General features: G+C 35.4%; 1 protein-coding gene and 2 pseudogenes across 1 annotated transcript; 1 reads left to right on the forward strand and 2 right to left on the reverse strand.

The window, feature by feature from the left end:
- Positions 1-18902: 18902 nt before the first annotated feature.
- Positions 18903-21329, reverse strand: LOC145633207 (uncharacterized). The gene has a single exon (XM_081685482.1). The coding sequence runs from the start codon at positions 21327-21329 to the stop codon at positions 18903-18905; it is 2427 nt and encodes an 808-aa protein (XP_081541608.1).
- An 8415-nt stretch (positions 21330-29744) lies between these two features.
- On the reverse strand, positions 29745-31459 carry LOC145590658 (alkane hydroxylase MAH1 pseudogene; annotated as a pseudogene).
- A 7638-nt stretch (positions 31460-39097) lies between these two features.
- On the forward strand, positions 39098-40405 carry LOC145633221 (alkane hydroxylase MAH1 pseudogene; annotated as a pseudogene).
- The last annotated feature ends 31684 nt before the right edge of the window (positions 40406-72089 follow it).

A 72089-nucleotide genomic window follows, 5' to 3' on the forward strand; every position in this document is an offset into this window, starting at 1 on the left:
TGCATTTGACCACTGAGAATGTTTATTATTAGAGGTCTACCAAAGAGAATTTCCCAATTTATTTTAAATGACTATTATCAATTTTATAATTTGAAAAAAAAAAAAAACCCAATGAAAAGGAAAAACAAACAACACTTTGTTGACTGGTCATGACTTAAATGATGTGTAAATTAGATTTTTTTTTATTTTTAAAAAAAATATTATATTCAAAGGCTAAGATTAATTGATTAAGCAACAAATATAATTAATAGTTTAGATATCTCTTATCGTAGTTAAAAATTATTGTCTGTAGTCGACAGTCGTCGAAGATTGTTGTCTGTATGTAGCGATGATTATATATACTAAGGGCTTGAAATGTGCACTAGTAGAAAAATTGAAAATGCCACCGGTTTTTGTAAACCGGTGGTTTAAAAAATGGGCGGGTATAGGGTAAATATTATTGCCACCGGTTCAAACCGAACCAGTGGCAAAAATGCTTAAGGCCACTGGTTTTGAACCGGTGGCAATATTTGATTAAAAAAAAAAAAGCACGGCCCTTCTTCTTCATATAAACCCCAAACCCTACTCTCTCCCCCTCTGAGTCGTTTCTCTCTCCCCTCTTCCCTCTCCTCCTCTTTCTCTCTCCTCTCTTTCTCATCTCCTTCAATCGGTCTTCTCCTTCGATCTGCACCACCACCACCACCTCTTCTCCTTCGATCTCCACCACCATCTCTTCTCCCTCGATCTCCACAACCATCTCTTCTCCCTCGATCTCCCCACCACCTCTTCTCCTTCGATCTCCACCACCACCACCAATTTTTCCACCACCCCCGCAACAATAACACCACCGCCGCTACAATAACACCACGAACACATGCATGAGCAACACCGACTTTAATAGAGGTTAGGGTTTGATTTTAATCGATTTTTTAAAAAATTTTAATTCGATTTTACTCGGTTTTAATTCGAACTTTATTTGATTTAATTTTAATCTATTTTAATTGATTTCTTCTTTGTTTTTCAGGGTTTTTAAATCCAATTTATCTGGGTTTTTAAATCGATTTTTTCTGGGTTTTTTAAATCGAATTATGAGTTTTATTGGGTGGCCAATTCATATTTTCGCCTAGTTTTATAACCCAAATTCAACATAAAGTCGGGGGTTTTTAGTGAAATTCGGGGGTTGTGGTGGTGGTTGTGGTTATGGTGGTGGGTGGGTTTAATTATTCGAGGTTAGGGTTTAATTTGATTTAAATCGATTTTGGAATTTTCTGAGTTTTTTATTCGATTTTAATTCGATCTCTTAGGTTTAATTCGATTTTAATTCTGGTTTTTTTTTTCTAAGTTAATGAAAATCAATTTCGGGGTTTTTGTTTTTATTTTTGTGGGTTTTTTCTGGGTTTTTTAAAACTAATTTTAGTTGATTTATTTTGGGGTTTTCATCCTTTAATTTTCATATTAATTTTTTTCGGATCTAGAGTTCTTGTTTTTTCGGATCTACAGACAATTTTTTTTGGGGTTTTCATCCTTTTCGTATTAATTTTTTATGCGATTATTATTAGGCGAATTTTCTGGGTTTTATTTTGTTAATCGATATTCTATGTTTTGTTAGGCGAATTTTCTGGCTTTTATTAGGCATTTTTTTGTGAGTTTATTAATTTTTGGGTTTTAATTGATGCAGGTGTTAATTGATGCAACAAGATTCAAGACTTTGATTTTGGAATAATGTTTTTGATGTTGTAATTATTATTATATATTTTTTTTTGTTTTTGTATTGTACAATAATAATTTGAAGTTGAATTTCATTGTTATTATAATTCATTGTAATTTTTTTTTTTGTATTGTACAATAACTGTTATTGTTGAATATAATGAAATTATATTTCATTGCTCTCCTATTGTATTTGCCTGATATTTTACACGGTTTTTTTTTTTATATTATTATTATCATTATAATTGTAGGAAAATAAAAAAAAAAATTCAATCATGTATGTTATTTCCACCGGTTAACCGGTGGCATTTATATGTAATATCCAAAAAAAAAAAAAAAGCAGGAAGCATTATTGCCACCGGTTAACCGATGGCAATACTTGTTTTTGCCCCCGGTTTTGAACCGATGGCTTTTTAGAAGATTATTGCCACCCCCCAAATGACCACCGGTTCAAAACCGGTGGCATTGGGGGGTTTTGAACCGGTGGCCAATTCATATTTTCGCCTAGTGGTGGATGCAACACAAGTCCACCCATACCTAGCGTGAATTAAATCCACATTGAAGGAGGGGTGGATGAGATTCGAACCCGTGACCTCTATGTCACGTTGGCTCCGATACCAGGTAGTGGACCAACTCAACCAAAAGCTTAAACTTATGGTTAAAGCCCGAGAATATGTTTTTCTACTCTATCACTATCCCTCAGATGAAAGGCCCTTAGGGATTGAAATGTGGATGTACCACAGGCTCACTCATACCTAGTGCGAATTATTCCACTTTGAAGGAGAGACGGATGAGATTCAAAATCGTGACCTTTGTGTTATGCTGGCTGTAATACCATGTTAGAGGACCAAATCAACCAAATGCTTAAACTAATGGTTAAGGCTCAGGAATATGTTTTTATAATCTGTCACTCCCCCTCACATGAAATGCACTTTGGGCTTGAAATGTGGATGCAACACAGGCCCACCCATACCTAGCGCGAATTAAATCCACTTTGAAGGAGGTGTGGATGAGATTCGAACCCGTGACTTCTATGTCATGTTGGCTCCGATACTAGGTAGTGGATCAACTCAACCAAAAGCTTAAACTTATGGTTGAAGCCCGAGAATATGTTTTTATACTCTATCACTACCCCTCACATGAAAGGCCCTTTGGGCTTGAAATGTGGACGTAACACAGGCCCACCCATACCTAGTGCGAATTATTCCACTTTGAATGAGGGGCGAAGGAGATTCAAACTCGTGACCTTTGTGTTATGCTGGCTCTAATACCATGTTAGAGGACCAAATCAACCAAAAGCTTAAAATGATGGTTGAGGCTCATGAATATGTTTTTATACTCTGTCACTCCCCCTCACATGAAATGCACTTTGGGCTTGAAATGTGGATGCAACACAAGCCCACCCATACCTGGTGCAAAATAATTCCACTTTGAAGGAGGGGCGGATGAGATTCGAACCCGTGACCTTTGTGTCACGCTGGCTCTGATACCATGTTAGAGGACCAACTCAACCAAAAGTTTAAACTGATGGTTGAGGCCCATGAATATAATATGTTTTATAGGAAGGGTGAATGAGATTTGAATTCGTGACCTCTATGTCACGTTGTCTCTGATACCATGTTAAAGGACCAACTCAACCAAAAACTTAAGCTGATGGTTGAGGCCCAAGAATATGTTATAAAATACTTTCCTTAATCAGTTTATTCAACTATGGTCTAAATAAGAACAAAACACTAGAAGTGTTAATTCGGATGTTTGGATCTGATTTGATGAGGTCAAATTGGGTCAGGTCAATTTTTAAAGTTAAGTTATACTAACTTATTATGTTCACACAAGTCGATTTCAGATTGGGTCGGATTGGGTGTGATTTTGACATTTCTACAAAACACGCTAACATGTCACGCAGGCCCGTATGGCCCGTCTTGTTCCTAACTTTATGCAGTTGTAGTTAGTAAATCATTTAAACGTGAGGGAACATACGTGATAATGTGATATGATCTCAAAAAATAGTGTGGCCACAAAATAGACTATACACACGCCAACAATGGTGACTATTAAAGGATGAGAGAAGAAGATGCATTCAGAAAGATCAACTAACAATACTCTATGATCTTTAAACTAAGGGGTCAAGGCCTCATGGGTTAACAATAAATAGGTTGCGCTCTTAAATAATGGAGTTAAAGGAATACAGCTACGAAAGAGAAATGTAGAGTATTTGTGTTTATCTTAGAGACTTAGAAAAAAAAAAAAAAAAAAAAAAAAAAAAGGCTAATGTAAATAAATCCTAGTGATCCTAACATCTGTACAAAGGTAAATAATAACTATTGATCCAAGTCATACAGCATTTCACGAGAATATCTATAGAAATGTTGTACTCCGTACTAATATACTGCTTTAGTCCCAATTTTAATGACATAATTAGCTTAAGGTTTGTGCCATGTACCATAAGTCTAATTTTTATAAGAAAAATAATTTTGTCCAACAAATAAAATTTAATAAAAAAAAATCATACACATCAAATATATATATTTTATTAGGTCATAATCTATATTAATAATAGGCAAAACAAAAAATTAAACAAAAATAGATTATTTAGGCGACCTAAACCCAATAAAATTTTTTAGTTGAGGCTTGGTTTGATCTGGTCTAGTAACCATAATAGTAAACACGTCCTTTGTTTTTAAATACTTGCTTCATTTTTCCATGCGCGAAGATTTAGGAGAAATTGGAGAAAGAAATAAAATATAGAGGTAGTGAGATTAGTGGAAGGTAAATTGAAGGAGAGAATCTAAAAGTAATAAAATTGGGTTCCACTAATTGAGAGAAATGAATTAAATATTATAAAGGCTTTTCAAATAAGGAAATGGAGCAAGTATTTAAAAACGGCCCTAAAAGGAAAGTGGAGCAAGTATTTAAAAATGGAGGAAGTACTTATTTATAAATGCATTTTAATAAACATTAAAAATAAGGGTAATGCTATAGGGCTGCATATAAGCCCTTAATATACTTCTTTTTATAGTATTAAGTTGGGAATTTTATCGACAATTCACGAGTAAATCGGTGTAACAAATGTTTATTTATTGTCAATTCTTTTCACTTTTTTTTTTTTTTTTTTTGGAGGGGGGAGATTAAAATTCATTAATAATAAGCCATACGGCACTTACATAAGAGATCGTAATCGAACAATACAAAGACAAAAGAACCAATTACAAGTTCGAAATAAAGAAAACTACAATTGCGCTTGCAAAATGACTTTCTTAAGTACCCTTGGCTCATATAACGCTGTCCTATGCAGCCTCTTGCAAGGGGGTCTGGCAATATGTTGTAGTTTCTGACGTGAACCTTCATTGGCTCAGAATCCCGTACTCCTCGACCCGAAATCAAAATTGGTGTCGTACACTTCACCTTAGACAAGACAATCTCCGATTCAAACACAGATATCAGCATGGAAGCATAACCCTTTAGTTCAAACCAACAGAAGATCAAACCGAAGCCCCATAGCCAAAAAACCCGGCTTAAATCCAGCACCAGAAGATCGGTACACCGATCTGCATGCCCCATATCACCCAACCACACCACACAGACAGAAAAAATAACAAAACTAAAAAGCCCACAAAGACTCCTAAAAGAGAAAACAGGAAGAAACATAAAAACTAAGACAACGAACGAAACCCTAACAACCCACCACGCCGCCACTCCGAGCACAACCACCAAAGCTCCGAGGTTCACCAACCCAACCCACATGCCGCCTGACAATAAAACCCGAGCCACCAAGGCCCGCCCGAGAAGCCCATACCCCCCACACCCCTGAACCGCGGCAGCGACGACCCTACGCGAGGGACTAAGAACGGCCCTACGCGAGGGACTCAGAGGGATCTCCCTCCCCGTTCTCGAAAACAACGGCGCAACGACGGACAAAACAGAGAGGCATAGCCACGGCGGGGAAGCGGCAACGAAAACCGGCGGCAAGCCGGCATCAAGGCCGGTCAGGAACTGGAGCGGCCGATGAGTCATATTTATATAGAGTTTATAGGCACGTTTATGCTAAGTTTATAGTAGCTTTTAGGTCTTTTGTTGCTTTTTAGGTCGTAAATACATAAGTTGTTTATTTTTTTACTCTATTACGCTCCGTTTTTGTTTTTCTTAATGTTTCAGGTGATTTGATAGACATTTGGACGCTTTCGTAGTGTTTGGAGTTGAATAGGACAATGAAAGGATGAAAAGTCGATGAATCGAGGTTGTTCAATGAAGGATATATATTTGTGCAATATTATTTTGAGATTAATATGCATAAGGAATGAATATAATATCCACAAGGGTTGCTATGCATCTTTCGGAAATGAATTTGAGCTGAAACGAAGTAAAACGATGTTTTACAAAGTAGCAAAACTGACCTTTGCTCACTCTTTTGATCATAACTTGAGTTATACAAATTGGATTGAAGTGATTCAAGTTGCGTTGGAAACTAGACTTGAAGAGCTTTCCAACAGTAGGTCACACGCCTATATACAACATATAAATCAGAATTTACAAGCCTGTGAAGTTGACACAATGCCCAGTAGCCCCGAGCGAAAGCTCGCAAGGTAGCTCGCATAGGCCTCGAGCAATAGCAGCCCCGAGCGAGAGCTCACTCGACCAGGGAGCTATAGCTCCAGTTTACCCACGAAAGCAGCAAGCAAGGGGCATCGTATCACGTCTTTTGCTTGGCCCTCGATTCCATCGAGTTCTATCGTCCAATCGTTTGACAACTTGTGTAATTTATATTTTACTTTTCTTTAATTATTTTTAGATTAGTTTTAGGATAATATAAATACTCCAAGGGATATTATTTTTTCCCTTATGCCTTTTTATACTTTTTATTTTACGTTCATTGTAGTTTCTCTCTAGCCCTAGTTTTTCATGGACAACTCCATGGATTCCTCCATGGATTTGTCCTTGAATTTGTTACTTTAATTTATAGAGGTAATTATACTTCTTTACTTTTAATTATGCTTTCTTTATTATTTCTAGTTTTTATTATTTATTTCATGCTAGAGTAGTTTATTTCTAGGGTTTGGGAATCCATGTTTATACTTTAATTCTTGATTGATATTATTTATGATTTGATTATTGATATCTCTAATTGATAGTGTTTTTATTGATAATCTTGCAACCTGATCAATTGTATGATTAATTATTGTTAATAAGAGTTTGAATCGAAAGATCTTACTTTTAGAGGCTTCCCTACAATTAGCAATTCTGATTATGTTAGCGACCGTACTGCATATGTTGAATTGAGAGCGTTAAGACCCGACCGTAGGCTTAGCAATTGCTCTAGAAGATTGATTGATTGAATTGTTATTGATATTTGATAGATCTAGAATTATAAGCATGGTGAACCACAACCCTAGGTCTCTTTATTAATTATTTTTTCCCTCTTTTAATTTAGACTATATTTTCATCCCAATTTCGTGACATAGTTTAGTTTCTCCATACCTTGAAAGCTAGATTGAATAGCCATCTCTCTGTGGATTCGACCCTACTTACCCTACTACATTGTTAGTTGGTTTTGTTAGGAATTTATTTTTGACAGGTGTACGACAACTTATCAGCGGCCGAAAAGGGGAAGCTATGCGCGATGCTAGGCCGGAAAAACCAAAAACCAAAACGAAAACTAAAACGCAAAAGAGAAAGGAAAAAAACATACTAAAGGAATAGATCGGAGGCTCGCCGACGCCGTGGCATGGGCGGTGAGCCGCACGCCGGCCGGCGAGCCTCATGGCTGGAGAAGTTATGGGGAGGCGAAAGGGTTGAGGGGCGCTAGAGAGAGAGAGAGTTTTTATCTATTTTTCAAACTTGGATGATTTTTTATTCTTTTCACTTTTATTAGCTTCTCATGGCTGCATATATCTTTTTCCAGAAAATCAAACAACATACTAATTTTAAATCTCCACCAAACTTATTAAAAAAAAGTGCGCGCGCACGTGCACACACACAGTGACAGATCCAGGATTTCCAATTAGGGGTAGCGCAGTCATGTGTATTTGTTTAACATCATTTAAAACTCAAATTAAAATCGAACTTTATTTTAGGGATTCAAATTTTAAAATTACCCAAAAACGTTTAGAAAATTAATAAACCGTATGATTTTTTGATGCAATGCAACGCGTTAATACATTATCGTGCTCCGAAATAATTGACGATTTGATTTTGGACGTACAAACAATTTAACTAAAAATTTATTCAAAAAGCAATTACTAATATATATGGGCGTATCAAAAAAAAATTAATAATAATAATAATAATAATAATAATAATAATAATAATAATAATAATAATAATAATAATAATTTATTCAACACCGTGTTCTGCTTGCTCAAGGGTTTTTAATGGGGATATTTATGGGGATCATGCAGTGTCTTGTGCTAGGATGGTGGGTATTAAACATCGGCACAACATTGTTTGTGACACCCTTATTGATATTTGTTTTCGGTCTGGGATTTCTGCTCGAAAGGAGGTTAACGTTGGGTTGAGTGGAGGGAACAACGGGGCTCTTCATCCAGCAGATGTGTTGCTTTATTCCTGGGATAGAGGCTTTGATGTATGTGTTGACTTGACGGGGTCTTCACCTTTGACACAATCGGGGTTGTCTGAGTTCGTCCTTGGTCGTGTTGTGTCTGTGGCGGCTCAGCGGAAGCGGGACAAGTATGAGGCGCGTTGTACGGCTATTTTTTTATTTTTATTTTTTTTTACAAGAGGTTAAAGGGCTATTGGCTATGGTTTTCTTCCTTTCTCCTTTTCTTCGTTGGGGGAATTAGAGAAGGATGTTGTTGCGTTGCTGAAGCGGGTTCAGGAGTTCGTTAAGACTTAGGATATTGGTGCTCGTGTAGTTGCTCACATCTTCAGCAGGATCGGGTTTGCTATAGCTAGAGGGGTGGGGGCCCCGATTGTATCTTGGTTCCCCACCAATTTCTTGTAATTTGATTGACTTTGAAGGTTTTTTATATAACAATAACAATAACAATAACAATAACAATAATAATAATAATTAATACTAGAATTTTTTTTTGTAAAACAAATTAATTAATTAATAAAAAGCCATCCGACATCTACAAATGAAATCTAAATTAACAAATACATAAAATTGAATCAAACTAGGTTTTCCTTCATCAAAGCTACGATTGTTCAAAAGATCTTGTACTGTAATACATCTCTCGGACACATCGCTGAAATATATAGTCTTTTCGGAGATACAGTCTAATGATTTGTTGTAGCTGTAAGGATGATTTTCATCTGATTCGCTTGAACGCATTCGAAAACTTGACAACCGTTGTGATCCCGAACAAATCTTTACCAACAAATTGACAATAGGAAAAAAGATGATTATCTTTTTTATAAACCCTAACACACAAACAAACCCTAAACGCAAACAAACAACTAATCTAACAAAAACTAACGACTCCGCCATAGGGAGACGGGCGAATATCTACACTGGTGTAGATTTATTGAAACCTAAATTGCAAAACTAAAGAAAATTAAGGGAAAAGGGTCGGAAATAGTTTAATTTTAAAAGAAATTAGACTATATCTAGCCTAAACGGCCAAGATTTTGGAGAAACCCTAGAAAAGAGGAGGACAAAAGAGAAGAGGAGAGGCGATAGAATTTTAAATCTAATTAATATTAATAATTTTGTCCTCCAATTCATATCTAAATTATCATTACGGCTAATAAAATTCTCCATACTCTGTAAATAACTTGTAAAATCGAAAAAAAAATCTTTATTATTGAGGGTAATGGAAAATTTTAATTTACTTTTAATCTTGTTAATGCTTTTCTTATTCATGTACATTATAGTTACATAAATAAATTATAAGAGAAAATTTGATCCGGAACAAAGGAGTAAGGATAGGTTAAAGTAATTGAGTAAAAATACTTAGAAAAAAAAGTGAAAAAATAGAAACAATGGGGTTCGAACCCCTATTGAGCTAAATTAAAAAAGGAATAAGTATATTAAATGCTTATATGAAACATTTAGGGTTGCATATAGCATTATTCATACATTAATTGCAAATAATATGTAACCTTTTGTATCTAAAACATCATTTCGATGAAAATAAATACATATTACTCTGATTATTAAAGGCAATAACAGTAAAAAATTGGGCAACACTAATCTATAGTATTACATTTTATGTTTATGAATTGATGCTCTACATATACAATATTATCCTTCTTTGTTGTTATAAAAAATGTGTTTGAAGCTAGCTATCTTATAATTCTAGTTTAATCATTTCTGTTTATTGTCTTACAAGTTTAGTTATATATATATATATATATATATATATATATATATATATATATATATATATATATATATATATATATATATATATATATAAACTCCTTTATTCGAGTGATTTCCATTGACCATTATTTATAGAGTTACAATGACAGTCCTAATCATATTAGGTAACTAATAAAATATGTAAAGATATTATTAGCCTATGTCTATATAAGGCTGCTGTAATTAGTGTGTAATCATTTTCTAGGCCTTTGTGTATTACCTAGGTTACTTGTATTTGTATATTACCTAGGTTACTTGTATTTGTGTATATACTCACTGCTTAGCATTGTATATATACAAATACAAGTAACCTAGGTAATACACAAAGGGCTAGGGAATGATTACATACTAATTACAGCAGCCTAATATAGACGTAGGATAATAGATATTCTTATACAAAATTTATCCTAAACCTAAGTTGAGAATATTTATAAATGTCGGATGTATTAAATTTATCATCTCAATCAAGTGTCTCGGCAACATATAATATTTTTTGTTTGCTTTTACTAAGATTTATTTATTTATTTTAATTACGTAATTTACAAAAAAAAAAAAAAAAAAAAAAAAAAAAAAAAAAAAAAAGATTGATATTTTACCGTTCTCTAGCATTAGACATATGATATAATTATCAAACACAACATTTATTTTATAGTTATATCATACTCTATAAGTTCTTGTAATAATGTAAATGTAGTAGTAAAATTTTAGAACAAAATTGTAATTAATTTGAATATAAAGTTATATTGGAATTACATAAAATATTATCTAGAGGAATTTAAAAAAAAAATTAAATGATGTTTTAAATTAATTTCTTAAACATATATTATATGAATTGATTTATTATTACTTTATTGGAAAATTTTAATAAAACTCCATATAAAAAATAATTTAAAAGGAGTATGAATAATTATTTAGTTAAATGTGTATTGAAAAATTATTATCACCAAGTAAAATGGAATATTATATTTGTCATAAAGATAATACTATAAAAGATTTGGAATGATATTATTATAGAATCAAATATTAACAAAAAAAAAAAAAAAGAAAGAAAGAAAGAAAGAGAAAGGGAGTTTTTGGGGAAAACCTGCATCAAGATGTGACACGTGTCACTTTCGATATCTGTTTTAGGGCCTGTTCACATTTATTAAAACTGAGCTGAACTGAACTGATTGGAGCTGATCGAACTGAATTGAACTGATTGGAGCTGAACTAAACTGAACTGAGCTGAAATGAATATTTTATGAGAGAGGGAAATTAGGAGCTGAACTGAACTAAACTGAACTGATTGAAGCTGAATTAAACTGAAATTAAGTAAATATGAAGAGGCTCTTAGTATTAAGTTACTCTGTATTGATGATTGATGATAATTGATTGATTTTAATGTTCATATGTCTTAATATAAATTTCACACTTTTATGACAATGACACACTAATATCTATTATATTCGTACTTCTTTTCTACCAATACCAAAAATTATTGTCTTGTACGCACTCTCATTCATTAAATACTTATATTAAGTGAAGAGATCGGGATCTTAGTCATCAACCGAGCTCTCAAATTAAATTGGGGTCTTAGTCATCAACCGAGCTCTCAAATTAATATTAAGCTACATGCATACATCAATCAACTAATAAATTGTGATGCGGTATCAATGTGATGACTTTTTAATCTATACACTTTACTTTTTCTTGAGTAGTCTGTATTTGTTTTGTTTTGCTATTTTTTTTTCTCTCAAGAAATGGAGTAACAAAAATCTATTTCTTCCTTCGATTTTTATCACTACTGTAATATCGTATCAATTAACCTATACTAAAAGCGAAGCTAAGATGACATTTGTCACGATGTCATTAATAATTTTCCCTCCTTTTTGCACTTTCCTTTTTTTTTTTTTACCAAATTTTAATGACTTCCATTTTATAAGCTACAATAATACTTATTTCTATTTTGACAACATATGTAATCCAATCATACTCAATTAATATTTTTTTTTAACATATATTCTATATACTATTAATCTTTTAGTTACAAGTATACAAACATAGATTAAAAATAAGGTATTAAATATATCATTGTCCAAGATTATTATAATATTAAGGAGTATCAATTTTTTCCTCCAAGCTCCAACATTAATCATTTGACATTAATCGTTATGCAATGTGATTATTAAAATTAAAATAAAAACCGCAACCACTCACTATAAATACATTTTTAAAAAGTTGATTATGGAATACTAATTATCCTAAAGTAATATAAATCAACTAAATTTTCATTTAATGCCGGTCAAAGTGTGTCAACAAAAATATAAGGACAACTGTATATTAGTTCGTATACGGGTACTAACCTTTTTTTTTCCCTATTTTTTTGAAGACATATACGGTACTAACCTAAGCTTAGATTTTCGTTTTCTTATATAAAACCTAATAGCTTCTAAATTTCTATTAATAAATTATTTTTTTTAAAATTCAAAACAATAACCTTTACGCATTTGGTATAAATTAAAATTCAAGTTATTTTGTCACAAATATTTTTTTTTGGATAAATTGTTAAATTAACAACCATTCTTTATTCCCCTCAAAAATAAAAATAAAAAATAAAAAAATAAATTAAAACCATTATTCTTTATAATTTTTTTTGTAAAGTTTAATTATAACCGTGCATGGCACGGGACTTAACCTAGTTAGATATTAAAGTCAAAATAGAAAGAACAAATCTAATATATAATTGTAGAGTTTTTTTCCAACTTTCATTCATAGCACTCTAATTCTTGAATTGAGCAATTCTATGCATTCTAATTTATTTATTTATTTATTTATTTTTGGGATAACTTCCTCTCCAACTTCCACTATTTTTTTGGAGGAAAATAACTACCTTATCTTTGTTTGTTTGTTTGTTTGTTTTGTCAATAACTTTTAATTCTCTAAATTTTACATAAATAAATAAATAAATAATTCACTTTCACTTTTACTATTTTACAATACAATATATATCTCCACATACAATTCACTTTAGCACTCAAAATTCCCAACATTTCACCTTTTTTTTTAAACACTACGTACTAAAATTTCACTTTGTTTTACGAGTATTTTTTTGGTACATAGTATAATATATGTCATGCATTACCACGAGTATACAATTTCGTTATCAACCATTCACTATAGTACTATAAATCCCCAACCCTTCAATTATATGCATTTTTTTAGGGACTACCCTCCAAACATTTTCCGTTTCTTTAATCATCGAAAGCAAAAAAAAAATGTACAACACGTTTTTGTGGAACTGGCCTCAGCGAATAACTACTTGCAACAGAACAAAGTATGTAACTCCTAGAGCAAGACACTAACTCATATGACACTAACCGAGTAACACCTATAGCACTAAACGGGTAACCTCTATAACTTTGAACAAGTAAATTTCAAAATAGCATTGCGTGACCACCAACATAAAAGAGTAAAACCCTGTTTTTTGAGCTTCTAAGCAATTAAAGCATAGAATATGATATTTCAGCATAGCACAGCAGGTGTCATCACATTATTAATACGATTATTAATACTCAGTATAACAGAGCTAATTAGGGTTCAACAGAACAGAACCGACCAGTCCAAAACCGACCATTACAGATTTACGGCTCAAGTCTAAATTACAATATCAAAATCAATTTTTCATATTTTAAATATATTTTTTCTTATATATCCCGTGCATTTTGCACGGTACACTCTAGTCTATATTATAATTTAAGATTTTTTTTCTTAACTTTTCACCACAGCACTCGAAAACCCCAATACTCAAATCTTATGCATTTGATTTTTTATTTTATTTTATTTTATTTTTATAAAAAGAAACTAGCAATAACTACCTATCCCACTATTTTCCTAAATTTTTGTTTCAACGGACTCCAATAACTACTACCATTTCACTATGTGTTTTTTTGTTTCACAAATAATTACAAACTGAACTGAACTGAACTGAACTTATTAATTAGTGATTTTTAACTACGGATTAATGATCTTTGATTATTTATTATTATACATATGTGTATATACAAATATACATATTAAAATATTTAAGAAAAATATACTATTATTATTATTATTATTTATTGATTATTATTATTATTATTATTATTATTATTGTTATTATTATTATTATTATTTATTGATTATTATTATTATTATTATTATTATTAATATTATTTATTGATTATTATTATTATTATTATTATATTATTATTATTATTATTATTATTATTTAATTATCATCATCATCATTATTATTATTATTATTATTATTATTATTATTATTATTATTATTATTATTATTATTATTATTATTATTATTATTATTATCATTATTATTATTATTATTATTATTATTATTATTATTATTATTATTATTATTATTATTATTATTATTATTATTATTATTATTATTATTAGAGTCTGTTCTCTTACATTGAAATTCAGTTCAGTTCAGTTCAGTTCAGTTCAGCTCGTAATTTCCTTCTCTTATAAAATTTTCAGTTCAGTTCAGTTCATTTTAGTTCAGTTCAGCTCAGTTCAGTTCAGTTTAGGTCAGTTCTGTTCAGCTCTTAATTTCCTTCTCTTATAAAATATTCAGTTTAGTTCAGTTCAGTTTAGTTTAGTTCAGTTCAGATGAGTTCAGTTCAGATGAGTTCAGTCAATGAGAACAGACCCTTATTATTATTATTATTATTATTATTATTATTATTATTATTATTATTATTATTATTATTATTATTATTATTATTATTATTATTATTATTATTATTATTATTATTATTATAAGAGCTTATAAGAATGAAATTTGGCTTTATATCATTAGCAATATCATTACATATGAGCTAAACTGAACTGAACTGAGCTGAACTGAACTGAACTGAATTTCAACGTATGAGAACAGGCCCTAGGTTCAGTTCAGTTCAGCTGATTTCAATCAATGAGAACAGGCCCTAAGCTTACGAATGTGACACACATCAAAATAAATCCTAATTACAAGTACATAATATTTGGTACAATCGGGTTGTGTTTGATCGAAAAATATTTGTACACTACATGTGCACATCAAATATAATAAACTTAGAACTGATCGTTTTTTTCCCCCTAATTAAATTCAAGACTATGCTACTTGAGTATTCATCTACGGAGTGCATAATAAAAATAAATAAATAAAAAAATTATATTAGAATAATAAAAATTGTAATTCTATTAATATAAATTCTTAGCTAGCTAGCGTTACTATAATCAATTAAGTATAGAATAATATTTTTAATTTCATTAAATTGATATTGAAAAGTACTTTAAACTAAACTAGCCTTATGGCCCGTGAATGCACGGGTTATTCATATAACATTGTATTGAGAGATAAGTGAAGAAATATCAGTAAGTCATTATAGGGTATAATATGTAATCGGAAACATGATTAAAGAAATTAAAATTTTTGAACTTTTATCGAAAAAGAGGCTTAAATAGAAGGTGGAATGACTAAAATTAAAGAGAGAATACGTAAGGTTGAATTAAAGGGGAGAAATGAAGATGAAGAGATGAAGTGTGTATGAAAGATGAAGTATAAGTTTAATGAAAGAATTAAAAAAATTGGTGTAATAAAAAATTAATAGTGTAAGATGACATGTGGCACTATGGTTAGAGAAGTGTAATAGAATGAATGGGGACATGTGTTTTTCTTAGTTTCTTGGTTATAGTTTTTAAATACTAAGTATAGATATAGATGAAATACGACTAACTTTGCAACTACATTTCTAAATAGTTAGAATCAGGGGTATACATGCCCCTACACTTTACTAAATAGTTTATAAAAATTGGCAATTAATGTTAATAAAGACAAAAAATTAAAGACAATTAATATTAATAAGACAAAAAATTAAAGGCAATTAACATTATTAATAAAGGCAAAATAAAAACTTGTACATATTAAAGAGGGTAAACATGTAAGTGCACGTTTTGAAGAAGGTAATTAGCAACACACTATTCAAATTATGAAGTAAAAATGGATAAAAGTAAACCAATCAATTGTATGATTATTATTATCAAATAGAGTAAGACTCAATAGTTTTTCAATCAATATAAGTATATAACCAACAATAATGTTCGATCAATTATTAACTAAGGTGGCGTTTGGTTCGAAAAATGGAAATGGAGTGGAAAGGAAACAAATAAAAAGGGGAAAATGAATTGTTTAGCCATTAACCATAGAAATGATATGTGTTAAGAGGAGGGTAAGAGTATTTGTTACCCCAAGTTTTTGAGAGGTAACAAATGGTAATTGTTACTGCCTTCAAACCAAACAAACAGTAATAATATCAGTTTATTCGAATCCGTTTCCAGTCCAAAAAAACACTAACCAAACACCCTCTAAATGTAACACATGGTCATACATAAGTGAAGGATAAAAATAATACGTGAGATATTACAAGTAAGGAAATATTGTCGGGAATAATCTCGTTTTTGAGGCGTCGGCGAAAAATAATCTCATCTTTGGAAGATTTTTAAATAATCTCACCTTTATACCTTATCCGCTCCTAATGGTCCCAAGTGACCGATTACCTGTTAAAATGGTAATTTTTTTTGGGGTTTAAAGCACACATGTCACCATACAATTTGTCTAAAATTTTAAATTAAAAAAAAAGAAAAGGTATATAGTTAGCTGACCACCCCTTCCACCAGCCCCACCACCACAATACAGATCGGTGCAACCCATCAAATCGGAGCTTCCAAATCGGTGATCAACCGTGGCTGGTTAGGGTTGCAACCATCAGATTGAGGAAAGGGGAGGGAGGCCGGGATCATGACAGGGGGAGGGGAGAGCTGCCAGAATCGAAACGGGGAAGGGGAGGGGAGCCGGGATCGGGGCGGAGAAAGGGTTTTCTAGGGATGGGGATGGTTGGTTTTAATGGGTTTTTTGTGACGTTGGAAGGGAGGTTGGTGGTGCGGGGGAGGGGAAGGGGGGCGTCGGCGTTGGGGGAGGCAGTTTGGGCAGTCAGCAATGTGGGGCAGGGGACTTTTGCAGCAATGTCGGCGGGAATGGGTGGCTGGGACTGATGGGTAGTTTTTTCAATTATTCAATCTTTTTTTCTTTAAAAAATTAAACTTTTTTAAAGTTTTATTTATATATTTTTTACCAATCACAGGACGACATGTGTCCAGTACGTAACTTGTTATAACAGGTTACATGACCAATTGGGACTATTAGGAGCAGATAAGGTATAAAGGTGAGATTATTTATTTTAAAATATCCTAATGGTGAGATAATTTTCGTGGATGGCTCAAAGGTGGGATTATTCCCAACAATGTTTCCTACAAGTAAAAGAATAGAAGGTATTGGGTATACTTATTATCCAGGCTTTATTATCCAAATAAAAGGTTTGGGTTTCAGACCTTTGCAGCCAAAAGACAGTTGTTGAAGGCTGGTATCGAGACCAAGTACATATTCATGGTCCCTCATTCCAAAACGAATATTTACTATAACAAACATGAATATTTTCTAACTGAACATATTTTACAATAATTTTGTATTCTCGATAATTAAATGTTTATTTTCATGCAGTATGATATTCATTCTTATAAAATAAATGTTCATTATCATGCAGTTTAATATTTATTTGTTTAAAATAAACATTAACTTTTTTAGGAGAAGGATAGACCAAGAAAGCTTCGGTGAACACCAAGAATATATAGGGTCTTTAGGTGCTGGATCTACATGACCCCACCATGTTGACGACGATGACCACCAAGCTCCGCCCATCAATGGCGAAGTTCTAGAGGTGACTACTCGTGATATGGTGAAGGATGTGGCTCGTAGTGCTACCACCATTTTAGGATGAATTTGAAGGTTTGGAGAGAGAAAATGGTGGTGGATTTGGTGGAAGACGGTGACAAAATATTGGTGAATATATATTATAAGAATGAACATCTGATAAAAGTATGAAAAGGAACATTTAATTTTGTAAGAATAAATATCCTATAGCAAGAAAATGTTCATTTTTATTGTACTCAATTGTGAACGTTCATATTATAAGAATGAACATCTTATAGTATGAAAATGGACATTTAATTTTGTAAGAATATATATCCTATAGTAACAAAATGTTCATTCTTGTTATATTAAAAGTTTCGTTTTTAAAATGAGGGACCAGACATATTTGGTTGGTCTGAAGACCAACAAATAAAAAATTTTGCCACCAAAAGATAAAGTGGGAAAATATGGACCTCTATCTTTTCCCTATTTAATGTGTCCACATTTTATTGATTTGTGATCTTGACAAGTGAGCTATAAAATACTTGTATAATATAATCACATAGGGTTTTGTAAAACTATTATCTTATTTTACAAATTTTTGGACAAGACTGGCTAAATATCATAAGACACCTTGTAGGTGCATTGGGATTTAAAAAAAATAAAAAAATAAAAAATAAAAAAAGGATAAGATTATACTTGTATATTGGAAGTGACTCATAAATTAAAATTTGTTCATGATGTTCAAACGGTCTTACACAAACGTTTAGGAAAATTCCCAATATTCTTTGATTTATGTATTGTCTAAAGAGTACCTGAGTACGTATAAATTGATAACTTATTAAACTATGCAATTCAAGTAGCTAGGGTTTGCAAATTTGGCATCGATACTAATTTATGTGGGCAATAAGATAATTATTATGTGATGTTTATCGGAAATAGACTTGCAACACGAGTTGATTAGAGTTTGGAGCACAAAGTGTATGGTGGATTGTAGTGCGACTTGGTGACGTTATCTACAGATATTCTAACAAACTTTTGGTGAATGTTTACAATTATCACAATTAAGCTCTCATGCACATTTTTTTTTTTTTTTGACAAAAGAACTTACAAACAACAAACATACTAAAAACGGAAACAAAGTAAATCACGCCAACGCGCCATCCCTGCCAAACAATGAGCTTGAGCAACCGTAGATCTGGGAACCTTCTGAACATGACACACAACCAAAGCCCCAATAACTTCCAGAAGCTCCTGCTGAATCCAACAGACAGAAATATCCTTGGGAACCGGAGACTGAAGCGAATCCACTACCAAAGAGCAATCAGTAAAAATTTGTAAAGAGGAATACCCACGTTGCCTGGCATGGCGTAAAGCAAACAAACAAGCAATCATTTCAGACTGGAACGCAGAATTAGAGCTACAAGCCTGCGCCCCACCCCCGAGAGGAACATCAGAAGCCACATCCAAGAATACCCATCCAGTACCCGCATTATGACTTTCAGACTTCCATGCCCCATCAAAAGTAAGACTGACGGTACAAACATCCGAAGCATTCCCTCTAAGAACTGCAAAAGACATAGGACAAGAAAACCCTGGAGGAAGCGCAGGCGTAATATCATATCTGAACGACCTTGCCTCGGAACACCTGTCCACCCAACTAGAAGCTAGATCCATAATAGAATCAGGAGAATAAACCGCAGAACGAAACCTCATAGAGTTCCGAGTAAGCCAGAGGGCCCATAACAGGCTTAAATATAGATCTAGCATCAACCAGTCCTTATCATGAAGAAACATAAAAAGAACCTCAGGAAACCATTCCTCAAAAGGCTGATCCTGGGACATATTCAAGGTCAAACCACAAGGTTGGTCCTCCCATAAACTCCAAGTAAATGGACAATCTCGAAAAAGGTGAAAAAGTGTCTCCACATCCTGATGACAAAACCCACATCTGGAATCCACATGCAAACCCTTCCGAGCAAGTAACGAAGCAGAAGGAAACGCATTATGGATAATCTTCCAAGCAAACATTTTCCACTTCGGAAGTAAAGGCGAAGCCCAGAAATGCCTCCACCAACTTGAGTTAAGAACCAAAGGTGACCGTTGGTCACCATTCTCATAACATAAGGAGCATACATACGCCGTCTTCGTGGAGAACCTCCCGTCCTTGTTAAATTTCCAGTAAACAAAGTCATCAATTCTTTCCTTGGGTCGTTCAAGGCCTAAAATAAGGCCAGCCGTACAAGGAGGGAATAACCGATGAATCATACTTGTATTCCATGCGTTCGAACGCACATTAATTAGATTAGAAACAAAGGATGGGGCACCCATCCTGCTAACAGAATCCTTAAACTGAACCTGAACCCCAGGCACCCAACTATCATCAAGAATTCGAATGTTGGAACCAGACCCCACCTTCCACATTAAACCATGACGAAGGGTCTGAAAACCCTGTAACACACTACGACAACCCCAAGACGGTCTGACCATCCTGGCAGTACCATGAGAAGGCAGCAAAGTCGGATACTTTGCTCGGTACACCCTGGAAACTAGAAGCTGAGAATTATGCATAAGCCGCCAAGACTGCTTAGCAAGGAGAGCATCATTAAAGCAACTAAATTTCCGAATACCCAAACCTCCCAGCCCTCGAGGCAAATAAAGAGCAGATGAAGGAGATAACGCTAGTCCCTTAGAGGAAGGAGAAGAGCGCCACCAAAAACGAGCTAGTAGATTATCAAGCTGATTACAAACCGTAGCAGGTACTTTAAACACCGAGAGGATATGGTTGAAGGAAGCGACACATATAGAATTGATAATAACCAACTTTGCAGCCGCTGAAAGACACAAAGAAGCAAAGGATGACAGACGTTGAACAAGTTTATCAACCATAGGTTGGAAAACCTGACACTTTCCCCTGCCCATATCAACAGGCATACCTAGATAAGAACCTAATGAGCTCCGAGAATCCATACGCAACGCAGAAGCCAAATAATCCCTATAATCCGATGGAGTATTAGAACTGAACCTCACAAACGATTTTTGGAGATTAACCATTTGGCCCGAGATAGAGCAAAATTTATTAATGACAGCCATCAAGTTGTCACAAGCAGAAGGCGAAACTCGGAAGAAAAGCAAGGCATCATCAGCAAAGAAGAGATGAGAAACAGGCGGAGCCTTACGGGAAATCTGAAGTCCTTGAACTAACCCAGAAGCCTCAGCCCGACTAATCATTAAAGAAAAAATCTCCATGCAAAGAACAAAAAGATACGGAGAAAGAGGGTCCCCGTGTCTGAGCACGCAGCGAGGAAGTAAAGTCTTAGATGGACAACCATTAACTAAGACCTGGTAGGAAACTGTTGTAACACACTGCTGAATTATATGAACCCAGTGTGGAGGAAAACCAAAAGCTCTTAAAACTTTCCACAAGAAATCCCAATTAACCCTATCATAAGCCTTATTCATGTCCAACTTAAGGGCCGCTGAGCAACGTTTAGAAGTCGAGGAATTCATATAGGAAAGAAGCTCGTGAGCAAGCAGACTATTGTCCGACATTAACCTACCAGGAACAAAGGCACTCTGACATCCTGAAATCAAAGACGGCAAAAATCTCCGAAGTCAATTTGTTAAACATTTAGCAATACACTTATAAAGGACATTGCAGAGGCCAATAGGACGGAACTGAGAAGGCTCCTCTGGATGTTCCACCTTAGGCAGTAAAATAAAAAAGGTACGGTTCCATTCCTTAAGAAGATAACCATGGGCAAAGAAGAACTGAATGGCTTCCGTCACTGAGGCACCAACCATTGACCAGTTGGTCTTAAAGAAAGCTGCAGTATACCCATCCGGACCTGGAGATTTGTCGTCACCAATATGGAACATAGCATCTTTGATTTCCATATCTGAAAAAGGTAACATAAGCTCTTGGCAAGCAGAGGAAGAAAGAGTGGGAAGCTGTAAATCTTCCCAGTCTAGGGCCGGAATGCCAGTGGAAGGAGCATGACATTGATAAAGGGTCGAGAAATGATCAGCAAACATCTGCGAAATCCCAGTCGGATCCGAAACCCAGTTGCCCAAAACATCTTTCAAGCTGATTATTTTATTTCGATGTTTACGAGCCTGCACCGAAGCAAACAAAAACCGAGTCGGAGCCTCACCCAATGCATCCCATTTAACCTTAGCTCGCTGTTTCCAATAAAGAAATTCAACTTGGGCTTGAACTAAAACCTCCTTCCTTGCTGAAATAAATCTCATACGATCTGACTCAGCAGCCAAATTACTGGATAACGAGCAAATAGAAGTCTCTAACTTCCTCCAGTCTATACCCCACGATTTCTTATGAGCCACACACCAAGCCAATAACAAACGGCGAATATAATCCAATTGTCGACAAACCGAAAACATCTTAGACCCCTGGGCATTAACTTGCCAATTAGTACCAATAAGCAAGGAAACTTCCCGAAATAACAAACACCAATTCTCAATCCTATAAGGGCGCTTCCTATTTAAAGTAACTGGACTGTCACGCAAAATTATCGCCCCATGATCAGAGAATAAAATAGGTTGATGGATAAGCTCAGTCTCAGGAAAAGACTCTAACCATTTCCTAGAAGCATAAGCCTTGTCAAGCCTCTCGAAAATCGGGTTATCTAATTGGCCATTAGTCCAAGTATAAGGAGGACCCAAAAAAGGTACATCCATTAATTCCTCATTTAACTTCCAATTCACAAAATCCTGATGACCAGAAATATTAAATGACCCACCAACTTTGTCTGTCAAGTATTCAACTTGGTTAAAGTCTCCTATTAGAATGACATTGTCAACTGTCCCAAGAATAGTAGAAACCTCGCCCCAAACAGTACTACGATCAGAAATGTGAGGCGAACCATACACAAAAACTACATTCTTTAATACTTGACCAGGAACATGGATTTCACAAAAGATAACATTAGGTGAAACTGAAATAGGAACAACCTTAAGGGGAGCAAACCAAAAAACAACTAAACCTCCACTAAGCCCATTAGCATCCATACCACAAAACCCACTAAAAGCTAAAGAGGACAACTTTTGTACAGCAACAGTAACAGTAGAAATGGTTTCAACTAAAAACATAATATCAATACCATAAGAGCGGACTAATGAGGCAATATACGGAACTTTAGGGGAGTCCGCTGTTCCAAGACCCCTACAGTTCCAGGATGCCACATTCATGGAAACCTTGGTGGCCCAGACCGGGGAGCCACCGAGCCCTCAGAAACTAAACCTAAACCACTACCCAAATGATGGTGAATGGAAGACCCTCTACGTTTTTTAAAAGGGTTAAGACACTGCAAATAAGGAGATATATTACCTTCATCACCTAATTGTGACTGAGAAAACTTTTCCGCTGAAGCAGACCTTTTACAAGGACAAGTCACCTTAACCCCAGACCCTAACTTATCACAAATTTTTGCCACATTAAGGTTCAGTGATCTTTTACCCTTACCACCATCATGACCAGAAATCCCCGACTGCACAGAGTCCTCCAATTTATCATAATTACTATTCCCCTTACCGCTAACATTATCTGAAGCCGGTGAAGAAGCCGGGTGAATTGGCGACCAGTCCATCGGCACTACATTAGTAAAATTGGTTGATTTGGCTAAGGAATTCTCTAGGCCTATAACTAAACTATGATCCAATTGATAGGGTTGACAAGGAACCAACCCAATATTACCCAAGTTGTTAGAAAAAGCATCTGAATACTCCATGACACCCAGACTAAGGCCCATTTGTGAGTAGTTCAACAAATTATTAGCTTCCACATGAAATGATGAGCTAATAGAATGACTTGGGCCCATAGCCTCACTTTCCGTACTCTCCATCTTTCTACATACGTCAAATGAATCATCAAGCAATGGACCACGAAAAGAGTCACCCTCCTGGTCTTGGTTCAAAAAGTTCCCATTATTAGGTCGGTCCAAACTGGGGAGCAAGCCTTGATTATCATCTACTCGGCTGTTTGTGAATCCGGGATCCACAACAGAAATATGAGCATCAGATGGTGGCAAAAAATTAAAAGCTACTAACAAAGGGTCTGATACTATATTAGCTCTTAAGGCCCAATTAGTAGACTCCTGGCCTATTGAAGAAAAAGAATTCAATTCATTCAAAAGATAATGATCATCTTCCATGTGACCAGAAGAAGATAAAAGATGCCGCCAAAGACCATCTTCCTCCCTTGCTGACCCACGTGCAACCATCTTGCCACGTGGCCGTTTATTTAGCGGTCCACTCAAGTTACGCCAATAATCATCACTAGCACTTGGTAACAGAGGAAGCCCCATTCCGTCACCAACACGATCATCCGTCGGAATTTCGGAAGTGTTCACATCATCATGACAACCAAAACTAAGCTTGGTATTCCAGACCTTAGGAGACGGAAAAATACCACGCAAAGCATTTGTAAATAAACTAGTATCAGTCGGATCAAAGAACACTCGCAAGCCATTTTTGTGTAGCCTACGAAAGCGGTTATTAAGATGAAAGTTAATCGTATCTTGGGATTCATGACAAGTATTTCAACCATGTCCAACAAAACCACATTTTTTACAAAATCTAAAAATACCTTCATATTTAAAGTGAACCCAAGTAACTTTGTTTTCAGTTGTAGGAAAGTAACAACCCGCGATTAAAGGCAAATTTAAATTAACTAGAACCTTGACTCGAGGACAAGGAATAGAGAACTGATCGCTATCCTTCATGGTAATCTCACCAACATGAGATAGAACACCCGCCGCAACTTCTAGAGTTGAAAAACGGAAGGGAAGACCCTCAACCCCAACCCATAGCTCAACAAGGTGTAAATTCATATTAAGCGGAACTGACTAACTCGGAAGTCGTTGTAGAACCACTAAACTTCCCTTGATATGTACCCAGCCCCTGGAACCCAACTCGTCAGCATCTTTAACCGTGCGACAACAGAAAATCATGTCCCTACCATATGGGATGACCTGCACCGGAGCTCGAAGATGCCAGAATCTAAGAACTAACCTCTGAACTAACGAAACTGAAAAAACTCTCTCATCCCAAAACCGCCCTATAACACAACAATCCCAGTTGATAAACGACTCATCAGGAATTGAGGGAAGTGAAGAGATATCCTCACCTATGGGACGAGGGTATGCAAAGGAGGTGGAATTAAAATACTATGACATAGTTGCAAAAAGAGCACTGAGAAGTGTATAAACAAGTGAAAACTAAGGAACGAAATTTTGAGACTTTCTCTCACTAAGAACTTTCTCTCTCTAGAGAACAGGACGTTCATAACGCTCTCATGCACATTTAATAAAAAATGATATTACAATTCACTTTTACCATTCCGATATCCAATGATGAGCATAATTGATAATTTCACCCGATTAATAAAAAGTTATTGATAATTTCACTCGACTAATCAAAGTTATTGATAATAATTTAACTTGATTAATCAAAAGTTATTAAAAGGAGAGAAGAAGTACAAGCAAGCTAAGCGTGGAAAGCCCTTGACAAAATGACAACTTTAATTACTTCGTATCACAGAAATAATAGGATTACTTAAAAATGAGAAGAAATGGGTAAAGGATCCTCACCCTAAGAAAGTACAATTAGCACATATCGATTTGAATCATAAGGTTAATTACCGGATGAAGGCAAAGACATTTAATTTGTTTACAAGTGCATTAATAAGATGAGAGAAAAGAGGAACATTCTAAAGCCAAAACAATAAAGAAATAAATCTTAGATTAGAATGAATCAATAGATAGTATATATGAAATACTATAAACTCATTGATACATTTTAATGATAAATTTTTTTAATAATATAATTTTCAACAAGATCACAAACAATGGAACAATATCGATGCGTCAGTGCGTCATGATTTGAAAATGAATTTTCGGCGTAACCAAGGTGCTCAATTGTATTCTCCACATGAACCCTAAGGTTAACACACCACTTTCACACAAATATGATTTTGGGTGGAAGGTTTGAGTTAAGTAACTTATGCCCAATAGAGAATGTGTTTAGACTATTGTGCTTGATATATTTTTCAAGTGTAAAACTAAGGAGAAAGCAAAAAGCTTCTTCTATTTATTGAGAAACATGAAAGAACATAGAAGAAGAATCCCAAGCATCAAGGGAGGTGAATAATCACCTTAAACATCCTCTTAAATGGGGGGTTATGAGCTGAGAGTTACTTATCAAGAGAATAATGGTGATGATTAATCACACTAAACATCCGTTTAAATTGGGGTTATAAGAATTACTCAAGAAATTACATGGTGTCACATCATTTGCCTAGTCATGATGACACGTGGAGAGATCATGTTTTCCCATTGAGTTTTAATATATACTTCCTCCGTTTTTTTTAGTTGACACCGTTTGACATTTAGGGCCTGTTCTCATTGACTGAATTCAGTTGAACTGAAGTGAACTGAAATGAATATTTTATAAGAGAAGGAACTTAAGAGCTGAACTGAATTGAATTTCAACGTATGAGAACAGGCCCTTACACTATTCACACAACACACTTTGACTCGCTTTTGTGGTTTATAGATATGATAAAACATATTCATGTGGGGTCTTGTTTGAATTGTTTCAATGTGTATTTTATTAATTTTCACTTTTTAAATTTTTATAATGTTAATAATTAGAGATATCAATTGTTAAAAACATACGCTAGCAAGCGTGATTGTAGAATGGTGTCAAATTAAAAAAAAAAAAAAAAAAGAGGAAATATATGTGTGTGTATGTGTGTGTGTGTAAAGGAGGGATCCAGTACAAACTCCTCCTTATATAAGAACCCTTTCTTATGGAAGAACACCTTATGTTCTAAAAATTTATTTTCCTATGTTTTAAATTTTTTTCTGCTTATGTTCTAAATTTTTTCTAATATTCTAAATATTTCCTACTTATGTTCCAAATTATGTCTTATGTTCTAAATTTTTTTTAGCTTATGTTCTAAATTTGTTCATATGTTCTAAATTATTATTTCAATCTATGTTCTAAACTTTTTCCTATGTTCTAAGTTATGTTATAAATTTTTTCCTATGTTATAAATTATTTTTTCAATTTATGTTCTAAATTATTTTTCTTATGTTCTAAATTTGCGTTTGCTTATGTTCTAAAGTTTTGCTATGTTTTAATTTTTTTTCCTATGTTCTAAACTTTTTCTGCTTATGTTCTAAAAATTTTCCTATGTTCTAAATTTTTTTCTATGCTCTAAACATAAACTCCTCAAAATTACAAAAATGTCATTACTAAAATATCATTTTAGATGGTTAGATCAAAACTAATATAGGGCAGAGATTGATTTTTAATATAAGATTGAGTTCTTATATAGAGGAGGGTTCTTATATGAGTCCCTCTCTCTCTCTCAAAAAATATCTTTTGTAAAAATATTTTACGTTCTCTCAAAAAACCTACCTATCTTTCATTATTTGTTAGAAATAAAATGTTACTTTTCCTAAAGAAATCTATAACTAATACTAAATAAATAGTAACACTATCCCCAAACTGTACACATGCCACTCTCAAAAAAATCTCTGCTTAAATAAAATTGATAGCATAATTTTCTATACATTAAACCTGTTTTTAATTCTTTAACTAGAGTTTAGCTCGGGCTATGCCAATTAAAAAAAATGAATATGGATCCATGAAATGATAAAAGAACATTTATCATAATATGAACGATAAAATCTAAAGAACATATTCCATTCCAATAAAAAAAAAATGAATATATGGATCCACAATATGATAAAAGAAAATTTATCATAATATAAAGAACAACATCTTCTACCTCTAAAAAAAAAAAAAAACAAAAACAAAATATATGTAGTAATCAATTGCATCATCATTAAGAGATTCTTTGGAATTGGAACAATAAAATCAACTCCATAATTACATTGAATCACTTCGAAATTTAAATTTTAATATGATTTCTCTATCTATGTGGATTCAATTTCTCTCTTGTAACAAAAAAGAATGAAATTCTATTCACCAAAGTATTTCATTAATATGAAATGTAAATAATAAATGAATTTCATAAATCAAGGTGTATAAATAACAAACCAATCTCTTAAATCAAGGAGGAAAACGTTTTGAATTTTTTTTTGCTCATGTACTTAGTATTTATGTGCAATGTTTTGTGTGCATTTTTTTTAGAAACACTTAGTATTTTGATCAGGTTTACCATGCTCATGGTACACCCGAGTGTATGATGAAATTTCAAGAAAATTGAATCAAATAAAAACAACTTATAAGCAAAGTTATGATTGTTAGTTGTTGCTTAGCTTATTATTGTACATTCTTCATACACTGCCTATTTCATATTGTTGTGATTTATATATCGCCTTATTTGGCAATTGACGAGGGAGTATATCTATATGTTTGTGTACCCAAAAGTGAAAAATGTAAGAAGTGAGGGCCTAATTGTGTGGTTAATTCCTCAAAATGTAGTTTTAATGAAACTTATAACAAGAACAATAAGAAATTAAAGAGAAGGGGATGGAATAAGTGAAAAATGAATAAGTAAGTGTCATTGTTATGAAACAAACAATATAAAAAAATGAGTAATTTTTTTTTGTGAATTGAAAGCGCATATATAAGTACTAGTTTACCGAGACTACATTAATAAGTAGGGCTGTTCATTACCGGGTACCCGAAGAGGCGGGTACCCGCCTTTGCGGGTAGTCAATTACTCGGCCCACGACCCGACCCGCGAAAGGCGGGTACCCGGTAATCGGGTACCCGATTTTTGCGGGTCGGGTCACGGGTACCCGATTAAACATTTAAACAACTTTAAATTTTCCAAAAAAAATGAAATTAATTAAATATCTTCAACTCTACCACTACGTATATTAGCTTGTTGAAAGAAGTAAAATGAAGTACCAATATGGCAGTATTATTACAATCAATTTCACCCATTATTCCCAAAAAGAAAAAAAAAATCTCGTAAATCAAATACTCGGGCGTATCTCACTTTCCTCAGCCACCACTCAATACTCCAGCCTATCTCCACCTTATCTCTCCCCCCGTCGTCGTAGTTGTTGGCTTAACAATGGCTAGCAATTTCAAACAAAACCAGATTACCTACTCCCACAAAAAAAAAACGCGACTGATGTTGAGGGACTGACGGAGCGAGATCGGTGGTCGCCTGAGAGGAGGACGGTGGTAGCCTAGGATGGAGGACGATGGTCGTCGCTTGAGAGGGAGGACGATGGTTGTCGCTTGAGACAGAGGACGGTGGTCGTCGCCTAAGAGGGAGCATTTGAATATTTGAGAGAGGGGAGAGGAGAGAGGAGAGAGGAGAGAAAGGAGGGGTGAGAATGTGAGATGCGGCTACTCACAAGCCCATTATGAGTAACCCTAATTCCCTTAAGGAGTAAAGGGAATTCTAGATTTCCAGCCAAGAAAAAGGCATAAAAAAGATATCGGGTATTTAGCGGGTACCCGCCACACTCAAAGGGCGGCCCATTACCCGACCCGCAAATCTGATATTTTAACGGGTCGGGTACCCGACCCGCAAAAATGGAAAAAAATTAAAATACCCGTCGGGTACTTTGCGGGTCGGCGGGTCAGCGGGTCGGGTCAAACGGGTCGGGTATTTTTGAACACCCCTATTAATAAGTACGGAATAAATTGATTGTTAACTTCAATTAAGGGTCGTGTTCTTTTCATCTAAACTTGATAATTTGTTATTAGATCAAATTAGACATGATTATATCAGACTTTAGACATTTTAACACAGAGGGAGTGATTAATTATTCTCGCTTTAAAATAAACGCAATTTATGTGAGAATTTACCTCATACCCATGTGGCCGTGTAAATAATAAATTCACATAACAATGATACATAATGCGTAGCAAAATAATCGTAAAATACAAAGCAGCATGAATTGAACAATACAATATGATCATATATATAGAGAAGACACTTTTACCACGAAATAATACTTGTATAATCTATAAAATCTTGAAATTTTCGCTATATCACATACAACAATGGTGTAACAAAAATGGAACGCAGTAATTAATTATAAATTGAACACATATTTTTGCGTCACTTGTGCTTGAACGTACTAATTTTGAGAACGACGAATGATCTTAACCTTAAATCCATGTTTCATACGAAGAGTTATAGAAATATTGAGGACAAGAGGTTGTCCTTCGTCTACAGGCTGTATTTCATAGAGCCGAATGATGTAGGCAGCTACAATCTTCATTTGCGTGTAAACCATCTGCTTTCCCATGCAAGACCTTGGTCCTGCGCCAAACACCGCAAACTTGTAGGATGGCTCATGTTTAATCATCCCTCCTTCTGTTATCCATCTTTCGGGCTTGAACTCGTTGCAATCATCTCCCCATATCGATTTCATCCTTCCCATGGAATGTGTGTTGAAGAAGATTTCCGTACCTGGATTCACTCGATGACCACTAGGAAGGATGTCGGGCTCAATTGGTGACTTGTGATTGTATACTAAGGCAGGATAGAGTCTTAGTGTTTCACATATTGTAGCATGAAGATATGTTAGTTGGCCGCTAAGCTCTTTAAAATTGCTTAGAAACCTATCATAGTTATTGTTCACTTGTATCATCATCGCGTCTAGTTCTATTCTAATCTTGTGAGTAATTTGAGGGTTTTTCGAGAGAAGGTAAAAAAAAAAGTTCAACTCAGTACTTGTTGTCTCTCCCCCAGCTACGAAAAAATTCGAAATTGTATCCCTTAAAAATTTATCATTATTATTATGCTTCATTGATTTTATAGTATTTTCTTCGGCATCCATAAATAAGGTCAATAGATCTACTGTACTTACCTCTATTTCGTTATCCTTTTTCTTATATGTTCCTCTCCTCCTTTGTTCTTTCTTCTTATCTATGCACTTATAAATAAAGTCATCAAAGATTTTCCATGCTTGCTTGTGCTTTTTCTCTAATCCTATATTCAACCACCTTTGGAACTTCCACATGCTTGTTGGCAAAAGATGACGAGTGAAAATACTGTGTTCGAGGTCGGCCACATCCTTTAAGAGTGGAAAATCAGGCAAATCGATTGAAAGAGACCGCGGGTCATGGTCCATCATGATCAAACACATTATATCATGAATGAACCTTAAGAACACGTCTTGTAGGTCAATCTCAATATTGTGCCTAGAAACATGGTCAAAGAATGGGATGAGCCCATACTCGACTTTATTTTGTATTCTATTGATCAAAGAGTGGAGGAATTGAGGATGGTGGAGAAACGAATGAGCTACATTTCGATGGTAACTCCATATTTCAGAATCCGAATTAAGGATCCCATCTCCAAGGGCATCAAACTTTTCATTGAATTTGGAACCCTTAACAAAAGATCCAAATTTTTTGCTATATATGTGGTTAAGGTTGGCAGGATCAACGGTAGCTAGAATGTTCATGTTAGCAAACCAAGGGCCTTTAAAATGGAAGGTCATGTTAGAATTTTTGTAAAATTCAACAAAAAAGTCATGAATATTATCGAAATTTATTAGGAGTGCAGGAAGCATCCCAACTAGGGGCCAATTAGTTGGGAGCCCATTTTTGTTGCGAAAAAAATAGCATAAGATTACAAATAAAGAAAGGAAAAATGTATTGATTAACAAGTAATACCCCATTAAGAATGTTAGTTGATGGGAATATGTTGATTTATATGAAAGTTTGGATTGTTTGTTAATTGTACGTGAAAATGTATGTGCTATTTATAGTAAGAAAAAAGAATATACTCGAGGAAGGAATAGAATATACTTCCTTCGTGTTTACATAAGTGAAATGTTTTGACTTTTTACACTATTTATCAACTTCACTTTGACTAATATTTGTAGTTTATATATAAGAATAAATTATAAAATTGTGAGTATTTGTTTGAACATTTCAATAAGTCATTTATTATTGTTATAGCTTTTACTTACTAATAATTAAATATATTTATAACTTAAAGTGTTGGATTCGAGAGAGTAATGATCTAGATTCTTCTCTCCCCATTCCACAATGACGTTTCTGTTTACATAAGTCAATACAAGTATTTGTAAATCTTTAACCGCAAATATCTTTAATCTCACACAAGCAAAAATTATAAAGGTTAGATATTAACAAAGTACTCATCAAAACAAATCAAATTCGACCCCATATGATTAAGAAAAAAATAAGGGTAATGATATATATAGCCCTTAAGGGTATGTATAAGCATTAAATATACTTTCTAAAATGGAATTAAGTTGGGAATTCATAATAAAATTATGCGCAAAACGGTGTGATTAATGTTAATCTATTCTTAATATTTCCTTTTTTAGCCCCTTATAAATAGCCCTTAGGGCAATGTTTATCATTTTTCAAAAAATAAATAAATAAAAATTCGACCCCATAAGACAATATTTGTTCTTATAGATTGTGACAAATTTAGAATACAAATTTGTTTTTAAAAGTCAAAAGATTCCATACAAGGACGTCATTGTAGAATGGAGATATTAGAATATAATGGTATATTGTAGGCCCCATGGAAAATTAATTGGAATAAATGGAATGTATTCTCCATTTCTCCAATAATAAGTCCGTATAAAAGGAAAAATGAAAATGATAATCGAGTGTAATAATGGTAATTGTAGTTTTCTTATATAAATCTTGTATGTGCCTAGTCACACGGTGTGGCCATATTATACTAAAAGAGTAATCTTATATGCATGTATGAATAACCTTTTTTTTTTTTGTAAGAATAGCCCCATGTTAAAGTAACCCAAATTCATTATACGAGTAAAATCAAGTAATTTAGAAATAAATAACTTTATCTGTTCATTCGAGTAACCCCTATATATTCTTTTGTTTTAAAAAATAAAGGAATAATTCCAATTATTAAATAGAGTAACCATTTTTTCTCAATTAAGTAGCCTACATATACGTTAAGGTAACCTCATTTGCTCATCACCATAACCCATATTACTTAATTAATTGCCTTATATGTGATTATGTGAAGTTGTCACACCACGTGACTAGCCAAATATAAGAATTTGTGTATTTACTGGGTGAGTAATCGTACAAAGATAAGATATGAAACTAACAATCATATCCTAAGATAAGATGGAAAACTAAAAAATTTTAATCTTAATTTCTAATCATATATATTTATTGAAATTTTTATGTTACACCCAGGTGCACCATGCGCATAGTGCACCCGGAAGAACATGACAAATATATATAAAGAACACGGGAAAAAGAAAGAGCATTACAAACATTTGCAAAGAAAATAAGCATAATATGTTCTTTAAGCTTGTTTTATATATCATTATGTTCTTTGGGTATCAAATATATGTTCTTTACAATATAAAATATATTCTTTAATATGTATATCAAAATGTTTTTTGTGTTTCAATAATACAAAGTATGTTCTTTTTACTTAAATAATATATTCTTCTATGCTCATGTTCATTTGTTCCTTTACATACTTTTAGGTTCTATATTTTTTTATCCTTATAATCAAGTGTGTAAGTGTTTTACTACTTCTGTTTCAACTTTTTACAAAGTATTTAATTAACACCGCAAAATATTTCAAAAAAAAATGGATTTTACACCACTTAATGGATTCGGTCCAGAATTCATTAACTAGGGTCCACAATGTCAGCTATATGTTGTCATGTTATTGGTTTAAAAAAAAGTACAAAAATATTTTAAAACCCTAATAAATCTAACCTAGCCACCCCACCACCACCACCGACACCTCTTTCCCATCTGTTATGGGTGACCACCGGTCCACCGCTGACTACCCCACCTCTAGCACACTCCCTCCCCAGCCTACTTACCGAAAATTATTTTGATAACATAATTTCGAATGAATTGAATTGGAAAATATCTCATACTAATGCCTTTTTTTTTTCTGATAAATGAGAATTTATGGTCAAAGTTGATGATCTTTGGATCCAAAAGAGAAAATGGAGCAATTATCATATTTACTCTTTTAGTTTTTAAATTGAATTTTCTTTTTTATTTGACAACAAAATTGTTAAAATATACTTTCTCTATTTTCTTTTAAATGCACACACCTATTTTGCACGTACTTTGAGAAAAAAAATTAAGTTATGTAAAGGGACAACTTAATCAAAATAATTTATACATGTAGTTCTTAAAGAATAATTGTCAGGAACTACTTGCATGCTTAACATGTCAATTTGTTAACAACTACTCGCTAAAAGTATTTATAAAAACTCTACCTCCCAAATTTAAAAAGTTTGAGTAGCACTACCCTTTTCCATTTTCATGCAAATAATTCTGGCGAATGGGGCCTATTTGTTATTTTCCTCCAAGAAAAATCCTCACCCTCGTATATATTAACCGATCCTTCTATTCTTCACAAAATAACTCAACTCAAAACCAATTTTTTGTGAAAACCAACTCGTTTTTCTTTCTTTAATTGACGATTTCCACAAAGATTTGGTTTTTGGATTGAGTTTTTGAAAAAAAAGAGCTAAAGATTGATTTATATACACGAGGGTAACTATGTTTTTTGGAGGAAAAATAATAAATAGGCCCCACTCACCGAAATTAGTTGCCAAAAACTGAAAAGGGTAGTGCTACCTAATGTTTTTAAATTTGAACGGTAGTTTTTTTGATGAATTTTTTTTGCGAGTAGTTGTTCATAAATTGATCCGTTAAGCGAGGAGTTTTTGACAATTTTTCAAGTTTTTAGGACTTGTTCTCTTCATCTTAATTTCAGTTCAGTTAAGTTACTCATTTTCTTCTCTCATGAACAATTCAGTCTAGTTCAGTAAATCAAACCAAATCTTTAATCTGTCTCTAAATCTGGTATTGAAATTATTTTTATAAAATACTATAATCAACTTTTTATAAATCGTGCCAAAAAGATGTGTTGTCAATAAAAGAATACTGTTAATGTAATTTTTCTCCGTATCTGTTACTTAGGGGTTGTTTGGTTGACAAATAAAAGCATGGAAAGTTGAAAATCCTCGGAATTGAAATTCTTTGACATTATGTTTGGGAAGATAGATTTCATTTCAAATGCATCATTTGAATTATGGAATTTGAGTATTTCAAATGACATGGTTTACCTTGTCATTTGAAATCCTTACCTTCATGGGTTATTACTTGATAGTTGTATAATTTGGGCAAATTCCTCATTTGAAATTCTTGGACATCCAAACACTATAATTGTCCCAATTCCGGAATTTCAAATGAAATTCTAGAATCCAAACACACCATGAAGTTGTTTGGTTGACAAATTCATGGAAATGGGAAGTAGAAATTCCCATGAATTTCCACTTCCCACAAAATGGGGAAAGTTAATTACCAAGGGGAACCTAGGTAACTGGAACTTCTCATTGGAACTTCAATTTCATGGGAAATCAATTTTTAGAATTTCCACTTCTCTTATTTCACCAAACACTTTTTAAAATTTCTGAATAAGTTCAATTTCATGGGAAATCAATTTTCTAAGAAATTTGCAATTCCTACATTCAACCAAACGAGGCGTTAATGTGTCACAAGGCCACACGTTACACAAACCAAATCAACAGTCGCACATCGGCACATGCTTTCAGCACTTCTCAGTTCTCATAATCAATACTGACAATACATGATGAAATCTAAGTTAGATTTTGGCGGGGTCATTATTGGACTAAAATATGCAAGAACTTTAATTACTTACCTAATACTTCGTTTGTCATTAAATTGCCGCAAAAATCCTACGAAATACGAAGATGTATTAAGGAAAGTTATACTTCCTTCGTTCTAAATTAGACGTAAAAAAAATGATACTCCCTCCGTTTTATAATGTTAGTCCCATATATAATCAATTACATAAAATAAGAAAAGAAATATATTTGGAATCTAACATTAAAGTATAACATAATTCATAATTAGTTTACCTTATTTAACTTTTTTGATTTTTTATTAGGAAAACACAAGCCATAATTGCATAATTTAAGATAAAAACTTCCTTACTTAGAGTCATGTCATAAATCCACAATCAATTAACTCCAAAAAAATCAAGTTATAAATGAAATATATTCAATATGAGTAGATCTTTTTAAAACGCCCAAAATAGTATATGGGACTAACATTATGAAACAGACGGAGTACGTTATTTTAATCACGTTTATCAACATAAAAAAGTTTAGTACCTATCTAAAATACCCAACTTTGATTTTTGATAACAAAATCTATATTTTTAGATTTTTGGTAATAATAAAATAAAATTTTAAACAGGTACCAAAAATCAATATAGGGTATTTTGGTGGTACCAAAGGTTAAAAATTTTCTAAAAAATAATAAAAATTAAACTTTAATCAAGTACATAATGAAATAAATTTATCCCACATTATTGTGTTTATCTATTCCTATAAATCACAAATATTAGTCAAAACAAAGTTAATGAATAGTGTCAATAGTCAAAACGTGTTATCTAATTTTTTGTCAAAAGTTAAAACGGAGGAAGTATATTATAAGATTCCTATTCCTATTCCTCTATTTTTTTAAGCTATCGAGACAACTAAAATTGTATTGTCCATGAATTTCAACTTCTCCATGTTTTTTGGTTAACCAAGCAAACACATACGAAGTATTACTGATCATGTAGCTTATTATCCTACGAGATATGTAATAACAGATTGTTTGGATAAAGAAAAGGGAAGGAAAAGAAGGGGATGGAGGAGAAGAGGAGGGGAGGGTAAGGGAGGGGAGGTAAAAAGATGAGTTTTCGTTCCAAATCTCTCCATTGTTGGAATGATTAATTTCCTACAATTTAATCCTTCCATTTCTCTCCCCTTCAATTTCCTCCCTTCCTCATTTGCTATCCAAATGAAAGATATTCCATCTCTCCATTTCTCTTCCCTTCTTTTCCCTCCATTTCCTTCTATCCAAAAACACCGTAAATATCCTACTTTATAGGTTGCTTTTTACTTATATTAAAGTTGGAAATAGGACAACTTTTTACTTGGCTTTTTAATTTATATATATATATATATATATATATATATATATATATATATATAATTTGATTTTAGTGGTAATGTTTTTTTGATATCAAGCAGACTTAATACAAAAATGTTTAATTTGTTTGATAATTTTTATTATTATAATTTTTTGTTAATCTTTGGATGTCTTGGAAAATTTTTAGGGTAAAACGTGTAGTTGAAGAAGATTATTTTTTTTTTCCCCTTTTTGAATGGTTCGGTCAGCGAGATCGCTGCACACCATTTGCTTAATTTGGATTATGGATTAATGAGTATTTTGCTTAGTATGGGTTTTGATTGAAGTATTAATGAGTATAAGTTATGTACAAATTTTTTGCAAGTATGAGATACTTGTATTGTTATAAATATTACAAGTAGAGGAATTGCATTTTTGTTTAATTGAAATTATATGTATTAAAAATGAACATATTTTTTTTTAAAGGGACCATTTAATTAAAATAGGTGGTCTTAGTTTTTGCAACCATCTATTTAAAAGAGGTCTCAGTTTTTCAAAAATTGAGACCATCTACTTTAAATAAGTGGTCTCGGTTTTTGAAAAGCTGAGACTATCTATTTTAAATAAGTGATATCAGTTTTACAAAAATTCAGGCCATCTATTTTGAATAAGTGATCTCAGTTTTTGAAAAATGGAGACCTCTATTTTAACTAAGTGGTCTCAGTTTTTAAAATAAGAGACCACTTTTGATGAATTGGTCTTTTCAGCCAAAGACACTTCTTAGCTGGAGACCACACTTAAAATGGGTTTTTTTGGATATTTTGAGATGATCTCTTTGGACAATTTAATAGTAGTGTTGAGACTGTTGACAAAGATTTATATAAATACAGAGTATAATTAATTAAATGTCGTAAAAAATATTTTTAAAAAGTTAATATTATGAAATTTTATAATATATAATATACAATTTATATAACAACATACACCATTCAAAATTAAAATATGTTGTTAATTTATCCATTACAAAAAAAAAGGGTCAAAGTTACTAGTATACTAGGTTAGTCCCGTGCGATGTACGGATTTAGCAATAAAATATTTGATTATATATATTACTCCGTAGAAAACATGATGTTATATATTCTATTTAAATTCATAATTAAAAAAATTAAAAAAAAAAAGATAGCATTAGTGTTTAGTGGTTAATATAGGAGGTAAGAAGGAAAAATGAAAGAGCTACCATCAATTCCGTACTAATTTTTTTCTCTATAAGAAAATTGTGTTGCTAGTCAATTTAATAAAAAAAATTTAAGTTTTTATGAAAATGTATAATTCATTTAGCTTTTCCAGACATTAGCTTTATCTTGAAAAAAAAACACCCTTAAAAAGGATGATGTAACTAATAGTTTTGGCGGGAATTTTTCCAATAAAAAGTTGACACATAGACAGCAATGATGTCAGCGGTTTCTACTTTAGTTATAGTTATAGATAGATATATGAATATTGAAAAAAACATCAAAACTAACATGTCAATTATGGGCATAGAGGGAATCACTGTGTATTTAGCTAACTTAAAAAATAATTAAAATAGGGGTCCCCCCCCCCCTACCTAAAAGGAAAGCATACCATTTGAATTTCATCTATGTTAGGAAAATTTTTCCTCCGATATTTTTTATTTGCAATTTTGGAATATTTTATATCTCTCAAATAACACCTTAAAGTTGCAACTAAAAAAAAAAAATCAGAGGTAGTATAAATTAAAAAAAATATTATTATAACATTACCAAACATCACATGTAAGGGCCTGTTCACATTTACTGAACTGATCTGAATTATACTGAACTGAACTGAACTGATTGGAGCTAAACTGAATTGAATTGAAATGAATTGAACTGAGCTGAAATGAATGTTTTATGAGAGGGGGAAATTAGAAGTTGAAGTGAACTGAACTGATTGGAGCTGAACTGAACTGAACTGAAATTAAGTAAATGTGAACAAGCCCTAAGTGTCCTACGTTGATAAAAGAAAAGATAATAAAACACTTTAAAAAGCTAAGGGACTAGTCCTCCTATTGCTTTACACTTTTAGGTATCGTAGATTCATATCAAAATATATATTTATACTTCAATAGATTGGAATCTCTTTGAACTTGTGAGATAGACTAACCATGAAAATCCCTCTAACGGAATTTAAGGAATGAATTTCTACCATTTCATATACAAATCAATTTTTAAAAGGAAATCAATTTTTTAAAGGGAAAGAGAACCCTAGCATATACAATATTTTTCTATATAAAGAACTCTTTCACATAAAATGAAACATAAGCCCATTTAAACTCTCCCACCAAACCTAAGAAAGAAGTATAATTTCTTAGCAAACAAATGACATACTTAACTATCTTTACTTTGTTCATTTCCTTGGTTATCTTTTGCTACTTTTTCCGGAACAAAAATGGTCTCCCAACTAATTGGCCTCTTGTTGGGATGTTTCCTGCACTCTTAAAAAAATTTCACAGAGTCAATGACTTTTTCATTGAATTCGTTGAGAAATCATCTCAACTAACGTTTCAATTTAAGGCCTCTTGGTTCAGCAACATGAACTTAATAATTACCGTTGATCCTTCAAACATTAACCATGTGTTTAGCAAGAGCTTCGGAAATTATATCAAAGGCCCTAAATTTAACGAAAAATTCGATGTTGTTGGAGATGGGATCTTTAACGCGGATTCTAGTTTGTGGCAGTACCATCGAAGATTGGCTCATTCTTTCTTCGGTCATCCCAAATTCAGTTTAGTTTTTACGGCCAAAGTTTGGGAAGAGGTGCATAGTAGACTCATCCCATTGCTCGATAATGTCTCTAAACATGGTGTTGAAATCGACTTGCAAGATGTGTTTAAAAGGTTTTCTTATGATAATGTATGTAACATTCTCATGGACTATGACCCTAAATTTCTCTCACTCGATTTGCCACCTATTCCACTCTCCCAAGCCGTGGTTGATATAGAAGATGTAGTTTTTCGGCGTCATGTTATGCCAACATCTTTGTGGAAATTTTTAAGATGGTTGGGTGTAGGAGAAGAGAAATACCAAAAAGATTGCCAGATTGTTCGCGATTTCATTAACAAGATCATAGCTATGAAAAGAGAAGAAAGAAAAGTATTCGAAATTCCTAAAGAAGAAAGTGAGGTAATATTTGACAACTTATTGACAATATATATGAATGATGTAGAAAACCCCACAACTCCAATAAATAGTAATAATGGTGATAGTTTTTTAAGGGACTCGTTTTTGAATTTTTTCATAGCAGGAGGAGATACAACTAGTGTTGCTTTTTCTTGGTTATTTTATCTTCTTACCAAGAATCCCTTTGTCACTAATAAGATTAGAGAGGAATTAAATTATGTAATGGTAGAAAAAGACGATGATAATAATAATAATGATGATGATGATTTTTTAAGGAAGTTTACTAAGCACAAAAATGAGCTAGTATATCTTCATGGAGCAATATGTGAAACAATAAGATTATATCCTCCAGTACCATTCAACCACAAGAATTCAGTTGCATCGGACATCCTTCCTAGTGGTCATCAAGTGAAACCGGATATGCAAGTCGTGTTCGACGTGTATGCCCAAGGAAGGACGAAATCAATTTGGGGAGATGTAACGAGTTTAAGCCCGAGAGATGGATAACGGAACGAGGAACCATTAAAATCGAGCCATCGAACAAGTTTTTGGCTTTTGGGGCAGGGCCGAGGATTTGTCAAGGAAAGGACATGGCTTTAACCCAAATAAAGATTGTAGTTGCTGCCATTATCCGAAGGTATGATATAGTAGCTGTCCAAGGACATCAAGTTATTCCTGATATCTCCATTAACCTTCAAATGAAGCATGGTTTTAAGGTTCAAGTGCGTGATTGTTGAACATGGACAAAGAATTTGATGTATTGTTGTTTTGTATTGTGAATTTGCATTTTTGTGAATTTTTTTTTTTTTATTTTTTATTTTAATAAATATATGTGTTGCCAACCCAAATCATTGACATTTTGGGTCTAGCACTTTGTTGTTGCTGTTGTTTGTAATAAATGTGTTATGGAAATAAAATGACTTTATTTTTTGAATTAAAATGACTTTCTAAGGGTTCATTTGGCATTGCTGTGGTTTTCTTTTTTTTGGTTTTTTGTTGTATAAAAGCATATGATATATGTCACATAATGAATCAAAAATTATTTAAACTTATTAGAATCATAATAATTTTGAAAATTGAAAACAAAAAAGTGGAAACACCTTTTTCTTGTTTCCTGTTTTTGGTTTTTAGTTTTTAAAAAAAACAGGAAACTAAAAACCAAAAATGATGTCAAACAAGCCCAAGTGTGCCTATTAGTTTTTATCCAATTAAAACATATTTATAGGTACATGTTAACATCATCATGAATTATTGAATTACAGGTTATATATGCGTGTATAAGTATGAACTTTTAGTGTCATATGTAACTCCTAACACTACAATATACAATAATATCTCCTCCCTCCGTGTTTATTTTAAGTGTTATACTTATCAAATCCGATCGTGTTTTAATAAGTGTTACACTTCCTTTTTTGGCAAAAACCTAAATTAAAATATTATATCTATCTCATCTCATGGCCCCAGCCCAAAGTCCAAATCCACTACTACTTTTTTATTTTTTATTATATCTCTCCTCTCACATTCATTACTTTTCAATAAACTATCAGCCCCACTATCTTTCTTTTACAATTTTTTAATACTCCAACTACCCCACTTACCTTTTATTTTATTTAAGTCAATTAAATTGTCTACAACTATGTGTCGGTCAAACTGTAACACTTAAAAACCACGGAGGGAGTACTATTCTTATGTATAAGACTGACGGGTGGTCCATACTGAGTAGTTAGTGGCTAAGTTCCAAAAAAGGGTAATTCAAGGGAGGATTATCCATGATAAAGACTAATTCCCCTTGTGAGGAGGGTTTCCTAATATTTTATCTTTTCTTACAATTTAAAATAAATAAAAAATTAAAAAAAAAAAAAAAATCCATGACAAAGACCAACGGTGTGGCCAGCAGGATCACAAGAAACACCATTGCTAACGCCATCTCTATGTAGATGTTGTAAATGCTATACATCTAGAGAAGCGAAAAAGCATGTTTACTATATGTTCATCTTCAGCGGTGCAGCATGAAATTAGTCTTAAAACGACCATGAAAACTAGGATTTGAACGTGATTTATTATTAGTTGGCTATAGACCTGGAAATCCTGACCCAATCCGAACGACCCGACCCGTGACCCGAAATTGGTCCGAAAATGTAAACCCAAAATTAACCTGACCCGACCCATACTCAACCTGAAGTGGAGTTGACCGACCTATACCTGGCCCAAAGTGACCCGACCCGATCTTAACGTGAATTGATTGACTCGAACAGAATCAAAACCCGAAGCTACCCGAAGTATACCGGAAATGACCTAACCTATAATTAACAAGTATTCAAAATGACCTAACTGATTTAGAGCAATTACTTTACCCGAATAAACACTTATCGAAAATTAAATAAATATTATAGTCTTGTGTATAAGACTGTTGGAATGTGCGTGTAATTTAGTACTCGTAGTTCGTAACGAGTTCCACTTGATTAGGAACAGTTGTTATAGTGATCATACATATGAAACAATATAGTCTTGTGTATATAGTACTATTGGAATTGTTTAATGAACATATTATTAATATTCAATTGTTATACTTTATACTTATTGATAATTACTTCGTGTAATATATTATTGGTCAAATTTCTACATCGATAGAGATGAAGATTGATTGGACCTAAATTGACACGGCCCGAAGACTGATCTGACCCGAACTCGACCCGAATTGACGCGACCCAAACTGACCAGGATATTGATTGATCCGAAATTGACCCAATCTGAATTGACATGACCCGTATCCGACCCGAACGATCCATTAGCCAGGTCTAGTTGGCTATAATGATGTTTATCCAATTAATAGTATTAATTAAATGTATCATTGTAACACCCCCGAATCTCCCTCTATAAAAATACTAGTATAATACGTATAATTATACTGTAGAGATAGTCTTAGGCGTATTACCGCCGTGTGATTACGCAAGGCTACTCAAACTTACTAAATAAATCAATACTTTGCAGCGGAAACTTCAAAACTCTTATTTATTAATAATAACCATAAATATAAACTAATGTCATGAGTACTCAAATTAAATACAAGACCAAAACTCCTAATTTAGTTGAAACTAAATCCCGAGACTCCAATGCATCACTTATTTACTCCACCTGAAAATAAACACTGCTTACCATTACGGTAAACAGGGGAACCAAAACAAATAAGAAGTACGGGTTAGCAAAACTATACTAAGTACGATAAGTGCAAGATAATTAAACTTAATTTATTTGCAAACATGCTTTTGAAATCAATTCCAATAATTAATCCAATAATTCCAAACTCATGATTCAAAACCGGTTCTCAATATTCCAGTATCAATAATCAATAAAACCAATACCAATTATTTTAAAACCAATTCCTCATAATAAAAACCAATTCCTCATAATAAAATCAATTAACCAATTCCTCTCCCAAGTGTGCACACCCCCCAAGCTATTCTCCTTATGTTACAAGACTATTCTTGGGGAAAGACCCGGTCATACAAACTCCATGGCCTTATCAATAAACCAAATCCGCATAGTGGGACTACTAACATGCTTATAAAACATAAATAATAAATTTAGTTCAATGATTCAATAAATCCTTTTTTAAATCCAATAATTCCAATAATTCAAACTCTTTTATTAAATTCAACATGCTTCTAATATCAAACCTTTTTAAAACATGAATAATAATTTTAATCATTCAAAACATGATATAAAATTAATGCCTCAATCTAATTATTATAACCAATCATTTAAACATACTTTTATTTCATAAATCATAATTCAATTTAATTCAAACATCACAAAATCATTCAAACATGCTTATTCAACCAATCACTTTCAAGGTATCTAGCCACCTAACGTACCTTGATCCTTGCTTAGCCAAAAACACCTCAAAAGAACCCTCAAGTAGCTTGATCAAAAACACCCTACAAATAAATATAACCTTAATCAATATAAGGTTAACAGTACAAATAATCACAAATAATTAAATTAAAACCTCCCAACTATATGTACATGAACCTTAAAATTATTTTCTCAAGAACATAATTAAAATCTGATTTTTAATTAATTAAAACATTTATTATAATTTTATAAATTCCCCTAAATAATTAATTAAATAAGAGGAAAGGAGAAGAGAAAATAAAAACCAGAGAAGAGAAGAGCAAGGAGGTGGCTGCCATGGCTGGCGGTGGTCGGAGGTGGCGGTAGGTGGCGCCAGGAGTGGTGGCTGGGGTTCGGTGGTGGCGCAAGGGAGGAGAAAGAAAATAAAGAAATGGAGAAAATAAAAGAAGAAAAAATGATGAGAGAATTTGAGAGAAAATTATGAGAATTGTGTGAGTGTTTGATCATGAAATAAAGGGGTATTTATAGGCTATCATGTGTATGAATTATGGTAGGAAAATGTAGGAAGAATTATGGTAAGTAGGGTTTAAGGGGTTACTTGGAGAGGTGAATAAAAGAATTAAGGAAAGTTTTGATATTAAGGTGATTGTGTATAATTGAATATGGAAGGTATGTATGTCATGAAAAATATTAAGGAAATTGGAATTACTTGGGGAATAATTAATAAGAATGAATGGCAAGAAAATATGATGGTTAGATATTAAAAAGACGGAGAATTAGAATTGAGGAAAATTAGAGATTTTAAGGAGATAATTAAAAATACAAATTACCAAAACAATTTTGAGAAAATCCACTTGGGGTGGCGGAAAATTTTGAGCTTTTCTAAGCTCATATTCTCGACCCTTCTCTTTAGTATTTAGGAAATTATTTTGCTAGTTTTAAGGAATTAAAAATAATTGTGTAAATAATATTTATTGTGTATAAAATAAATAATTAATAAAATACAAATTATTCACCAAATAATTTAACTAATAAAATCAGATTTGCACACTAGGAAATCCAAAATTATTAGTCAATTAAATGGGATTTTCGGACCTTATTAAAATAATAATAAAATGTAGCTTTTTTCTTAATTAAAATATCCGAAATATATAAATAATTTGATTTTAAAAATAAGATAAATGGATAGTAAATCTTATCCAAAACAATATTGGTTTTTAAAATACTTTTGGTGCCAAAATTCAAATATCATTTTGGCTCCAAGATTTGAAGAGTAGTTGAATTACTAAATACCCTTTTTAGAAAATACTTCGTAATAATTAGTTAATTAATTAGGAAAGTACGTATGAAAATACCGGGTATACAATCATCATTGTATAGACTAATTAAAACACGACTTTGATATATTTGTAAAGACATTCATGTGAGAGTCAACGCTGGGAAAAAGGGTCAATGCTCTTAAACCGGCCTGAGGTATTCTCTCGCATGTATTTACAAAAAAAAAAATGTTTTATAAGGTGATTTATGACAAATTTTCCTCAATTAAAAATATCACACAATATATCTCTCCAATTTTTTTTCTTAATTACTTCTTTGCCCCAAAGTAATTGACGCATACATGTCAATATACTAACTTTAAATATATATACTACCTCCGTTTCATAATATCTGCAAAAAAAACTAGGATTCACATTCCCTAAGACAAAATTTGACAAATGTAGATTAACAAAGGGGTAGATTATTAAGGGTAAAAAAAAAGTGGAATGATTTGATTAAGCCACCCACTAACATCCAGAACCTCTGCCCCCACCAAGCACCAGTAGAAAAAACGTACTGGCAAGCGGTTCAAACCCCCTAATGGCAAGCGGTTCTGAACCGCATGGGCTTAGGGGGCTTGCCAATAGCCATTTATGGCAAGCGGTTTGGAGCCAAAATCACTTACCATTTGCACTTGACATAATATTATGTCAAGTGTAATGGCAAGCGGTTTTGACGCCAAACCGCTTGCCATTTGTTTTAATTTTTTTTTTCTAAAATTTATATTAATTAAAAATAATAGTATTAGTGTAGGGAATAATTTCAAGCCTTTAATCCCACTAGCTTGAACCCCACTGTGATCATACACTAAAGTACGGTGGCGTCCAAAAGGGAAGAAGATAGAGCAAAAGAGTCGCCAACAAGTTTTTTAGGAACTTGTAAACCATTCACGAGGTGAAGGTTACACCCGTTAACGATCCAAGAGATCGTCAACTCCAGAAGGTCATGAACCAAATAAGGGTTCGGGGATGAAGGTACAAATCCAACCTAAAAGAGATTGAACCTGCCCTAATAATAGGCCTCTACTTTATTCTGATCGTATTCATGTGCGCTTTCTGATTAACATGCAATCATTAGACTTAACCCTAAACCTGTTTATCTATGTTGGTTGAATATTAATGCACAAATAAACTATTATTGGCGATCACTTGAAATTATAATCAAATTAACCCTAACAAGATTATTAAATATCTTATTAAGCGTGATTACAAGTATAGATTCCCTTTAAACATGCATAAAAGGTGTGATCAAGCAATAAATATAAATATCAAGCAACAATAATAAATAATCATGAATAATAATTATAAATAAAATAATCATCATCAAAATAATAATAATCATAATCGTCATAAATTATAACAATCATAATCATGTTCATGTTAATATTAAAGCATAATAATAGCAAGATCCTAGGCATGATACTAACAAGATTAATAACAAACCCTAGCATGTCACTAACCAATAAAAATCAAATCTTTAACCCTAACATGATACTAAAAATCATAAATATTAGGAAGAACATAGGAAGCATCGCAGGAATCATAATAAGCATATTTGATATTATAAAATTTTCCCTAATATGATACTAGGAATATCATAACAACAATATCAACATGATGTCTACATCATAATATCAATAAATCAATTAAAGTACTTACTTTGACGCCTCGTACCTCTTTCAAATAACAAAATACACACGTTAGTAACTTCAAGGAAAATAATAAACAAACAATTAAATTAAATAATGGAAATAGAGATTTGGGACCAAACCCTCAGAAATTAAAACCTTTCACGTCTAGGCGAAGGTAACTTCGAATATGGCTAGGTGTTTCTAGATCTTGTGAATGCGGAATTTTGTGTGAAAAGCAAAGAAAGAATTGAATGAAAGAGAGATGAATGATTTAGAGAATGCTAAAGAATTAATGATTGTTGATGAAAACTTGCGAATGAGGAGAATTGGTGAATGAATGTAGATGATGATAATTCGTGAATGAAAATGGAGTTTTTAATACGATATTTATAGAGAAAATCAGCCAAAAAGATAAATTAAACAAAACAGAGTCTGACGCTCAGAAAACAGAGCTGGCGCCAACCCTGGCTAGCTGGCGCCAGGCACCAGCACTAGCGCCAGGCGCCAGGCCTCGTTCCAGGCGCCAAGGCCTGGGGTCAGACGCCAAGGCCTGGGGTCAGACGCCAAGCTTGATTCCAACGCGTTTTCGAAAATCCGATAAGTTTGTCGTACTGGAGGATAAAATAATATAATTTCCTCGAAAATGCTATTTGATTTTGATTAAAACTCTCAAAAGTCAATTTATCTATGCTAATTGAATTAGGAATGAAAAGAACCTTCTAGAAGAATCTAGAAGACTAAAACCATTCCTAATAGCATTAGGAATGATAAATCATATTAGGCCCTCCCCTAGATCACTGGGCCGTACATAAAGCTCAAAACGGGCCCAGTTTAGTAAATTGGCCATAATTTCCTCAATATTCATCGGAATCGGACCTATAATATATCATTGGAAAGGTCTTTGCAAGCCCCATCCAACTACACTACTATTGGACCTATATCATGGACCAACCAAACTGGATTGGCTGTTTTCTTAAAATAAGTTTTCAAAAATAGAGAGAAGAGAAAAGAAATAAAAACTATCTGCAACACTAGACCTTTCCACACTTTCGTTTCATTCGATTATGATTCGACGTGAAAGGTACTCATCACTGGGTTTGGTTTTGGGGAGACACAAATGGGTGTCTACAGAAGCCCCCACTTTGACTGAGTTTGGAGAAACGCGAGTTTCAAAAACAAAAGTCAAAGTATCGATAGGGACGGAGAATGATTCAGAACGTTCTGCGATCCTAAATCAATCTTGTAACGTCGATACCTGCAAAACTAGCATTAGTTAAACAGATAAAAGAGTTAAGAAACGCGTATCTTGCACTGTCGAGCACACGTCTCTGAAAGTAACCGATTTGCTGTCGCTTTACTGTTGTGATGACCTTCTGCAAGCTAGAGAATGCCATCCCGCTTGAAAACCGCTACGCCTGTAACTGCTTCCAAATTTAGAAGATCGCTTCGCCTGAAACGATCCTCCCCGCAATGATAGTACTCCACGTTCAAGGGAATACCATCAAAGATTATTTCTCTTGAAACAATTCTCATCCGCACTGATAATATTCCACATCCTAGGGAATACCATCGAAGATTATTTCTCTCGAAACAATCTCCATCCGCATTGATAATATTCCACATCCTAGGGAATGCTATCGAAGATAACTTCGCCCGAAATTACCTCCAGTTGTTCGTGACAACTTTCCGCAAGCTAGGGAATGCCGTCGAAGACATCTTCTCTTGATGTCACCTTCATTCGATGCGATAATTTTCCAAAGGAAATTACCGAAGATCCACGCCTGTCGATCTTTAAAAGTTCGCCTGAACTTTGCTTCCGCTACGCCTGTACGTCGGCGCTTCCGTTGCTTTGAACCTGTACGTCAGTGCTCCTTTGCTCTTGAACCTATATGTCGGTGCTTTTTGCTAATGAGACAATGCTTAGGCGCTTTAAGCTAAGTGAGACGATCTCTTATCAGGTCGATCACTTTACGTAATCAAGCCGATTACTAAATCATGTCAAATTGCTCAGAGGGGCTAACTGGCGTACCAAGGAACCCAAAAATATGTTGCAGAAGGCTAGCACAACCTCACCAGGTGGCTGGGTGCTTTGGCGTCGCTGAAAAACCATCAGCGCCACCCAGCTGGCCTTAGCGCCAGGCGCTGAGATTGGCGCCAGGCGCCAAGCCAAATATGTGACGCCAATTCATAGGGCCTGGCGCCAGCACGGGGATTTCCTTAAATACCCCCTCCCTTCTTCATTTTGCTGGCTGCTCATCGCGAAACTGCTTGAAGAAACCCAAAAGCTTCAATTGCTCATTGCTTGCTCGTTTCTCAACCGAATTCGCCCAAATTTGTTGCAAATCAAAGCTCTTTTCATCTATTTTCCTGATCTATGTAAGTTTTCTTTAAACTCACATCAGCTTTTATGAATTTTTGGCATGTTCATTCACGAATTTCATGAAAATTCAAAATTTATAATGCTCAATTTGCTTTGTTTGTCAAGTTTTATGCCATGAAATTGCTTGATTATGTTTGTATATTGCCTTTGGAGTAATTTGAGACTTGTTTGACTCAATTTGGTGAAGAAATGAGCAATTTTCCATTGTTCGACCTCTCAAGGTCGTGAAGAACAATGTGGCTTGTTCTTGATGTTTTTGCTAGCAATTCTTGTTCAATTTGTCACAATAATCACTATAGTGTTGCAAGAAATTGTTTGATTGCTTGAAAAATGCCGTCATGTTCAATTTGAATTTGTGCTCTGTTTTAGTATTACGTACTCTGTTTTTGCGAACATAGTATCATGCGGCTAGGCGAACCTTAGAACCTTAATTTATGATGATTTTGCACAATGTAGCATGGCTAGAAAGCGAGGCTCGGGTTCACGGTCCCGAAACACTAGACGGGAGCATGAGCCCGTAGAGGATGACGTTACGCCTTCCACTTCGCTTGGTCGACTTCCGGAATTGGATGAGCGGACCTTGTTTTTCGCCCCTGTCCACCACATTTATGAGAGGGTGAGACAGGGCATCGCGCCCGGGAGGACACGGCATCACGGCTCTGGCTGTGATGGTTTAGGCGATTTGTATAGGATGTACATCGTCAGGGATCTTGAGACGAGACTCCTATGGGAGTCTTGCGGGCTAGCTACTCTGTTTGAGACCTCCGAGGCTATGGTTGCCTCCAGCGGGGGTCACCACGTAGTGCGCGCTTTGGTGGAGTTCTTCTGGGACACCACCAACACCTTCCATTTCCCCTGGGGCGAGATGATGGTCACCCCTACGGACTTCAGTCTCATCACAGGACTGGAGTTCACTTCTGTGCCACTGCCGTTTGATAGTGGAATCGATGTCTTTTCTTCGGAGGTCGAGGAGCTGTTGGGGCCGATCGCTATTCGGGTCCGAGCTGAGGTCGAGACAACTCAGTTTAGTGCTAGGGGAATTCGCCGCTCGACACTGGCATCGGCTCTTGATGACGATGCGACCACCCGAGAGCAGCGGGTGTGTATCTTTGTGCTGATGTTGTTGTCAGGGACATTCTCCCCTAATAAGGGTAGTAGGGCATTGCTTTACTACCTCCCTACTGTCCGTGATCTTCACCGGATCGGGACTTATGACTGGGCCAGCTTGGCTTATGCTGACTTCGTTTGTGCGCTGAGGGACTCGTGTCGACACCGGTCCTTTGGGACGAACGTTGCTTTGTCTGCCTTTTGGAAGGTCGTAGAGGTAAACATTTACTCCCTATAAAGTTTATCCCTACATATTAGTTAGCATTTACTCACACTTTTAACTCCTTGTAGATCTGGTTCTACGAGTACTTTCCTTCCGTTGCACCGGCGAGACTATCGCCGCGAGGATTTCCAGTGAGCGCCTCTTGGGGCGGCCACCATGTGGATATGTCTGCCGCACGTGTCCAAAACTGGATCATCTCGGTACGACGTTTATTGTTTATTTTGCCTTTTCGCGGTGTTTTAGATATATTCTTGTCTGATTAATGCTTTTTATAAGGACCTGAGGTGGTATACCGACCATGGGGCGGTTGGACAGTCCCTGGGTTAGCCGCACAGTATTCTACTGAGCTTCGCTATTTTCTGGGGACTTACGGAGCGGTCGCGTACTTAGGAGAGAGGGTCGCTAGACAGCACTCTTCTGATGTCTTCGTCGTTCCCGTTGCTCCACCACGTCATATGTTCGATGAGGCGCAGTTATCGAGCATGTCTGAGGAAGCTGGTACCCCTTGGCAATCCCATGTGATCCTCGGGCGGTGTTATGCTGAGGAGCTACTACCTTTGTTAGCTCCAACCCCCGTACCGGCTGAGGATGTGAGGGTAAGATTTTCTTAGCTTTACTTTCCACCAAGTAGCCCCCAAGTAATGTTTTACTGATTTTTTCTGTTTTATCAGGACGGTGCTGCTGAGTTTGTGCCACCCCGTATGTCCATCCACTACCAGGGGATGTACGGGCCGATCGAGGAGATGATTTCTCCGGCTCCCGAGGGCGAGCGCTTCGTAGAGCGGTCGATTCCTCGCCACCAGACTAGAGTAAGCCTAGTTTTTTTTTCAGAATCTTTTGTTCATATATCATGTATTTTTACTGACTTACTTTTTTGATAGTTTTCACGCGAGGTGGTTTCGGCTATGGCACGATGCATAGATGCTTTCCGGAGCCAGCTCGTCCGGATGAGGAACGCGGCCACTTGCCGTCGGGATGACGTCATCCGAGAGGTAGCCTTTCTTTGCTCATTATTTTTGCATTGCTGCTTCAATTTTACTTTGTTTCTGATTTAACTCTTTTTGCTGGGCCAGCCTATCGCTTCTCACACCCGCACGAGACCTGAGGGGCGGAGGGATCCAGCGAGGTCTATCTCGAGACGTCGTCGTACTTCGTCAGGGGGTAGAGGCGGTCGCTCTGAGGCTGCTCGAGCTGATGTTGCAGAGGGCTCGGGATCTTCCTCTGAAGGTGCTCACGCTACACCGGTAGGAGAGGCTACCTCAGCTTTTAGAGGTGGTGGGATGTACGAGGTTGGCTCGTCATCGCAGCAGCCTCCGCGGCCTCAGCCTCAGGTTGATCCTGGCTGGAGTGGTCCTATATTGAGTCTTCCTCCTCCTACGGAGACTAGAGCTGGTGCTGGAGCTGGAGCCGGTGGAGAAGTGACTCCTCGTACGACGCAATTTTATAACATGATGGGCCTACATCCTCCGGCGTCGTAGTTTGTTCCTGTGTATATTTTATTTTGACTTTTTTTTATAGAACTTTGCCTTAGACTCATTATTTATAGACACATTTTGTATATTTATGCCATTATGAGTTTATTCGATTGTTATTATTATGTGTATGTTAGTGTGTGCAAGAAAAGTGTGACAACAATTTTGCGCAAAAATTCCGTCATCTTTATTATTGATGGAGGGTATCCGACTCTCTCCCCCAAAAAGAAAAAATAAAAAAGGAAAAAATCGAATGAAATGTCGGGTGTTTGAAAATTAAAATAAAGTCCAAAAAGAATAATAAAAATTAAAAAAAAATAATAGCTATATTTAATTAATTAGGGAAAAGGATAGAAAGGGTTTAAACAAAGCCATAAAGTCAATAACCGACTCGAGTTTAATATTAAAAACGCAAGTTGAGGACGCGCGACTGATCTGGCAACTTGGCGCCACCTGGCGCCACACTATGGCTCGTGGCGCCAGGCGCTACACTTAGCGTGTGGCGCCAAGCGCTGGCGGTTGGCGCCAATCACGAGGTTTTGACGCTAATTGACGCTGATTCCGTGTTTCATTCTGATTAAAATTCTTCGCAATTTGTGTATAAATAGCCCCCTGCCCAGTCGATTCTTCTCATAATTCCACCGAATAAATAATTCTCTTCTTTAGAAAAACAATAATCATGTCTTTAGTCACCAAGACCTTCTTCGAATACACTCATGAATGGTGTCGATCTCTTAATGTGAAGGAGAGAAAAGAATTAGATTTATTTCACCTGGGGGAATTTATGGCATCAAAGGGGTAGATCTTGACCTAGACTTCATACATACCGCTTTAGAATTTTGGAATGTTGATACTCATTGTTTCAGAATAGGGTATGATGAGATTAGCCCTTTGCCGGAGGAATTTGGTGCTATCTTAGGCTTCCCTGCGATAGACCTTATAGCAATCCCTAGAGTAGACGCATACTATTATAAGGATTTTGAGCGCTTCTTTAATTTGAAGGAAAGGGATTTATCAAAAATAGTGGATGGCAATATAGTTAATTTGAAAGAATCTGCACACTATTATTTTGATAAACCTCTTTCTAAATCTTTTCATATATATAGAAGAAGGGTGTTCCTATTTTGCATGCTTAATCAATTTTTTCTTAGTATTGGTAAAAGTAATGAGGGTCAATCAATTATAACCACTGTACTAGAACAAATTGAATCATGGAGAAATCCAATGCCATTAATAGTTGGAGAGACTATGATTAGTCTAGATGAATTGAAAAGGGACCCAAAAGCGTCTCTTCGCGGCTCTCCAATTTTATTACAGGTAGAAAAATAATATTTTTAATTGCAGAAATCAAAAAATATATTTTTGTATTGTAATAATAATTTATTTGCGTTGCAATTTTTTTACAGATGTGGCTAATGGAGAGGCTAGGATTAATTAGCCCTCCGGACGACATTGAAAAATATACTCCCAATTGCTTCGTGAGAAGGAAGAAGCGCATCCCTAAAATTGGGCGCCATGGGTGGAGAAAAGTCTTTGAATCACGTGATTTTGCTATCAAGTGGGTCATCCCATGGTGGAAAATAGAAAGGATGGTTGGTGTTAACAAGCAACCTTTCTGTCGTCTTCCAAGCTTGTCTCGTGTAACATATTATTATCCCTGCAGGGTAAAAAGACAATACGGCTTGCTTCAGAATATTCCTTCCGGGGATCTTCGTCCTCCCTATGAGTACCCTGTATCTCAAGAAGTAGATAGATTCGATGCTTACTGGAGCGCTAGACCTTTATGGGAAGTGATTACCCAAAAAGTTCCTCCTTCTTTGCCCAATGATGTAAAGAAGTGGTTGCTGAAGAAATCTTCGACTGATCAGGGTAGAACCGATGTGAAGAATCGTCTAGGTGACAGGGTGACTCCTGCCAAAGAACGCTTAGGTGCAAGAATTGAATTCAAAACACCTACAATGCCTAGGAAGAAAAATACTACCAAAGACAAAGGAAAAAGGAAAGCTAACAACACAGACAAAAAAGCTTGGGTGGAAGAGAAGCATGGAGTGCTAGCTGAAGGGGAGACCATCTACTCCAAAATTGAATGTAGGTTCTCTAAAGGATGCCTACTAGCTAAAGTAATGGCTGAAGAGGAGGAAGCAGACAAGAATTGGAAACGAGCTAGAAAGGAAAAGAAAGATTAAGAGCATTGCTTAGCTTTAGATTTATTAGACTTAGATTGTTATTTCTATTTAAAGTTAATTTATTTCAGCTTTTATTTAAATTCCATCAACAATGTAATTTTATTTTATTAATGAAATTTTAGCTTTCAATTAAATTATTTACTTTAAATTTATTTTATTAAAGCAATGAAAATCGAAAAATTAATTTTCCAGAAATTCTTCGAGTACGGAAGTCGAAAATTTCCGAAAAACACTGAAATTCGCCCAGAATTTATTCCTGAATTGGCGCCAGTCATTGGTATTTGGCGCCAGTTACTGAAGTCTGGCGCCAGGCGCCAATTCCATCGGCTGGCGCTGATGACTTATGGCTGGCGCCAGGCTCTGTTATGGGACGCCAACAATTCGCCAATGTTCTGTTGAATTTTTAATTAATTCTGGAACGCGGAGATGTCGAAAAATAAAGTGGCCGCACCCGTAAAGGGTTGCCTACGTATCCTTTCTTAAGGAATCAGGTCGAACGTAGCTCTCTTGAGTATCCTACTCAAGTAATTATGGGTAGTATTTTTTAAGTTGGTCAAGATTGGTCATGTTTGAGAATTCATTGCCATCCATGTCAGTTAGTTTTGCTGCACCTCCTGATAGGATTGTCTTGACAATGTAGGGTCCAGACCAGTTAGGTCTAAATTTTCCCCTTGGGTCTAAAACATTTTTCCTTAGTGCTTTTAATACCAAATCTCCTACTTTGATGTTTCTTGTCTTGACCTTCTTATTAAAATGCCTAGCCATACGAGTTTGGTAACACTGAGTATGATGTAGAGCTTCTAGTCGTTTCTCGTCGAGTAGAATCAATTCTTCATATTTTGCCCTAGTCCATTCAACTTCATCGAGTTTACTCTCTAACGCGATGCGTAGAGATGGTATTTCTAATTCGACAGGTTGTACGGCATCCATTCCATATACCAAGGAAAATGGCGTATTTCCTGTTGATATACGGATTGACGTGCGATAACCCCACAATGCGAAGTGAAGCTTGTCAGGCCAATCCTTATAATTTTCTGTCATTTTCTCGATGATAGTCTTTAAATTTTTATTAGCTGCCTCGACTGCTCCGTTTGGTTGAGGTCTATAAGGGGAAGAATGATGATGTTGAATTCCGTATTTTTGTAGCAATTCTTCACATTCGGCTTGAAAGTGAGTTCTATTGTCACTTATCATCTCATGTGGGACTCCATATCGACAGATAATATTTCTTTCGATAAAGAGTGCTACATGTTTTGCAGTGAGTTTAGCGTATGATTGCGCTTCGACCCACTTTGTAAAGTAATCGATTGCTACTAGAATAAATTCGTGGCCTCCCGTTCCTGGGGGAGTGATTTTGCCAATGATGTCAATTCCCCATGTAGAGAATGGCCATGGCGATGTGTAGGTGTAGAGAAAAGATGGAGGGACATGTTATAAATTGGCAAAAATTTGGCACTTAGGGCATCTTTTTACATATTGATGGCAATCCCTATTCATTGTATTCCAATAATATCCTTCTCTCATTATTTTATGGACTAACATTTTGCCGTTTACATGAGTGCCACAAATTCCTTCGTGAACTATTCTCATCACTCTTTGTGCATCCATCTTTCCTATACATAAGAGAGCTCGACCTTTAGGTACCCTTTTATGTAGCTCGTTGTCTATGAGTACATATTGAGAAGCTAAAAGTCTCAACGCTCGCTTTGCTCTTTTGTCAGCATGAGGAGGGTATTCTCCATTGGTGACATAGTTGAGTATGTCCGTGTACTATGGTTCTTCTTCTTCTTCTTCTTCTTCTTCGCCTTGGACTAAGTCGTCTTCTTCTATAGCCTGGATATATGCTGGTTTGTGCCTTTTTTCGATAGTTAGAGGCATTTGCTTGATTTCCGTGGGAATCCTAACCATTGAGGCTAATCTTGCCAAGGCATCGGCAAATTGGTTTTCCTCTCTATGTAGATATGTGTATTATACTTTCTCTAAATGATCGGTAAGAGTTTCCAGATAAGTTTGGTAAGGGGCTAAGCTTTCGCTCCTTACTTTCCACCTTTTAGATATCTGATTGATGATCAAAGAAGAGTCTCCGAATATCCTTAACTTCTTTACTCCCAATGCCAAAGCTGTTTCAAGGCCGACCACGCATGCTTCATATTCAGCAGCGTTGTTGGTAACGTCGAAATCGAGCTTTATGGAGATTGGAACATGCTCCTCTTTAGGTGATACTAGTAGTACTCCAACGCCACATCTCTTTTGGTTTGAGGCTCTGTCGAAATACAAGGTCCAAGTATCATCTTCAGTGACCATTAGGTCTTCATCTGGAAATTCATTATCTTGTATTGGCGTCGAGTCTTCTATTGGAAAATCTGCTAGAAAGTCTGACACCACGGATCCTTTAATAGCTTTTTGTGGCATAAACCTTACATCGAACTGGGCTAGATTGACTATCCATCTTGATATGCGTCCATTGAGTGTAGATTTCTCGAATAGATACTTGAGTGGATCTAATCGGGAGACTACGAAAACGGTATGCACCAACATGTAATGTTTTAACTTAGTTGTGGCCCACACCAAGGCGAGGCACAATTTCTCGAGCGGTGTATAGCGTGTTTCGTATTCGAGCATCTTTTTACTTAGGTAATAGATTGCGTTCTCTTTGCCTTCTACTTCTTGTGCTAGCATGGCTCCCATTGTCTCTTTGGTAACCGTCAAATATAACCTAAGAGGTATTCCGGGAAGTGCTGGTGCTAATACGGGAGGATTTGCGAGATAGGCTTTGATCTTTTCAAAGGCTTTTTGACACTCGTCATCCCATATTACTGGTACATTCTTCTTGAGCTTCTTGAAGATTGGTTCACATATCGTTTGTCAGTTTTGATATGAACCTACTTATGTATTGCAACCGGCCAATAAATCCTCGAATCTGTTTCTCAGTCTTGGGCGGTGGCATTGACATGATTGCTTTAATTTTGGTTGGATCTACCTCTATTCCTCTAGAGCTTATGACATATCCTAAGAGCTTGCCTGAGGTGACTCCAAAATCACATTTTGATGGATTCAACCTCATATTATATTTTCTTAGCCTTTCGAAAAATTTCCTTAAGGCTACTTGATGGCCTGGACGGTCTTTTGATTTCACAATCATGTCGTCAACATATACCTCGACTTCTTTGTGCATCATGTCATGGGGTAAGGCAGTTGCTGCACGTTGGTAAGTAGTTGTAGACACCCATTTGTGTCTCCCCAAAACCAAACCCAGTGATGAGTACCTTTCACGTCGAATCACAATCGAATGAAACGAAAGTGTGGAAAGGTCTAGTGTTGCGGAAATTTTTTTTATTTCTTTTCTATTCTCCCTGTTTTAGAAAACTTTATTTTAAGAAAAAAGCCAATCCTGTTTGGTTGGTCCATGATATGGGTCCAATAGTGGTGTAGTTGGATGGGGCTTGCAAAGACCTTTCCAATGATATATTATAAGCCCAATTCCGATGAATATTGAGGAAGTTATGGCCAATTTACTAAACTGGGCCGGTTTGAGCTTTATATGCGGCCCAATGATCTAGGGGAGGGCCTAATATGATTTATCATTCCTAATGAAATTAGGAATGGTTTTAGTCTTCTAGAATCTTCTAGAAGGTTCTGTTCATTCCTAATTCAATTAGCATTGATAAGTTGACTTTGTTGACTTTTCAGAGTTTTAATTAAAATCAAATAGCATTTTCGAAGAAATTATTTTATTTTATCCTCCAGTACGGTAAACTTATCGGATTTTCGAAAACGCGTTAAAATCAAGCTTGGCGTCCAACCCCAGGCCTTGGCGCCTGGAACCAGGCCTGGCGCCTGGCGCTAGCCATTGGCGCCTGGCGCTAAGGCCAGGGTTGGCGCCAGCTCTGTTTCTTGAGCGTCAGACTCTGTTTTGTTAATTTATCTTTTTTGGCTTATTTTCTCTATAAATATCGTATTAAAAACTCCGTTTACATTCACCAATGATCATCATCTACATCTTCATTCACCTACAATCAGTTTTCATTCATCAAGATTCATCATACATTCATTAGCATTCTTTAATTCTTTCTTAATCATTCATCTCTCTCATTCATCCTTTTTCTAAACTTTGTTTTCTTATACAAAATTCCGCATTCGCAAGATCTAGAAACACCTAGCCATATTCGAAGTTGCCTTCGCTCTAGACGTGAAAGGTTTAATTTCTGAGGGTTTGGTCCCAAATCTCTCTTTCAATCATTTAATTTAATTGTTTGTTTATTATTTTCCTTGAAGTTACTAACGTGTGTATTTTGTTATTAGAAAGAGGTACGAAGCATGAAAGTAAGTACTTTAATGGTTTTAATTGATGTTATGATGTAGAAATCATGTTTACATTGTTCTTATGATATTCCTAGTATCATGTCTAGGGTATATTTAATATTAAATATGATTCCTACGATGCTTCCTATGTTCTTCCTAATATTTATTCATGTTAGTATCATGTTAGGGTTAAAGATTTGATTTTTATTGCTTAGTGACATGCTAGGGTTTGTTATTAATCTTGTTAGTATCATGCCTAGGATCTTGCTATTATTATTCTTTAATATTAACATGAACATGATTATGATTATAATTGTTATAATTTATGACGATTATGAATATTATTATTATTATTATTTTGATGATGATGATTTTATTTATGATGATTATATTTTTATTATCATGATTATTGATTATTATTATGTTGCTTGATTATATTTTATTTTTATTGCTTGATCACGCCTTTTTATGCATGTTTAAAGGGAATTGGTACTTGTAATCATGCTTAATAAGATAATTAATAATCTTGTTAGGGTTAATTTTGATTATATTCCAAGTGATCGCCAATAATAGATTTATTTGTGCATTAAATTCAACCAACATAGATAAACAGGTTTAGGGTTAACCTATTGATTGCATGTTAGTCAAAAAGCGCACATGAATACGAGCAGAATAAAGTAGAGGCCTATTATTAGGGCAGGTTCAATCTCTTTTAGGTTTGATTTGTACCTTCATCCCCGAACCCTTATTTGGTTCTAGACCTTATGGAGTTGACGATCTCTTGGATCGTTAAGGGGTGTAACCTTCACCTCGTGAACGGTTTACAAGTTCCTAAAAAACTTGTTGGCGACTCTTTTGCTCTATCTTCTTCCCTTTTGGACGCCACTGTACTTTAGTGTATGATCACAGTGGGGTTAAAGCTAGGGGTTAAAGCTTGAAATTTATTCCCTATAGTTTTTGGCGACTCCGCTGGGGAGGATTTCTATTTTAATTCCTGAACTTATTTCGGCAATGATTTAGAATGAGTGGATGAGACTCGAAACGTTCTAAGTATTTCATGTGCGTAATTTTGATTAACATTATTGTCATATGCATAAAAAAATATCTCATTGGAAAGACCATCCGTAATGAGTTAAAAACATAGGATTTTACACGTAGGAAATTTGAGAAATATCTTTCACAACTAGGACTGAAATAACACCGCGCGAAACTGGAAAATTTTATCGAGCACAGATAGCTGCTGAGGCATGTGGGAAGTAGCGTCAGGTGCCAGAGCATTGGCGCTAGTATTTTAGCGCCAGACGCCAGCATTGGCGCCAGGCGCTACAGCTAAAAGCTGGCGCCAGTCTTTGATTGTCGGCGCCAATTTCCCCCAATACCGAGCCAGAAATATGCGTTCTAATTTCGACCGGTTTTTCGTATTGTTTGCTCGATTCTACTTCCTGATTTAATTTTTTCTCACTTCTCTGAAACCCATATGTGTTCTACATATGGATATAACCCTATGGGAAATCATGCTCCATCTACCCGATTGAACGCTCCGTGCAACAAAGGGTACATCCGAGATGTTGAATTCACCAAACCATGGAAGCGAGTTTTTTTTTTCTAAAACTCGCGGTGTCCCATCCACTCGCGCCAACCCTTCACGGTTAGGCTTCTGCGCGGTGCATCCGGACAATTAACCATGGACCCTCTTTGACTAAACCATATCCCGAACTTTAGAGAACTAGAGCCATGGTTAGGTTGCAAACGCATTGCATCATATCGTGCCTACTTGACTAATTGTGCATTATTTGTTGTGCATATATATTCTATGTTTCTCTTAACCGTTTGTTGACTTGTGTTGAGATTAAATAAATTAATGACTTAAAGAACTTTGCCTAAATTAATTAATTAATTAATTAATTATTTAATTTGAGTCAATAAAATCTAATTTTTCAATCGGAATTGACCTAGTACGACTTTAGGCATACCTCAGTTGACTAATAACACCGAAAACAGTCCCAGACCGAAGCTCCATTATTGGCGCCAAGGTCTGAGCTGTAGCGCCACACTATGGAGTGTAGCGCCTGACGACAGCTATGTTGTCTGGCGCCAAGCTCCACAGTGTGACGCCAGTCCTGTCGCTTGGCCGACAGTTCGGATTATTTGTCGAGTCACCACCTAAGATCTAATTAATCAATTTTCTGTTTAATTCGATTAATTTTGCTGTCAATAATGTTTAATTGAATCAATGATCGAGTTTAGGCACTAAGTCCCATAGTCATGACACGAGTCTTAACATGTCACCTACACTCACTAGTCTTAGCACACACTTTGAGTATATGTCACCATGACCATGTCCTAGGTTCATGCATGAGTCGGTCTTTTCCGTCATTTGAGTTGGGGGGTACATTCTATTCCTAATTCTTCATATCCCTCCATCTAAATCTTCTTTCACATTCTATTCCAATCTTTCTTCACTTCCTCCATCCATTGCATGTTGAATAAAGTTTGAGTCAAATAATTAATAATGAATATCCCCAAATTCCCTTTCCACAGTACTTGGTCAAGGAGAGAAGGGAGATTAATCAAGGACAACCTCTTTGTTCAAGTCTCACTTTTTGATAAACCGATTCGTCAAAAGAGGAAGGCTAAGAAGATAATGGCAACTCAAGAGGAAGTTAATGAACTTAGGAGTCAATTGACTAACGTGACTGAGACACTGAAGCTACTCACACTCAAGATCGATGATCCCGTGAAGCAACAACAAATGAACCTCATGCAAGAGAGTCTAAGCAAGCTATCTAGCGACTATAAGTTTCAGGGCATGAGTTCACAAGGGGTCTCGCTGGACAAGGAACTTCTTCCACATAAGTTCAACGCCACTGAAATCCCTAAATTCATGGCAACAGATAACCCTTACTTCCATCTAAGAGCTTTCGAAACTATAATGAGTATTAAGAGTATCGATAATAAGGTTTTCCCCTCTCTGTTCTCACTATCTCTTGAAACCGTTTGCCAACAATGGTACTTCTCCCTTGACAAGGAGAAAACCTCTACATGGGAATCGATAGTAAACGCTTTCATTGATAGGTACAAGTGCAATATTCAGGTTGAAACCGATCATAGACAACTTGAGATCCTAAGACAAAAAGAGAATGAAGGCTTTACTTCTTTCTTTAATAAATGGAGGGAAACTTCCGCTAAGATGATTGAGGTCCCCACCGAAAAGGAGTCTGTGAGGATGTTTATCAAGAATCTCCAAGAGAAGTATTCAAAGCATCTAAAATATCAACACAACTTGAATACTTTCAAGGCCGTTTAGGACATCGGAATTGAAATTGAAGATGACCTCGCAAAGCAAAAAGCTACTAACAATAGTAACCACGGTGGCTGGAAAGGAAAGAAGAACGATAATCCTTCTTCTTCCGAAAACGCCCACTCTAGTAACAATGTTAGTACCTTTGATCTCAGTGAAGTTTTAGCCATAGATAACCAAGGATCTAAGAAGCAACTAAGGAAAGACTTCACCCCCATTGGAATGAGCTACGATACTGCCTTCGATCGACTCCATGCCAAAGGACTCATTACTCCCATTGGACCTATTCAAGATCCCGCACCTGAAAAGAGATTGCCTAGTTGGAATCCAGACGAACACTGCAAGTACCATCAAGGTAGGGGTCATACTACTGAGAGCTGTTGGAAGCTAAAGGAGGCTATCCAACATTTGATTGATAATAACAAGCTTCCCATGCCTCCAGTTAACAAGAAGAGCGAGTGATGATAAAGGAAACAACACAAGACAAGAGGCGAGCTTCAACGACAAGATTTCGCGACCTCTTTTTTCTATTTCTTTTTTATTTACTCTTTCCCCAATAAGTCTAGCATAGGCACCTTTTCTTTTCCCTTAGATTAATTTTGTAGATTCTCTCTTTTTTTTTCTTTTTTTTTTCTTTTTTTTTTAATAAAATGAGCATTTATTTCCTTATATATGATCATTTCATTGCATTGCATTAAACCAAAAAAAAAATCCATGTCGAATTAAGCACAAGGTATACCAATGATTTGAGGCACCCCTTGTAGCCACATCATATCTCCTTTCACCTATACAATCCTTTCTTCATAAACCACTTTGAGCCTCGTCTAACGATAGACCCTTCATTTTTTTCAACCTACATCTACCTAACCTTGGGATGGGATGGTGTGCAACTTACGCAATTCTAAAGAAAGCTTGAGCAAATTAAAAAGATTAAAATAGCAAAAATAAGCAAAAAATATATAATAAAAGTGTGCAAAAGGGCAAGTGTTATAATGTCTTTGATATGAAAATATCTTCGATAAGAACACGTCTCAGATTGCGTCTCTTATCGAGTGCTCAGTACCGTGCCTGAGAAACATGAATGCCAAGTGAGTGATAGACCGCATGATCGGGATTGCCCACACTTATGAAAATAAAACAAATAAAGCAAAAAAAAAAAAAAGAGCTAAAAAATAGTAGACACCCATTTGTGTCTCCCCAAAACCAAACCCAGTGATGAGTACCTTTCACGTCGAATCACAATCGAATGAAACGAAAGTGTGGAAAGGTCTAGTGTTGCGGAAAGTTTTTTTATTTCTTTTCTATTCTCCCTGTTTTAGAAAACTTTATTTTAAGAAAACAGCCAATCCAATTTGGTTGGTCCATGATATGGGTCCAATAGTGGTGTAGTTGGATGGGGCTTGCAAAGACCTTTCCAATGATATATTATAAGCCCAATTCCGATGAATATTGAGGAAGTTATGGCCAATTTACTAAACTGGGCCCGGTTTGAGCTTTATATGCGGCCCAATGATCTAGGGGAGGGCCTAATATGATTTATCATTCCTAATGAAATTAGGAATGGTTTTAGTCTTCTAGAATCTTCTAGAAGGTTCTGTTCATTCCTAATTCAATTAGCATTGATAAGTTGACTTTTCAGAGTTTTAATTAAAATCAAATAGCATTTTCGAAGAAATTATATTATTTTATCCTCCAGTACGGTAAACTTATCGGATTTTCGAAAACGCGTTAAAATCAAGCTTGGCGTCCAACCCCAGGCCTTGGCGCCTGGAACCAGGCCTGGCGCCTGGCGCTAGCCATTGGCGCCTGGCGCTAAGGCCAGGGTTGGCGCCAGCTCTGTTTCCTGAGCGTCAGACTCTGTTTTGTTAATTTATCTTTTTTGGCTTATTTTCTCTACAAATATCGTATTAAAAACTCCGTTTACATTCACCAATGATCATCATCTACATCTTCATTCACCTACAATCAGTTTTCATTCATCAAGATTCATCATACATTCATTAGCATTCTTTAATTCTTTCTTAATCATTCATCTCTCTCATTCATCCTTTTTCTAAACTTTGTTTTCTTATACAAAATTCCGCATTCGCAAGATCTAGAAACACCTAGCCATATTCGAAGTTGCCTTCGCTCTAGACGTGAAAGGTTTAATTTCTGAGGGTTTGGTCCCAAATCTCTCTTTCAATTATTTAATTTAATTGTTTGTTTATTATTTTCCTTGAAGTTACTAACGTGTGTATTTTGTTATTAGAAAGAGGTACGATGCATCAAAGTAAGTACTTTAATGGTTTTAATTGATGTTATGATGTAGAAATCATGTTTACATTGTTCTTATGATATTCCTAGTATCATGTCTAGGGTATATTTAATATTAAATATGATTCCTACGATGCTTCCTATGTTCTTCCTAATATTTATTCATGTTAGTATCATGTTAGGGTTAAAGATTTGATTTTTATTGCTTAGTGACATGCTAGGGTTTGTTATTAATCTTGTTAGTATCATGTCTAGGATCTTGCTATTATTATGCTTTAATATTAACATGAACATGATTATGATTATAATTGTTATAATTTATGACGATTATGAATATTATTATTATTATTATTTTGATGATGATTATTTTATTTATGATGATTATATTTTTATTATCATGATTATTGATTATTATTATGTTGCTTGATTATATTTTATTTTTATTGCTTGATCACGCCTTTTTATGCATGTTTAAAGGGAATTGGTACTTGTAATCATTCTTAATAAGATAATTAATAATCTTGTTAGGGTTAATTGTGATTATATTCCAAGTGATCGCCAATAATAGATCTATTTGTGCATTAAATTCAACCAACATAGATAAACAGGTTTAGGGTTAACCTATTGATTGCATGTTAGTCAAAAAGCACACATGAATACGAGCAGAATAAAGTAGAGGCCTATTATTAGGGCAGGTTCAATCTCTTTTAGTTTGGATTTGTACCTTCATCCCCGAACCCTTATTTGGTTCTAGACCTTATGGAGTTGACGATCTCTTGGATCGTTAAGGGGCGTAACCTTCACCTCGTGAACGGTTTACAAGTTCCTAAAAAACTTGTTGCCGACTCTTTTGCTCTATCTTCTTCCCTTTTGGACGCCACCGTACTTTAGTGTATGATCACAGTGGGGTTCAAGCTAGGGGTTAAAGCTTGAAATTTATTCCCTACAGTAGCACCCGCGTTTTTTAACCTGAATGGCATTACCGTGTAGCAGTAAGTGCCCCATGGTGTTATAAAGGTTGTTTTCTCCATGTCTTCTTCTGCCATGAGAATTTGGTTGTAACCTGCGTACCCATCCATGAAGGAGAGAAGCGCGTGGTTTGCCGTGTTATCTACCAGAATATCGATGTGTGGCAAAGGGAAGTCGTCCTTTGGACTTGCCTTATTTAGATCTCGGTAGTCGACACACATCCTTACCCTTCCGTCTTTCTTCGGAACTGGGACTACGTTGGCGACCCATTCGGGGTGTTTGGATACCTTGATGAAACCTGCAGTTATTTGTTTTTAAACTTCTTCTTTTATTTTAAGTGCTACGTCGGGTTTCATTCGATGCAACTTTTGTTTTACAAGTTTCATTCCTGGAATTAGTGGTATAGTGTGTTGAGCTATTTCTCTATTAATGCCTGGCATATCTTCATATGACCAAGCAAATACATCGATAAATTCTTTAAGTACGTTAATTAAATCGGTTCTTTCTTGTTTATTCAATGTTAATCCGATTTTAACTTCTCTTTTATTAGTTGAATCATTCGAGATGTCAACTGTTTCAGTTTCTTCGATTACCGGTGTTTTCATTTCGAGTGTTTCCATTTATTTAATAATTTCTTTGTCTTTTTCATCGTAAGCTAAGCAATGCTCGTCATCTTGGGTTAGGGAGGAACACAAGAAGTAAGGAGAATGAGAAATATTATTATACTCTTAGATCATTACATCAAAGAGTGATATGTCCTCAGGGACTGGATCACTAACTATCCTAGGAGTATAGATAGGAGGAGGAGGTGCTACTACTAAAGACTTAGAAGACTCTAAAGGGAAAGACTCAGACGACTCCTCAAACATCGGTCCTTGTCCTGTCGTGATTGATATCTTCCTTCCGCTAGGAGTAGTCACTTTGATAGTCTTGCGCCACCCTTGTAGTAATCCTTCAGCTGGAGTAATTAGCTTCGAGGGGTCGAAGCTTTCACTTTGTAGGACTGTTTGAATGAGCGAGGAGTTATCTTCTTCATAAGTTGGCTCATTCTTTTCGCGCCCAAACAGTAATCCCATGACGTTAAAGTCAAAGCATGGGGGTGCTTTCTCCTTATGGACGGGAGTTGGGATTTCATCAGTAAAGTAGCAATCCAAGAAAATATCGAATCCCGGTTGTCTTATGCCGTTTACAACAAATGGCTCGGGAAATTCATGGCATGGATAGTCTTCTCCTTCTTTTATGAACTGACCATTAAGCGTAAGAGGGTACTGATCCATTGGAATTGCTTTCTTTTGAATGCGAGCATCCCTATGCGCTTTCAACTTGTCCTGGGCTCGCTTGAGATCCTTCCGAGTCGGTTCAGAACCAAGTCCGAAAGTATCTAACTTAGGGAGGCCAGGTGAATCCAGCGATTTTGCTATTCCTTTCTTCTTTCCTAAAGTCATTCCAGGAAAGTGTCCTTGTTTCTTCAGCATGGCGTTGACGGTCATGTTGGAATGGGGGTCATGGCAAAGAGATGTCCTTTCATCCTCCTGGATTAAGGAGACTTCTTCGTTAAAGCCCCATAGGTCTTCATCATCCTCGTCGTGCTCCACATTAATGATTGGATTCTCTATGGATTTGATTCTCATAGGCGAAGCATCGATGGTGATTGGAATTCCTCCAACTATAGCTTTCACTTGTTGGTGGAGAGATGAAGGGACGACCTTTAGATCATGAAGCCAAGGGCGTCCCAACAATAAGTTGAATGAAGCTTTGATGTCTACTACTTGGAAAGTAGTAGCATGTTCTATTGCTCATGCCGTTACATTTAGGGTAATCTTGCCAAGAGCTTGACGACGAGTATTATCGTACGCTCTTATTCCTTGTGTGGACGGATTTAGGTCTTCATCCCTTATGCCGAGCATCCTCGCGGTTCTAAGTGGACAGTCATTGATAGCCAATCCATTGTCTACAAGGGTCATAGGAACATTCATTCTTTTGCAGACTATCGTGAGGTTTAATGCCTTGTAATGTTTGTCACCTTCTGGGGGTAAATCTTTGTCAGAAAAGGTGATCAAATTAATCGGACTAGGAAGGTCACTTGTGAGGAAGTTGGCTAGTCCCTCAGGAGTAGTGTCAGAATCTATCCCGATTTTATCCAAGGCATTCATTACAGCCAACCTATGTTCTCGAGATGTTGCCAGAAGTTTCCACACATTCATCTCAACTTTTGTCTTCTTAAACTGTTTAACAATGTCATTGTCTTCGATGATAGGTATGGGAACTTGATGTATGGTGGGCATAGGTTGCGTTGAAACGAGAGGTTGCATTCTCCCGGATCTTGTGAGGACGTCTATTGATGAATCTTCTTCAGCCCAAATGTCATCTGTGGTGTATGACACAGAAGGTGAAGGTCCTACTACGTCCTTTAGATAGACATCTTCTTCATCACTGTCCCAAAATCCATTAATGGTTGTATCCTCTTCTTGTTGAACTTGGACTAGTTTCTTTTCATCAATCATTTTCTGTACCAAATCCTTGAATTTGAAACAGTTTTCTATAGTGTGACCCCCTGATTGATGATACTGACAATAATATCTATCTATCCTTTTTAATGATTCAAATGGTCTCGGTTCGAGAGGTTTGACCTCGCCACTCTCGGAGAGCATTTTAAACATTTGCGCATACGGGATCCCAATCGGAGTGTAGGTTATATTGCTCTTCTTGGGTTTTTCAGTGACTTGTAAGGGAAAGCACTTTACCTCATAAGTCGTTCTCACAGGTGTGAATTCTCTTTTAGGTTCTTCTTTTGGAAGTGAAAGCTCATCATATTTCTTATGGAGTTCGTTCATAACTTTGAGAGCTTCACGTAGTAATTGCGATGCCTCCCTCATAGACAGTGTGAGCAATTGTATATCTTCTTTATTTGCCGGTTCTGGAAGGCTATCTTTGACATCGAAAAAGATCTCCTCTTCTTTTTCTATGGCATTGATTTCTTCAACAGGTCTAATGAGAGAGGAGGGGTCAACCTCGTTTTCTTCATCGGAGATGGCTAGGGTATGAGCTAGAGGTGCATTGTCGATACTTGGCTTCTTACTGGCAGGGGGCAACGGCAGTTTGTTGTTGTCGATTAGGTCTTGGATAACTTCCTTAAGCTTCCAACAGCTTTCAGTGAAATGGCCCCTACCTTGGTGATACTTGCAGTGTGCATTGGGGTTCCAGTTAACCGACCTCTTCTCAACTGGTGGGTCCCCAAATGGTCCAATGGGAGTTATAAGACATTTTGCATTTAATCGATCAAACGCGGTGTCATAACTCATGCCAATAGGAGTGAAGTTCCTCCTAAATGGTTTCTTCTGTTCTTGGTTGTTCATGGCAAGAACTTCTCCTAAATTAAAGGTGCTAACATTATTTGAGTGGGCGGTTTTGGAAGAAGAAGGATTGTCGTTCTTCTTTCCTTTCCAGCCACTGTTGGAGTTATTGTTGGCAGCTTTTGACTTAGCCAAGTCATCTTCAATATTGATCCCAATGTCATAAACGACCTTGAAGGTATGGAGATTATTTTGATATTTGAGATGCTTGGAATATTTTTCTTGGAGATTCTTGATAAACAGTCTCACGGACTCTTTTCACTTGGCACCTCAATCATCTTAGCTGAGGTTTCTCTCCACTTGTTAAAGAAAGAGGTGAAGTCTTCATTCTCTTTCTGCTTGAGGATTTCAAGTTCTCTATGGTCAGTCTCGACTTGAATGTTGCACTTGTACCTATCAACGAAAGCGTTTGCTATAGACTCCCAGGTAGAGGTCTTTTCTTTCTCGAGAGAAAAGAACCATTGTTGGCAAACGGTCTCGAGAGATAGTGAGAAAAGAGAAGGGAAGACCTTCTTATCAATACCCTTGATACTCATTATTGTTTCAAATGCTCTTAAATGGAAGTAAGGGTTGTCAATTGCTCTGAATTTTGGGATGTCGTTGGCGTTGAACTTCTGCGGAAGAAGATCTTTGTCCACCGAGACCCCTTGTGATGTAAGCTCTTGAAACTTGTAGTCGCTGGACAACTTGCTTAGGCTCTCTTGCATGAGGTCCATTTGTTGTTGCTTCACGGGATCATCGATCCTAAGTGCAAGAAGCTTTAGTGTCTCAGTAACAGTAGCCAGTTGGTTCTTAAGATCATTGACTTCTTCTTGAGTTGCCATTATAACCCTAGCTTTTCTCTTGCGAGCTATAGGTTTGTCGAAAAGTTGGACTTGTACGAAGAAGTTATCTTTGATTAATCGTCCTTCCTTTCTTGACCATGCGCTGTAAATTAAACCATTTTGCATTTTAATTACTTGACTCGAATCATCTTGACTTTATGGTTTATTTTAAGGGAAAAAAGAAAAAGAAAAGGGTGCATATTTTTGGCAAAAATAATGTACATATTTTTAGGGAACTGAGTATTATTATTTTATATTGGAGGGTTAATATCCGACTTACCCCCCTAAAAAAATGACAGAAAAACGCGCACACCAGACTCTCTTAATCATGGTCAAAGTACGTGTATTGGTGTGTGCGTTGAGTATCAGTGACATGCTTGGACTCTTGTGTAAGACCATGGGACTTAGTGCCTAAACTCGATCATTGATTCAATTAAACATTATTGACAGCAAAATTAACCGAATTAAACAGAAAACTGATTAATTAGACCCTAGGTGATGACTCGACCAATAATCCGAACTGTCGGCGAAGCGACAGGACTGGCGTCACACTGTGGAGCTTGGCGCCAGACAACATAGCTGTCGTCAGGCGCTACACTCCATCGTGTGGCGCTACAGCTCAGACCTTGGCGCCATTATTGGAGCTTTGGTCTGGGACTGTTTTCGGTGTTATTAATCAACTTGGGTATGCCTAAAGTCGTACTAGGTCAGTTCCGATTAAAATATTAGACTTTATTGACTTAAATTAAATAATTAATTAATTAATTAGGCAAAGTTCTTTAAGTCATTAATTTATTTAATCTCAACACAAGTCAACAAACAGTTAAGAGAAACATAGAATATATATGCACAACAAATAATGCACAATTAGTCAAGTAGGCACAATATGATGCAATGCGTTTGCAACCTAACCATGGCTCTAGTTCTCTAAAGTTCGGGATATGGTTTAGTCAATAGAAGGTCCATGGTTAATTGTCCGGATGCACCGCGCGGAAGCCTAACCGTGACGGGTTGGCGCGAGTGGATGGGACACCGCGAGTTTTAGAACAAACTCGCTTCCATGGTTTGGTGAATTCAATATCTCGGATGTACCCTTTGTTGCACGGAGCGTTCAATCGGGTAGATGGAGCATGAATTCCCAGAGGGTTATGTCCATATGTAGAACACATATGGGTTTCAGAAAAGTGAGAAAAAATTCAATCAGGAAGTAGGATCGAGCAAACAATACGAAAAACCGATCAAAATTAGAACGCATATTTCTGGCTCGGTATTGGGGGAAATTGGCGCCAGCAATCAGAGACTGGCGCCAATTTTTAACTGTAGCGCCTGGCGCCAATGCTGGCGTCTGGCGCTACGGCTAAAAGTCTGGCGCCCAGCTCTGGCCCCTGACGCTACTTCCCACATGCCTCAGCAGCTTTCTGTGCTCGATAAAATTTTCCAGTTTCGCGCGGTGTTATTTCAGTCCTAGTTGTGAAAGATATTTCTCAAATTTCCTACGTGTAAAATCCTATGTTTTTAACTCATTACGGATGGTCCTTCCAATGAGATCTTTTTTATGCATATGACAATAGTGTTAATCAAAATTACGCACATGAAATACTTAGAACGTTTCGAGTCTCATCCACTCATTCTAAATTATTGCCGAAACAAATTCAGGAATTAAAATAGAAATCCTCCCCAGTGGAGTCGCCAAAAACTGTAGGGAATAATTTCAAGCCTTTAATCCCACTAGCTTGAACCCCACTGTGATCATACACTAAAGTACGGTGGCGTCCAAAAGGGAAGAAGATAGAGCAAAAGAGTCGCCAACAAGTTTTTTAGGAACTTGTAAACCATTCACGAGGTGAAGGTTACACCTCTTAACGATCCAAGAGATCGTCAACTCCATAAGGTCATGAACCAAATAAGGGTTCGGGGATGAAGGTACAAATCCAACCTAAAATAGATTGAACCTGCCCTAATAATAGGCCTCTACTTTATTCTGATCGTATTCATGTGCGCTTTCTAATTAACATGCAATCATTAGGATTAACCCTAAACCTGTTTATCTATGTTGGTTGAATATTAATGCACAAATAAACTATTATTGGCGATCACTTGAAATTATAATCAAATTAACCCTAACAAGATTATTAAATATCTTATTAAGCGTGATTACAAGTATAGATTCCCTTTAAACATGCATAAAAGGTGTGATCAAGCAATAAATATAAATATCAAGAAACAATAATAAATAATCATGAATAATAATTATAAATAAAATAATCATCATCAAAATAATAATAATCATAATCGTCATAAATTATAACAATCATAATCATGTTCATGTTAATATTAAAGCATAATAATAGCAAGATCCTAGGCATGATACTAACAAGATTAATAACAAACCCTAGCATGTCACTAAGCAATAAAAATCAAATCTTTAACCCTAACATGATACTAATAATCATAAATATTAGGAAGAACATAGGAAGCATCGTAGGAATCATAATAAGCATATTTGATATTATAACCTTTTCCCTAAACATGATACTAAGAATATCATAACAACAATATAAACATGATGTCTACATCATAATATCAATAAATCAGTTAAAGTACTTACTTTGATGCCTCGTACCTCTTTCTAATAACAAAATACACACGTTAGTAACTTCAAGGAAAATAATAAACAAACAATTAAATTAAATAATGGAAATAGAGATTTGGGACCAAACCCTCAGAAATTAAAACCTTTCACGTCTAGGGCGAAGGTAACTTCGAATATGGCTAGGTGTTTCTAGATCTTGTGAATGCGGAATTTTGTGTGAAAAGCAAAGAAAGAATTGAATGATTTAGAGAATGCTAAAGAATTAATGATTGTTGATGAAAACTTGCGAATGAGGAGAATTGGTGAATGAATGTAGATGATGATAATTCGTGAATGAAAACGGAGTTTTTAATACGATATTTATAGAGAAAATCAGCCAAAAAGATAAATTAAACAAAACAGAGTCTGGCGCTCAGAAAACAG

This window comes from Chenopodium album, chromosome 1 (genome assembly GCF_948465745.1).
Source record: "Chenopodium album chromosome 1, dcCheAlbu1.1, whole genome shotgun sequence".
NCBI classification, from domain to species: domain Eukaryota; kingdom Viridiplantae; phylum Streptophyta; class Magnoliopsida; order Caryophyllales; family Amaranthaceae; genus Chenopodium; species Chenopodium album.

Coding starts and splice junctions, on each gene's coding strand:
- LOC145633207 (XM_081685482.1), bottom strand. CDS start 21,329: ATGTCGGACAATAGTCTGCTTGCTCACGAGCTTCTTTCCTATATGAAT.